This window comes from Ptychodera flava, chromosome 13, assembly GCF_041260155.1.
Source record: "Ptychodera flava strain L36383 chromosome 13, AS_Pfla_20210202, whole genome shotgun sequence".
NCBI lineage: Eukaryota > Metazoa > Hemichordata > Enteropneusta > Ptychoderidae > Ptychodera > Ptychodera flava.
Genome location: NC_091940.1, coordinates 26,002,412 through 26,074,500, shown reverse-complemented (window position 1 = coordinate 26,074,500; position 72,089 = coordinate 26,002,412). Strand labels below are relative to the sequence as shown.

Here is a 72,089-nt window from a genome sequence, read left to right as displayed (position 1 = left end):
CCGAATATTTCACCAAATATTTCAGATATTGAAACGTTTATTTGATGGAATACTTTAACCTTCCAGTATTTTCAATTTTGAAAGACGTATAAGTAGCATGTAATGTAGGCAGGAATTCACAATTTGCATTCTCTCTCATGATCATCATTTTGTGTGCTCTTCAGCAGGTGCAAATGACCTTTCCAGAGCTGGATTAAATCAAGGCGGTTTTGACAAAAAGTCCGCTGATGTGTTTAAAGGATCAATTTAAGAACTTGCCTTAGGAATATGACTCTACAAACTTAAGTTGCTAATAACACCTGTGAGCAAAACTGCCCAAAACATGTTTATTTTTTTCTTTGCATGCATCCCTAATAAATAAATGGCTTTATGATAATTGGGGGGGGGGGGCTTGAAAAATTCTGATCATATAAACGGGGGACTTGAAAATCTTTGAGGGTATTGAGGGGGTCTGAAAAAAATAACATTTCAATCGCAATTCCTCGAGCCCCCCCCCCCCCCCGTTATTTGTGAACTCGGCTTAACCATGCAGTTACTAGTAATCCATTTACAACATCTAATTGTCTTCCATGTCGATATGTGTTAGTCGAGTTTGTAATCATACACACGCCATGTCAACGCTAAAGAGCAAATATCAAGACGGCACCGTCCATAATAGAAATATGAATTTACTCACTTCTGTAATCAAGGCAAGAGTCGCATGTGCAGCGAGATGAAGTATTCCAATACCATCCAGCTGGGGAGCAGCATGGGTAGATATCATCCGGGTCACATTCGGCAAGATCTCCGTCGACCAGCGAAAAGTTTGGACACATCGTTTTTCTGGTGCAAAGAGGGAATGAAATTTGTACACGGATATCTGAGTAATTGCGTATGTGAACAAATTCTAACGTAATGGCCACCTAGTGGTTATATTGAATTATACCATTAAACCAAATGCAGAACTAGATTCTTTACAGATGACCGGTCGCGTACATATGGTTCCTGTCATGTGCATGGAAATGGCTTGCAGTTGCGCTCCCATAGGCTAAAAGAAAGTAGCACCTTCAATGACTTTATGACCATCATATCATGCAAGCCACAAAATTATATCAGTGTTACATGAGAATGAGTGAGACATAGCTATCTCTCTTACAAACTGTTAAATCAAGGTCACACCAGAGAAAGACTGTCTCTACATTCAACAGGCAGGTATCACAAGCTGGTAAATCAATACGCTATCTCTCTTCGACAAATGGTCACCGATGGCATCAGTGACACTGGGCCTTAGTTGGTGACCACTACCTGACTTACAGATTGATATATGACGGGTGCCACATGTGGGGTAGGATGCGCTTACTATTTTCGAAACACCTGCATCACTTTTTGGTCTTTTGGCCAGCGGTCCATATATCTTTCTTTCATAATTTTGACTTTGTTGTGTGTGCCGGTCCTTTACTGTTTGTTCTGTGCTGTTTTGTGTCTCTGTTTATAACTATTGCATTGCGAATTTGACCTGGTGTTATCGGATGATGGATGTACATGAGTGCGATTATTATACATACAAAAGACGATCACACATGCGTATATGTGGAGAGAGACAAATAGGGATGCATCATTAGCAGAGTTTGTGACCACAAGAGTTGAAACTATTGAGACGACATAAAATACATGAAACTGTTATCGTAGATGTGGAATCTAACGTTATCATTCACAGCGTAAATAAACTATACAGTCGTACTTAGACTGTATACAATAACTAGTAAAGTACATAATAGACAATTACAGGCAAAGCAAACCTGGAAAAGGCAAAAGTCAAAGAGAGTTGTAATGAATCCGAAAATGCAAAAATTAAACTGTCTTCAAAATAAAGCAATTGAGATAACGGATTGAAAAGTGCGGGTCTGCAGCAACCAATTCACATAAGCGAAACGTAACACCAATGAATATGACTCTATTTCAAGTACACGGTTGGTATGGATTATTGTGAAAGTCAGCTGAGCATGAACGATGAAATTTATCTAATTGTGTATTTGGTTTCAAAAGTTGTTCAAAATTTTACCACAGGATCAGTACTTACGGTAAAGTTGCGGTAAACATCAGAGAGGTGATAGTGTTGTTTCACAGTAGGTATCCACTGCTATTGTTTAGATATGGCAATAAAACCAGACAGCCTGTAGGATGTGATATGTTTGCATGTATGGGTGGTTTCAATCAATTTCATTGATCGTTCTCAGGTGGCTTTCACTGTAACGCACGCAGAAACGTTTCTGAAATCGAGTGATATTGTTTTGATGATCAAGTATATTAAATATTTCATCGCTTTTTTATGTTACTGAACATATATGGTAAATTGAATTTACTTTAGTGTTCTGTCTTTTACTGATCAAGTCTTCACAGACAAAAAAGGAACACAGACACAATTTCAAAAATGTCTAATTTTAGGAGAAAGCGGATCGATATGAATAGCGGATAACGATGCACACTCACTTCTATAGTCAGTGCAAGAACAGCATGTGCAGTGAGCTGCTGTTACGCCACACCATCCAGCCGGTGAACAACAGGGATAGGTACCATTTGGGTCACACTCTGCAGGACTCCCGTCGGGGAGAGGAAAGTCTGGACCACATCGTAGATCGTCCCTCCACTTTTTGGTTTCACAGTCGCTGTTGTTACCTTTGTAGGAACATAATGTAACATAAAAGTTGCAACTGTCGGTGAATAACATTCCGGAACTGGCAAACAGTACTAAATACAACCATAAATGCATAAATGCATATATTCATGTATCTTCACACGCATTTATTCTATAAATTCATTCATTTGTCCATAATATATTTTTATATATATATATATATATATATATATATATATATATATATATATATATATATATATATATATATATATATATATTAACATACACGCACGCACACACGCATTCATATGCATTTTTATCCATGAGTGTATATATATATATATATATATATATATATATATATATATATTATATATATATATATATATATATATATATATATATTATATATAAAGTACCAAAGACATGTCAGTGACAGATGCCCCTATTAGATTGGATTGTAAGCTAGTATAGATTGGTATGAAATGCATATGGTTAAATAATTTCACCAAGTTTGACAGACTTAGATATGTCATGTACTTGCTCTTGAAATGTTAAAATTCAACCAATCGGCAAGGAACTGTTCCAGACGTGTATGAGTAATGGCTCTCGATTCGAACAAATCAGAACGCCAGTAATAACCATAAATGCCCCCGTGTTCATTATAAATAGACTTACTATAATTAGCTATTTTTATTGCTTAATGCTTTTTTGACTTTTAATCTTTGTATGATCAAAATCTGCAGCATGTCATTTGATGCAGTATTTCTATAGATAGTACACTTATAAGGAAAGTTCATCAAATATGCAAATTATCAAATAATTGACATGATACTGCCAAGCATCTTTGTACATTGTTACAGCACTGTCAGCTCAGCATCTGTACACAGTTTCACCAAAGTTGATGCATTGTGACTAGACTTAGCGCAGTAATTAAGAACATTCATTAAATATGCAAATTTGCAATTAAATGGATAATCGTGCTGAATATATTTGCGTGCTATCACATCATTGTATGACCAGCATCTTTAGCAAGTTTCATCAAATTTGCTAAATACTGTGCTAAATACTGCCAATTATCTTTGCATGCTATCGCAGATCTTATATATCGACATCTTCGCCAAGTTTCATCTAATTTGAGTCAGTATTTCTTGACATATCGTCCGTATTATGAACATCATTAATGCAATAAGCAATTAATTGATACAATACTGCCATATGTCTTTTGCGCTATTGGAGCTCCATGGGACAAGTGCCTGTCCAAAGTTTCATGAATTTGGTGTAGTCGCTCATAGAGCAGAACTCATTTTTTTAAAATCACTGATTATGCGCATTAGCACTAATTATACTTTCCGCACCCAAAATGATAGATGTGTATTTAATACCATAGTGTATTATCCTGTGCCAAGTTTGAAAGGAATCAGCTCAGGCATGTCTGAGATATCTCGTGAAATAATACGGTCTCTTGTCAACTTCTAACTTTTTGGGACATAGGCAAAGACACAAGTGCAGCTTGACTGTTAATCATCTGCTATATGATTACAATTGCCCGTATATAAAGTGTACCCAACAGTATACTCGACGGTATGTGTTTTATTATGGGTATATTTAAGCAATACAGCACACCCATGGTATACTTAGAGAGTTTGACCGGTTTAACGACATATATGCACGAGCGATAGCGAGTGATATATGAAGTGGACTGGTCAAAATCTCGTGGTATACCGTCGCTGGGTGTGATTTACTGCTATTATATCATAACAGCATATTATAATTCTGGCATGAAACGTCAAAACAGGAATTTTGCTCTTGCCGAGAGCTCGCACATTTGCCAGCCATGGTATATCGCGAATATACCACGGTTCTTTTCACGTCTCGACCAATTAGATCGCCGTATTTGCGCCACCAATATACTGGTATGATATCATGAATAATAATTGATCATCCGAACAATATCACTCGATTTCAGCGTGCGTTATAGAGGAAGCTAGCTGAGAACGAACTATGATAGTTATCAAGATATTATCACATTTGTGTCATAGTTTAGAGATTGTTCCTGAATTTGCCACCACAGCGACGATGATCAACGGACCGTCATCGCTTCTATTTACATAATGTGCCGTCCGTTGCCCATCAAGAAAAAGGAAAACAGACTGATATTTAAATTTTAGGGGGAAGGGATGGAAAATCTTAGTTTTCCAAAAGAGAATTAACATAACTTGCTTAAATGTAGTTGTTGCGGAAAATTCATTCAACGCATTGCAACTTAAATATTTAATGCGGAATCATCCAAGCTACATCTATATTATTAGGCAGTAAATGGTGAATTATGATGTACACTCACTCCTAAAATCGATGCAAGAACAGCATGTGCAGTGATCTGCTGTTGCGCCACACCATCCAGCCGGTGAACAGCAGGGATAGATACCATTCGGGTCACATTCTGCAGGACAGCCATTGGGGAGAGGAAAGCTGGGACCACATCGTAGATCGTCCCTCCATGTGTTTCTTTCACAGTCACTGTTAATACCTGTGTGGGAACATATGTGACGTAAAAGTTGTGACTGTCGGTAATTTGCATTCCGGGACTGAAAGACATTATTACATATACGTTACAGTATGATAAATACATATACAAAAATAATCCATACATCCTTTTATCCATTCATCTTTACACGCATTCATTCATGCACGCATGCACGAATCCATTGACTGATCCGTCATTTCGTCTATTCATCCATAATATGTACATATTGAAATACATATATATTTATAAATTTCATTGACAATGACATAGTTCTCGCTTGAAATTGGAAATTTGTCGGGCGAGGGGTAACTAAATTGAAGTCAACATTATGCGTATAAAAACGAAATTAGGGTACCAAAAACGTGTAGGTGGCCGGTGCTCACCTTGGGTTGTAGTTAGTAGTATGAATGGCATAGGGTTATGTCCTTTTACCAAGTTGGACAGAATCAGGTATGTCATGTACTTGCTCTTGAAATGTTAAAATTCAATTATTCTGCTAGAAACTGATCCAGACATATCTGAGTTATGGTTCTTGATATGAAAAAAAAACAGAATGTCAGATATGAACCAAAATATCCCTGTGTTTATTACGGATGAGACTTACCATAATTAGCTATTTATCAGTAATTACAAAAATTCTTTCCCTGTGTAGAAGTACAACTCTACTGAAGAAAACAACATTTGATGCAGTTTTCCTGGACATGGAACTCTAATAAGGAAATTTCGTTATATATGCAAATTATCAATCAATTGAAACGATACTACTAAACATCTTTGTATATTATTTTTGGGTCACATAGAGCTTCATAATATAGTATTTTATTTTCTACCCCTCATGTTTCCGGCTTCATCCTTCGAAGGTGAACCCAACTAATATTTTAATCTTGTGATGCCAAATTACCCAAAATTGAAAGGATCTTTGCAAAAAAGCGAGTTTGAGCAAAATACGCTGGCAAAGCACTGTCAGCTCAACATCTGTACAACGTTTCACTAAAGTTGATGCAATGTATCTGGACTCAGCACACTAATTAATAATTTTTTTTTGAATTTGCAAATTCTCACGATATAATAGTGCTGAATATCTTTGATTGTTATCATAACATTGTCAGATCAATATCTGGGCAAAGTTTCATCAAATTTGCTGCAGTATTTGTAGACATATCACCCTTTTTATGAAAATATATCAATTTGCAAATTTGCAATCAATTGACATGATACTGCGTATATGTTTACTCGCTTTTACAGCTCTGATACCGGTATATCATCGTTAGCAAGTTTCATCTTATCAAGTCTGTATTTCTTGACATATCATCCGAATTATGAATATTCATTAAATATGCAAATTAGCAATTGATTGGTACAATACTGACTTTTTGTGCTATTAGAGCTCCACGTGACAATAACTGCACAAAGTTTCATGAACGTTAACGTAGTCTCACTAAAAACAATTTTTTTAAATCACTAATTATGCACATTGGTACTAATCATGCAAGCCACAGCCTAAACGATAGATATGACTGTGTATGCCGTGGAGCATTATCCTTGTACCAAGTTTGAATGGAACTTGCTTTGGCATGCATGAGATATCTGCATGGACAGAAGGACGGACGCATGGATGCAAGGACGAACAGATCGCAAGCCCAACACAGTTGTTACAAAGGATTATTTCTCATCAAAGATAATTTAGCAAGTCCCCTCGTACTATATATTTTCAAAAAGCAGAGAATCTAAATACTAGTCCAGTAGCAATAGTTCACTCGAAGGATAAAGGCGGATTACATTTATATAGAAAACATCAATTTTGGTATAAATGATGAAAACTGATTTAAATTCATAATTTAAAATAATTTTCTGAAATGTAATATTTCACTTGAAACAAGAGTATATCAGGAAAAAAATGATTACGTTATTTTGTATTATCTATTCTTATTTTAAATGGCAGGGGTTTAGCGACTGACACTCACACCGAGTAATTAAAGTCATAATAGGCAAAATTAAAATGCTTCTTATCCAAAATATAATAATTTTAATATTTTAAATAACATAATGGGAAATCAGAAAATTTGACCCGGCCAGAGTGGAGTTAAATTCTTTGAAAATCTTGAAATCAGGAGAAAAGAGAAGCCAGGAAATCGAGTGATTTGCATAAATTTCGCATAAGTTTACACATCTTTCTCGCCTAATTTATTACTGTTTGACAAGCTTAAAGGTGAACCCAACCAATATTTTATCTCGTGTTGCCAAAGTACTTAAAATTGAAAGGATCTTTGCAAAAAACGAGGTTAAGCAAAATACGTTGCATCACGAGCACCTCCACCTTAAGTCCCCCCTCCGACTTCATCTAATAAATGCCGGAATGTGAGGACGTCGTCGCCAGCTTGATAGCGAGATCATACGGTACCATTCAGTGCAAGGGGTAGTACGACATCCTCGCCACGCGCGGGCAGCTTGAGAGCCTTTCACCCCTTGCACTGAATGGTATGATCTCAATCAAGCTGTAGACGTACTTCAGGTACTTCTTGTCGATAATCCTGCGTCTTCCGGGTTCCAAAACCGCAAGGGAAAACATCATGTGAACACCAAATCAATGCTATTTTTGGTTAGTCAGGCATGATATAAGTTGAACCTATGGGCTATGTGTTAAAATGGGCGAAATGTAGCCTTCTTTTTCCTCGGGCGGTCCTCGGGCAGTTCTCGGACAGGTACGGGCAGTCACAGGCAATAATTAATAGGACCCGTTGAAAATGCACTATATACGCAGTGCTACAAGTAATATTAGATATATAAGTAATATTAGATATATTTCGTTATCCTTTACAGCATAAATATATGTTATCTTACCTTAGCATTAACCAAACTCAGTAATATCATTTGAAAATGCCGTTTACCTTATGTTTGACTTTGCGTCATGTAGAAAAATACTCTTTATTTACTTGCACATACCACACACACAAATAAGGTTAAAGTTACATTACTTGCCTTGTCCGTAAACCTTTAACTCGCAAAGGTAAATTGCACGAGGTGATGAATTCTCCTTCATCAGCGTTATATATCTGCCTATTTGAGCACCAGCATTGCATTCCAAAGTTAACTCTCTCTCGGGTTGAAAGGCGTCATCCTGTATTCTAACACACACTTCACCATTACTGTTCAGCTCATTACTAACAGTGATAACCGTTTCTTGGTACCCACCTTAAAAAATACATATACACTAAGATTAATTTCTACAAAAGTGAAGATATTTTCTTCGCTTCTTCACATCGTGTTTGTGAATTAAAGTATTTATCAGCTGACAAAGTTATTTAGTACATTCTTATATACGTAATGAAGTTGTAAAACTGACAAATTTGTTGCCATGTGTTACAGTGTTCGTGCTGTGTATTTGAGTGGTTATTGTGCTCTTATTACAGAATACTTACAGCCACCCTTCGATAAAGTCTGTGTACAATCATGCGGGAAAACTAGTTTACTCCTTTTACAAGATGGTCTCGTCCCAAATCAATCTGAAATGAAGGTCGATTCACAGCTTGACCTGAATCTGCACATGTGTTTGGTATGCCATCGACGAGATAGGGTAGGGTGTGCAGTGTGTCTTGTTCTAGCCCTATCCCAGTGACTGGTTTATTCAATGCCACATTTGTTTGATCTGAAATAGTAGAATTTTGATACGTTTTAGACATATGTAGGTGAGATCGTGTGAACCGGTATCGATGGTGGGTTGACAAAGCTAACGACGAACAAAACAACGCAGAGGTATAGAAACACATTAAATGCACCTTGAATGGTAAGACTGCCCCCAGAAGTGATAAAATAAGGAATATTAGATAAACCTATCTTAGGCATCAACCAAACGTATTGATATGATCACTTGAAAATGCTATGGGATTCGTAACCTGATAAGTTTTTTGATATATCAAGAGATAGGAATCCCAGCAAGTGTTCTTGTCCATGAAATTGTGTCGTTGAGACTTCATGACTGATATGCATTGATATCATGGCATTGCAGTTTTTGTAATAGACATGTATGTACCCTCCCAGTATTGAGATTGTAAACTATTTTGATGACCTAAATTAAAACGTGTTAAAAAATTGCATACAGTAATGTTATTTCAACATGTAAATTTGAAACAATAACGACAACGTTAAAGTTGAATTGACTTTCCGTAGTTCTGCGACGTATTAAACGTATGCATTGAGTGTGTGTTGGTTGTATGTCAGTGTGTTTATACGTGTAACTGCCCATTATCAAACTTTTGCTGTGCTGAATTGTCACTATGAAAATACACTATAATAGCAAGGGTTATTGAACCAACTTTGATATTGCGGCTATGTAAACTCGGACTTCTTTGCGGTGTATGTAGGTACCTTAGGTTAAGAGCTTGCGTCCGAGAGAAACGTTACTCTGTATTTGCTAGTTGTACAACAAAACACAATGAAAGTTATGTCTTACTAACCTTGTCGGTAAACCTTTAACTCGCAAAGGTAAATTGAACGAGGTGATGAAGTCTCCTTTAGTAGCGTTACATATCTGCCTATTACGGCGCCAGCATTACACTCAAAAGTTAACTCTCCCTTTGGTTGAAAGACGTCATCCTGTATTCTAACACATACTTCATCATTACTATTCTGCTCGTCACTAACACAGATAACCGTTTCATTATATCCACCTTTAAAGAAAATAATATACACTTCGATCAATTTGTACAAAAGTGTAGTGTTTTGTTTTTTGGTTTCCTTTATTCACATCTTATTCGTACACTAAAAAAATTATCAACTAAGTTAATATTTATAAATTATTTGCTTTCTGAAATGCTGAGTGGGGTTTGTAGACCTTACAAATTTGATGCAGTGCGCGATAATGTTTGTGCTGTCTATTTCAGTGGTTATTGTGCTGTATTTGCAGAATACTTACAACCAACCTCCGATACAGTCTGTGTACAATCATTTGGGAAAACTAGTTTTATTCCTTTCACCAGATGATCTCGTCCCAAATCAATCTGAAATGAAGGTCGGGTCACCTTTGAACCGGAATCTGCGCATGTGTTTGGCATCCCGTCGACAAGGTAGGGTAGGGTGTGTAGTGTACCTTGTTCTAGCCCTATCCCAGTGACTGATTTATCCAATGCGATATTCTGTCGGCCTGAAATTGTAGCATGATGACAATGTTTAGACATATGTAGGTCAGCTCTTGTGAAACAGTACGGAGGGCGGGTTGACCAAGCTAATGAAGAACAAATCATTGGTAACCAGGAACTTCCCCTGTAAAAGCCGGATTATCGTATATATATGCAAATTTAAAAAGCAACGCTACTGATCGGACGTGCCATGTTAGGTACCAGAATCCCATAGTTTTGCCATGTTGCAGGCGTTCATTGTCATTGAATCTTGCATATGATATCTGTGAATACGTAGCGACTAAACTTGTGTCGAAAATAAACTGAATAATTGTTCTGTCTTTTGTCGGAAAACGCATATGTTTCAAAATGAGTTCCCTGTACAACCATTTGACCTCTCTTTGTATATGTCCCGAAAGTGTCCATCATGATTATTCAAATTTATCACAATGTCAAAGTGATGCTATGAGAATTCAAAACCTCCCGCCCAGTGTATGCAAATGGCTGCGTCGTCAGTAATCCCCCTATTGTGCGCCCAAGGTCCTGTAACTTCCCCTTAAAGGTATAGAAAGCGACATGAACATGCAGCCTGGAATGACAAGGCTGGCCCAAAAGTGATAAGATTCTTATTAGTTTCTTAACCAAAACAAATAAGCAATTATAGTAGATACATTCCTTAATACTATAAAGCACAAATATATCTTAGACATCAACCAAACTTAGTAATATCACTTAAAATTGTACGTAATTCGGAGCCTAACAAGGTATTGGGAAATCCAGAGATCGGCATACCTAATACGTTTTCTTGGCCATGATATTGCATAAAATAAATTGTGTTTGAGCTTAGCATAGTAAATTTGAAATAAATACTACATGTGAGGGTTAAATTCTTAATTGTCACTAGTTTGGTGATGTATTAACCGTTTTCGTTGAGTTTGTTTAGGTTGTGTGTTAGTGTGCCCTTAATTGAACTTTCGATGTGCGGAATGATCACTGTGAAAATTGCACTTTATTAGAGGGGCCATGAAAATTTCAGAGTGGCCTCCAACTCTTCACTCAATGCAAATCATACCAATAAATCACTCAGAACAAGACAGAAGACAAACCTTTCATTAACCAGTGTTCTGAAGCGATCCAAAGAAACAGATGTGTTTCAATGAGTGCTGATTATTTACTGTTTTTGCCTATGACATGACATGCTTGGCTTTTCCCCCTCGATCGATACAGTCATCAATTCTAGGTATTGGGAAAGTGTCTGTCTTTGTCTTTGTCGGTACACATATGATAGCTTCCATCAGGTTTTGGCACAGGTATGTATGGTGAATTCCAGATATTATCATATACCTATGCCCTCATTCTGTCTGTACTGAGTTCAGTGACATGATTTATCATGTTGATTTGCATGTCAATAAAGTGATACGCCTTGTTGATTTGCATATGAAAGGAATGATCAGCGCGTCTTTCTTTCATTCAATTGAATATTTGCATATGAAAAAGTGATACGACCTGTTGATTTACATAACAAAGCCTGATACGGCCTGTTGATTTGCATACCGGACTACTTACATGATGGCGCCCTAATCAAAACAAACCATGGTGCCCGTCTATGATTTTGACTTTGACTACGATTATCATGTCCGATCTCCAAAAGTGGCAGGGTTTTGAAGCATAGGGAAATGCGGGGTAACTAAATAAAACACATGTGTCGATATCGGATTAACCTGCTAGTAGTGCTACCAATTTGAACAAATTAAAGAGCAGAGCATCACGCCGTACGGGCACTGACAGATCGATGACAGACCAGCTGTTCCGTCCGTGCATAAGGACAGACGCGCAGACGACAAGCAAAAGTGCTATCGGACATGTCGGAGGGCCGGCAAATTCAAAAGTACAACTTTCAAAAATATCATGTATTCATGGTAAATGCGTTCTGGAAAATAATACCAAACACAACACTTGCATGTACCGTACCGATTCAGTAGATATCCTACGTGTTTGATGACAGGTTCAAGCATTTCTCTGTTCAACCGTAAAATAATTGTCAATGAGCCAGCTGATAGATTACGTCAGACGCTAGTATATCAATCCGCCGTAGAAAGATGACGCAAACAAATGTAGTCCATCAAGTAAAACCACAGTGAAACGTATCATATTTTAATATACGAGATTTATTCATTCAATAACGTGGGCATAGGTATATGATAAAGAGGTTATCCCTCGATATCACCTCTTGGTAGGGTCGTATTGCTGCTCGTGCGGTTGTGGGCCGCATCACACTCGTCTTCGACTCGTGTGATGCGGCCCACAACCGCACTCGCAGCAATACGACCCCACCAAGAGATGATATCGAGAGATAACCTCATATTATTACATATTTACCACAGATTACCAATCTGTTGACAGCGAAATAAAGTTGGTATTTTCACAGACAGAGATAATATAGTCCCTGTATATTTTTTGCATTTTCTAAAAATTGTGACACTTTTCTAAGTATTTTAGCTTTTGATTGCGCTAATTATCACTGCTTTTAAATATTTTACTAATTGCTTGCTTTCAGCAAAGTATTTCACGTGTTTTATCATCTTCATAGCATTTCGAAAACAGGTCACGTGCCATTAAATAATGTTTACATAGAAAACCATGGCTAAGAAATTATTTCCACGCTAAATTATGCAAATTAGTTATTATCCCGTACTACTTTCTATTGGTAAATATTGTTGCCGGCTCCTGAACAACAATAAATACTTAAGCGGATTGTATATCTGTGGAAGAAAATAATTATTACGATTGGCAGAACTGTTTTATATTTATTTTCAACATTTGGAATCAGAATTTTATTATCGAGGTGAAACTACTATCTCGGCACGGACGGAACAAAATCCTGTGACTAAAATGGAAGCGGTGTACCGGCGAAGGTACACCCAAGCTTAAGCCGTTGACATAGCAAGATGCGGTCTCGACCGAAGACGTCAAAGCTGTCGTCAGGTTGCAAAAAATAAACGGAAAAACCGTTATGGAAACGCGTCCCGAAGTTGCTGTTTTCAACGACCCGCGACTGGCTTCGGTCAATAACAATGGAAACTTGTACCAGTCGAGCTTGACCCACGACCGTGACGTAAATCTTGCCAGTTTACGTCAGCCGCAGAAACAGCGACGAAGAGTGTGAGCTAGATTCGAGATCAATATCCAGTTACCATAAATCACTCGCCTACGAAGATCAACAACGGCATATGAATAATATTGAGTTGGGTTGATGACAAATTCAACCCGTGACCTCGGTCCGTGATAGAGGGACCGTGATAGAGAGACCGTGCCGTCACCGAGCACCCGGGCCGAGCACATCGACAAGCGATACATACCCGTGTCGGCCACGGCAAAGACAAATGTGATAGATCGGCTCCTGTGACAACGCGGCAATCAGTACTTCGCAGTCCTTGCAATGGTGTAGCCAGCAAGTTCAAAACTAGTTACCCGTGCTATTCTCAAATCACCGGAGGAGTCTTCAACTTTACATTCAATGTCGCGGCCTCAGAAAACAACTCTCAACAGCGTCTTTCTTCGCCAGATGTCCGTATACCACCGTGCATTTCACGTACGAAACCGTAGATCTGACAGCCGTACTCGGACTCCGATTAGTCTAATTTCGCGAACAATTTGGAAGTTTCAGTCATTCTAATTTGTATTACAATTGATCTTGTTACTCTAAATACCAATTTTGTTCACATGTATTTAAAATATTTAAGATTTCTGTCCTGAAACGTCTCTGTTTGTGTCTGTTTTTGTTGTCTCAGTCGAGATGGAAATACTGTGATATAGTGAACTCGGTACACTGCATCAAATATTTGCATATGAATGGTAGAAAGTTTTCCCTAGCCAATCAGTGAGCTCACAGAAGTGAGTGACTTACAGATTGATATATGGCGGGTGCCACATGTGGGGCAGAATGCGCTTACTATTTTCGAAACACCTGACATCACTTCTTGGTCTTTTGGCCAGAGGTCCATATATCTTTCTTTCATGAATTTGACTTTGTTTGTACCGTCTATTTACTGTCTGTTTTGTGCTGTTTTGTGTCTATGTTTACAACTATTGTCTTACAAATTTTGACCTAGTGTTATTGGATTATGGATTGGTATGATTGCGATTATTTCACAGCTGATGAAAAGTTCATTGACAGCATATAAATGCCCACTATAAAGAATCAATTTGAAATCAGGCCGTGTCGTGATTAGCTGTTTTTTTCGACGGCAATCGACAAAATTGGGAAACATATGTAATAATAACAGACCCCCATGGCCTTGGAGGGCACTCTGTGAAGTTCCAAAGGTATTTCCCGAGGGATACGGTGTATTCTGCCTATACTTTTCCTCGCTTCACTAGGAAAAGTACTGGCGGCAGAATACACCGTATCCCTCGGGAAATACCTTCGGAACTTCACAGAGTGCCCTCCAAGGCCATGGGGTTCTGTCATACTATTACATGGTTGCATAAAGTCATTGTTCAGCAGTTATTTGACTTCTTCTTGGTGATATTTTGCTTTCGTTGGATTCAGTCTGTACGGATATTGTTTCACGAGCATCAACATCATGATAATTGATTTTTGTCTTCGTTGGAACATCTCAAAACAAGTGTTCCTATTTGTGGATCAGTTCTTTAACCTGTTGTTGTTATTGTTGTTGTTGTTATTGTTGTTATTGTTGTTGTTGTTGTTGTTGTTGTTGTTGTTGTTAAAGCTGGAGATGTGCCAACTTAGATCCAAGATTTTAAAGGATCTCTGAATTTTGAAGTTTGTTAAGCTTTAAATTTAGAGTATTTTCACTTGAGTCACTGTCACTATTACTACCTTCATAATGGTTTGAACTGACTGCACTGACAGTTTGTGTTACTGTGGCATTATTCATATCATAATATGACTTAAGCATATTAATGTAGTATAACTGTTTTTGTTTTGTTTTTTTGCCTGTCAGGATTAATTAAGATGTCGTTAAAATCGCTTAATTTCCTATTAATTTGATAAGTTCCAAAGTAACGGGCATGATGTGGTCTGCCAGGAACCGGAAGAAGGACATGAAATTGTGACCAGGTTCGAACGTCCGTTTAGAGGGCTTCTTATCGTATCTAACCACAGGGCGTCGATCTCCGATGATGATGATGATGATGATGATTCAATATTTAAAAAACGAAGAAAAATAAAAATATATTTGGACTCAGTAAATTTGTTGTTGTTGTTTGTTGTTGTATTGTTGTTCTTGTTGATAGTATTTGCAGAAAAGAACAAAGTATGCGCTGCAAAATTCAATATAGCCTAATTAGACACATGCGCTACAAATTCAATACAGCGTAACTATACACATGCGCTGCGAAATTCAATACAGCCTAACTATACACAAGCGATATCTCTTCATTTTCACACACTCTTTTGCCATCGCCAAAAATGCACCTAGCAAGCATCGAAAGTGGTAAAATTCGACGTCGGGTCAAAGCATATTAGTCCTTCTCAATCATACTCAAACATTTTTACCTCTTATCAATGAAAAGTCGACAAAGCAGCAGGTTTTTCAGCGCATCTTGTCGTCTCTTACATTCCAGATTAAAAAGGCTCTGCGTTAGATTAAGTCACATGGGCGCATTTCAAATTGAACAAATAGTAGAGCCTGGGCCCAGCGTGAAAAACCAGAAGTAACGTAAGTTTCTCAAGTCTTTGGAAAGAACTTTCTCTCGCTTTGGGTGAACTGGAATTGTTAAACTCACCAGAATTTCGTATTCAGACGCACGCAGACAGTGACACCCATAGCGAGAGAAAGTTCTTTCCAAAGATGTGAGAAACTTACGTTACTTCCGGGTTTTCACGCTTTGCCCATTCGTTCAGTACACGCTCTGCATTTGGTCCGATTTGAAATGCGCCAAAATGACTTAATCTAACCACAGACAAATAGAAAGACAGACTAGCAACGCGGCATGCCTTTTGTTCCATGGCCGTCTCGGTAGACTATGGCCTTTTATATTAAAATGAGCTTCACAGGTGTTAGATGTTTTGGAGACTTTGTTCGTGGTTAATAATTGCAAGAGATTATGCGAAAAGTACGACGAGATGGCATCGTGCTGCCAGTCGCGTAGCAACCATACTTACTTTGTGAGCTCTCAGGGCAGAAACACTGCTTCACGCAAATCAAAACATAACACGCCAGCAGTTTCATAAACACGTCCTTCCATTCCTTCATCATCATCATCATCATCATCATCGTCTTCGGAGATCGAGGCTCCTATGATCTAACTTTCATAGACTGCTGAGATGACTCAAGATTTTCTCTGGCTAGCTCACATGCCTTTGAAAGTCTAGTACGAAATTCTGATACATATTGCAAAAGATTTCGACAATCATCATCGTCTGATAGGAATCTTTCTTTAAAGAGCTTAAATGAGCCACGAACTGTATGTCCAAAACAAGCTCAAATGGGCTAAAACCAAGAGACTCTTGAATTGACTCTCTAACAGTTAGTTAGAAGAAAATGAATCCTTCATCCCACTGCTTCTATCTCAAAAAGTAAGTCCTGATCTTATTTTTCAAAGTTTGATGAAATCTTTCAAGGGCACCCTGGCTTTCTGGGTGATTGGTGGAGGGCCTATACTGTTTAATGCCTATCTGATCCATGACTTGTTGAAAAATTTCAAGACATAAAGTTGTAACCTTGATCGGAGTGGACAGATTTAGGAAGGCCAAATAAAGTGAAAAACTTGACTGAAGCTCTCACTATAGATTTTTGCCTTTACGTTTCCCTGTGGTATGGCTTCTGGGGACCGAGTAGATGTACACATTATTGTCAACATGAACTCATTTCCTGATCTAATTTTGGATAGGCCCATACAGTCTAAAAGCATCCTAATAAATGGTTCTTGAAATGCAGGAATTGGCCGTAAAGGGGACTTTTGAATTGTCTGATTTGGTTTTCCTACCATTTGACATGCGTGACAAGTTTTACAGAAATGTGCTACATCCTTCCCGAGATTAAACCAATAAAAATTACTGTGAATTTCATGATAGGCATTCCCGATCCCTAAATGGGAACTCCATGAGCCCATGAGTAAGGCACAATATTTCAGCACGATAGGACTTAGGAACAACTATTTGATGTTTTATTGCCCAATCGTCATCAAGCAAGAGGTCTTGAGGTCTCCATTTATGCATGAGAACACCAGACTTTGTATAATTACAAACAGGACTGTCTGAAGTTTCAACTTCATCAAAAACCCTGTCAAACTAACATAAATTATCTGGGTCCTTGCATTGTTCTTAAATAAGATGTGATCTAGACAATGTCTGAGCTAGGTTTGGTCAGCAGACCTCTACTGGAGGTTTCAAATCAACTAAGGATAATGGAATGATCCGTATCAAACACCTGACTGTGAAAGGTGGCATTATTGTAAACATCTATGACATCGTTTTTGAGAATATTTTGATTCTCAGAAGTTGTCTTTGGCTTGGCGCAAGTAACGGCACATGCAGGATACAATCAAGAATTTCCTGTCCAATCACGATCGGCTCTGGATCTTGATTTGAACTAGGTTTATCGGTCACAAGTGGATTTGTAATGGTCCTGTCCCAGGTAAGGTCGTTTCAAAGAAGAAAGTGAATCCGTTCAAAAGGCAAAAAGGTCTAATACCTAAAGTCACAGGTCAAGAACCACAGTCCGAAGACAAATAGACATTATGGAGAAGAATGGGAATGTACTCACTACTATCTACCCCCTTAATAAGAACTTTAGAACCTGAAAATATAAATAACTTCTCAGAAAACGACAGGGTATCTACCAACAAAAGAGACTGGGAAGCCCCGGTACCTCTTCAAAATTTTACGGGGATAGTGGAAGGCAAATCAATAGAAAGTGATTCTTGAACACTCTGACCTTCTTTCCAATTTGAGAAAATCTAACATTCAATGGCCATCTTTCTTATTCTAATGACAAGGCGGAGTACCAACTTGCTTGCCAGAAAGAGATTTAGTCTTGGGATCTGAGGATGTAGGATTGTTACTTAAACTCGACTGTTATCATTTGGTTAGCTGCTCTGTTTTGAGAAATTCTTTAATGGAAAGGAAGAGTTAAATTTTCCTGCACTTTTTCGGTATGAAAAGGACTGGGATGGTTTGCTGACAGATGACGTTTTAGGGGTCAATGATCAATAATCGGCTAAATGTGCAGCAGCCTCTAATGTATCTGCCTTTTGTTCATTGGTAAATGTATTGTTGTCACATAGAATGCATCTTTTCAATTCCTCAATTAAAATGAGCTGCCGTAACTTTCCATGATCTTCACACAGTTTCTCAGAAGAACACCGACGGCCAAACAAATGCTCTTTTGTTCGAGCAAATTGAACATAAGTTTTATCTTTCACATTCTCACAGTCACTAAATTTCTGACGAATAGCTTCTTGAATCAACTCATAGCCCTTGATGATTAATTCTTTCACAGAATCATAATTTGAAGCTTGTTCAATGTTCAATCGAATGTAAATTTCTCTGACTTTACCAAACAAAGCAATCTGCAAAAGTATAGACAAGAGTTTCTTTGGCCATTCTAGACTCTGTGAAATTTTCTCAAAACTAAGGAAATATTTGTCAACATCCTTTGCTTGAAAGAGTGGGACTAATCTGAAGTGTTTAGTGATGTCAAATTTGTCTGAAGAGGAACTTTATTCAAGGATTTTCAAACTTTAAATGCTTTAATTCTATCTGTAGTCGTTTCTCTTCTAATCATACTTTGTCTTGTCGTTCCCTTTCTTTTTCTTCTCTCTCTTTCTCTGTCTTTCTTCCATTTCTAATTCTTTTTCTCTTTGTTTAACTTCCATTTGTAATTTTCCTTCTTTATCTTTCTTCCATTTGTAATCTTTCCTTTTCCAATGCCAGTTTCTTAAGTTCCAAATTTGCCTGCATTTCTAATTATAATTTTTTAGTTATTAGACAGATTCAGGTACATAATATTTCAAGGCGGATTCCTTAAATTTGTTCAAACTAATAAATGTTTTACAATATTATATTAAATTTCCTTCTTGCGCAGAGATCTTTTTGCTTCTACTTTGAGAAACTTTGCCAAGGTAATTAGGTAGCCTTTTCTCAGAGAATCAAATGTCTCCTGATAAGGCTCATCCATAATTACCTCTGGTTCGAATTCTTCCATTATGAAAAATCGCTGAGTTCACAAAGCACCGAGGCAATGAATCTACAGTTATTTGTTTAAGGCTGGCAAAATGTTTTCAAACCACACGAAATTGTTAAAATCTCCCCGACGAGCCCCCAGTTTCTGTTACAACAGAAAAAAGGCGGTAAAGTCAGCGATTTGCTGAAACGCAAGTTAAGGCACTATCTTAAAGGGACGGCAAAAAAATTATAAATTACAGTCTCCAGCAAGTTGAGTGTACACAGACACTGATGAGTGAGGAAGTCCTTCCAGCTTGATGTTGGTCCATCCGGGCAGAGTTTACAGAGCGAAATTCTCAGCTAGGAGATCTTTCAGTAAAACCCAAATAGTCTAGAAGTAAACACTGACTTGATCCCAAATAGTGTAACTAAAAATCTGTAACGTCCCGTATTTATACTAAAAAGACGCTCCAGAGAACACAGGAACAATCTAGAATTTCTATTGACATTCTATTGGTACGCTATTGTATGATATGCTCCTGTTGTGTGTCTGTGGAGCACATAAATACATCCATACATATATCATATGTACATGCATTCATACATCCATCTCGTAATCTTTATATATATCCACATATACATACATATTATAAACATAATATATTATATATATTTTATATATATATATATGCGTGATAAGCTTTATATATTATAAATTTATAAAGTATTATATACATTATATAAGAGTTATAAATAATAACACAAATAATTTCAAGTGCAAAGTAATAATATCTGTTACTTAAGTTTTATGCACCCTGCAGCCTTCAGACAGACAGTCAGAACTAAAATATCCTTGAAACCCACACCCCCATTTATATGGCAAGGACATACCATTATATTACTTGTAGGTGGTGTTAAATTTGATAGAAGATATTAATAAGGTTTAGAGTTTGCATGCCAGAGAGAAATTATTCTGCATTTACTAGCACATATATCACAATCACAAAGAAAGTTATATCTTACTTGCCTTGTCCGTAAACCTTTAACTCGCAAAGGTAAATTGCGCGAGATGATAGAATCTCCTTTGTCAGCGTTACATATCTGCCTATTACAGCGCCGGCTTTGCACTCCAAAGTTAACTCTCCCTTTGGTTCGAAGACGTTATCCTTTATTATAACACATACTTCACCAATACTATTCTGCTCAACACTAACGCTGATAACCGTGTCATGATATCCACCTTTGAAGAAAATAAATAATTTACGCACTTCGATCAATTTGTACAAAATTTTTTGTCTTTGCTTCATTTATTCACATCGTATTTGTCTATTAAAATGACATTTATCAGCTGATAAAGTTATTTACATCGTGATATGCGGAATGAAGTTTGTAAAACTTACCAACTTGTTACAATTCGTGATAATGTCAATTTCAGGTATTATTTTGGCGTTCTTACGGAATACTTACAACCAGCCTCCGATACAGTCTGTGAACAATCATTGGGAAAACCCAGTTTTACTCCTTGTACAAGATGATCATGCCCCAAATCTATCTGGAATGAAGGTCGAGTCATTCCTGGACCTGAATCTGCACATGTGTTTGGTATGCCGTCGACGAGATAGGGTAGGGTGTGTAGTGTACCTTGTTCTAGCAGTACCCCAGTGACTGGTTTATTCAATGCGACATTCTTTCGGCCTGAAAATCGAGAATGTTGACAATGTTTAGACAAATGTAGTTGAGATCGTGTAAACTAGTGCTGAGGATGGGGTGACCAAGCTAATGAAGAACAAATTATCGTTAAGGTACAGAAAGACATGAACATGCAGCCTAGAATGACAAGGCTGGCCCGAAAAGTAATAAAATTCAATATTGTGAGTCAAAACCAATAGGGAAAATAAGATACACTCCTTAATACCATAGTATAAATAAATCTTAGTCATCAACAAAAGTTAGTAATATTACTTCAGAATGCTACGTGATACGCCACCTAATGTAGTTATTGGTAAATCCAAAGATCGGAATCCCAACACGTTTTCCTGTCCACGAAATTGCATAAAATAAATGCTATTTAAACAAGTAAATTAAACAAATACTGCAGCGTGAAGCTTGGATTCGTACTTGTTTTCGCGACGTATTAATCGTATTTCGTTGAGATTGTGTAGGTTGTGTGTCAGTGTGTGTGTCAGCGTGACTGCCCTCCATTGAACTTTCGTTGTGCGGAATTAACACGGAGAAATTTGCACTTTACACGGCATGTTTTCAACTTGACTATATTAGGAGGGCTTATTGAGCCTGAGGCTTATTGAGATGGCCACGTATAGTCGGGCTGCTTTGGTCGCTAAATTCTTTGCGATGTAACTAGGTGTACCTAAGGTATACAGTTTGCATCCGAGAGAAAAACGCACAAACATACTGTTACAGTGGTCATTCATCTTTGACGTCAAGTTTCCTGTTATCGCGTAATACCTGCACTGGTTATCTTTCGCCTAGAGACAATGAGTCAGGAAATCATAAACATAACAACAAAATGACAAAGATATTGACATAGCAGTGCTTGAGGGTCTGATCACGCAGGATGTCCCTATACACAGTGGATGACATGATGAGTTTATATTTTACTTGCATGTAAATAACCACTGCGTGTAAATAACCACTGTATCCACTGTATATAGAAGGGGGGAAGAAAGGACATTACGTGGCAATGTGTAACATTCATGTTGAAGAAGTAAACGGTGTTATCATTGAAGACTTTGAGCCACTTCTCTCTTTCTGTATCCCGACGTACCCCGAAAGAATACGGAGAGCAGTGATATTACTATAAAAACACAGAAAGTTATATCTTACTCGCCTTGTCCGTATACCTCTAATTCACAAAGGTATATTGCACGAGTTGGAAAAGCGTCATCCTCTTTTATCAACGTTATATATCTGCCTATAAGAGCGCCGGCTTCACAATCCAAAGGTAATTCTCCTTTTGATTGAAAGACGTCATTCTGTATTCTAACACATACTTCACCTTTGCTATTCTGCTCACCACTAATCCTTATGACTGTGTTACGATATACACCTTTAAAGAAAATACATTACAAAAGCGACATGTGATATTTTTTGGGGGGAGGGTTAGTTGTGTTTCTTTGCACCATATTTCTGTATAAATATGACATTTGTCAAAGTTGTCAAAGCTGGCAAAGCTGGTAAAGCGATTTACATATGATATGCTGGTAAAGTTAACTTTCAAATTAGTTTCAATACGTGATAACGTTTGTGCTGTCTATTTCAGTAGCTATTGTGGTGTTCTTACAGAATACTTACAACCCGTCTTCGATAGAGTCTGTGTACAATCATTCGGGAAAACTAGTTTCACTCCTTGTACTAGATGATCTCCTCCCAAATCAATCTGAAATGCAGGTCGAGTCACCATGGGCTGAATCTGCACATGTGTTTGGTATGCCGTCGACGAGATAGGGTAGGGTGTGTAGTGTGCCTTGTTGTAGCCTTATTCCAGTGACTGGTTTACCCACTGCGACATTCTTTCTGCCTGACATTGTGGCATGTTGATGTTTAGATACAGGAAGTTATTTGAACTTGTACGCCTCCTGTTTTTTGTTGGTTTGTTTTTAGGGAGTGGGGGAGTTTGATCATTTAATCTAACAACAAACGCAATCCTTCAAAAGTATACATCATAGAAACGTGTGAAGATGTGCCATAGAATGACAAAACAGATGTACGGTTATTGAGCAAACTTCAATGAAGATGGCCATTTAGTCAAGTTGCTTTGATCGTTGAAGATCAGCCCTTGCGTAACACGACCAGTGCAAGAAAGCGATAGAACACCTGATTTCTGTACACAAGAAATTAGTAGTAGTGTACGCATACTTCAATGGACTATGTAGAGAACATGTCTGCATATTCTGCATTCAAGCAAAACTTAGCAATATCACTTTAACCTGCTTGGTGATTCACTACCTAACGAGTAATTGGTATATCCTGACTACTAATTTTATCAGGATTCCCACCATATTTACTTGTTCATGTAATGGCATTAAGTAAATGATATTTGGAAACATAAATATGAACGTAAATACCATGTCGTAAAAGTTGAATTTGTACAAATGCATCATTGAGTGGGGTATTTCGAATTATACCTTAATGTTGAATTATATAACTCAATTACGTGATTTTACTTATATTGATCGAATACTTTGTTTTTTTATTTGTCGTGTATTTAATTCATTCGATATGACTTTATCCAGAAAAAAGAAAAAAATATTATGAATAGTGCCCTACTTGCATTCTGTCGTATCACGACGTCCAGAAGAGCCAAAACAGCTCATTGCAACTACAGCTACTTTAAATAGTAGAAGAACTTAAAAAGTAAATAAATAATCATGAGCATGCACCCAAACTTCTTATACAAAATCAGTACATCTACCTTGAGGTGCAAAAACAACTGCTGGCTGTAGAGAGAAACCTGACACATTTTAGACAACTTTAGAAATACTGACCATGTGATTCGCACGTACCAACTGCAACAACCAGCATAAATAGCACAAACTTCATTCTTCTTGTTCTTTTCCTGGTGTAGCGATTAACAGAAACATTTGAAAAAATTACAAAACCGAATACAAAATGTCAAAAAAAAATTCTATAAGCAAGCAAAAGAACGGAACAGTATGCCTTCTTAGAAACCTAACTTGATTAAGGAGGCAGGCAGAAACAAAGAACAAGCCCGAATGCACACACACGAAACAAGACAAAGTCAGAGTAAAGGTTGAGCAAGTATAATATTTGAATGGTATGAGTTTTGATTCTATCATTTGTATTTGCGCTAAGCTTGTAGGTAGGTGACTTAAACATATAACAGAATTTCTTTGGACAAATATTTATTTTCGCATATTTATGATAGAACTTTGACGTCATTTAGAATCGTACATATATTGCCATATGCATGGAGCTTTGGCAAATCCATAAAATACTGGCTTCATGCAATAAAAAAAGAAACACTGAATCCAATAATAACAATAAATGATCGCTAATTATATAGATGGATCAAATTGAACTGTAACATCTGATCAGTGACAAGCCAGGTTATTATTGAGGGGACAAGGCATTTGATTTGTTGTAATGTCCGAAGTTTGATGAAGCGTTTAGGGCAACGACAAAGTCGTTTAGAAAATCAACGAAAAAGGTCTTTCGCTATTACCATTGACTCGAAGGAAATCGTGGACACTCACATTTGAGAGATCTGACCTCGTTTTCGACTGTCACCGTGCATTTTGTATATAACTCAACATGAAATCGACCCATATAAAATCTACGAATAAGCTGAGAAATTATGATAACTGTATATCTGTTAAAAAGTGTCAGTAGTGAAATAATTTGTGATATACAGACTGATACAACGCAGCAAGTATTTTAGTAATTCATTACACAACTGTCTACCTATGAGCTAAAACACAAATTTTCGTTCGAACAATGATCTTGGGCAGCTTCATAAATGCAATAAATTGAAATACCCAGCGCGATAAATATACTTCGACGTCTTATGGTAGAATAATAGTGTAGGCAATGAGAAGGTGCACAGAGGCTTGCAAAAGAACAGAGAGAATTATAGGTGCGTTTGACTCATGCAAATGACAATAGACAATGGAATACCGACTTGCTCTGTTAATGATTTTTTTTTCCCCTCTCACTTCTAAAATGAAAGCGAATTTCGAGAAATTGGTTAAATTAAGATGGCTAATGTATTTGCAACTCTTCAAGAGGACATTTTAAAGTATAACGAAAATAATTTTTATCGTAGTTACAGTATTATTTCCCTGTTTTGTAATTTTACAAAGGAAACATTACTTAAGACTGACAATAAACAGCTTTTGTAACTTGGCGTAAATGCAACTGCTTTAAGATATTTGATGGAAGAAGTCATAAGTCCAGTGCCGCATTTAGAGCAGGAAGGCCTGACAAGTATACCTAAGACAAAGAATCCCTGTAGTTCCTGAGGTACATTGAAGTCGGATAAAGGTCACCAAAAGGTCATAAAAGCAGTTTGAAAAAATTGGTTCGATGCACAAAATAATCGACCAGAAGAGAAACCCCGTAGTCCCTGAAGTTTCTGAGCTACAATGAACTGGGTAAATTTGTGTCCAACAGAAGCAGATTGTTCTGTCCCTATAGTTTATCAAATGCCATCTGAAAAGTTTGTGAAATTTAAAGGTCCCTTACCTAACAATGAATGAACAAAATTCTTTCTCATATAGTCGCTGAAATATGTCAAACAGGTGAAAGGTCAGCCAAGTTCATCTGGAAAGTTCTTGACTTGATGGTCCTGTTCACACAAAATATTCGAAGGGAACGAAACCTATAGCCCCTATATTTGCTGAGAAATGTTTAAGAAGGTCAAGGGTATTTAAGGTCATTCAAAAATTATAAAAAGTTAGTTGTCAAAAACCGATGTTGAAAAATAATAAACAAAACCCGTAGCCCCTATAGTTTCCAAGAAACGTTTAAGGAATTTAAAAGTCATACAAGATCGCCAAAATAATATCCAAAAATGATGGTCCTTTAAGAAAGAAGGCTGAAACCTGCAGCCCTTGTAAGTTGCTGAGAAACTCAGATACGCAAAAGTGGGCCAAACGTCACACTGAGTCATCCCAAAAATTGCCAAAAGGATTTTCGTCCCTTAATTACATATGATCAAAAAGACAAAACATGCCGCCCCTGCAGGGATTTATTTAAAATAGGTATAAGGTCATCCAAAATGTTTAGAAAACTTGATCGTTTCATTCTTGTCGATATTCAAAATGAACCTAACCTGGTCCCTATGGTTTCCGCTACATTTAAGTAATTCAAATCATTTAAGGTCATCCAAAGAGTTTTGAAAATTTGGTGATCATATACTCACTAATATTCAAAAGGAACAAAGCCTGCATGCAGGCTCTAGTGTTTCTGAGATATTTTAAGTAGGTCACAGATCTAAGGTCATTCATATCTTTGGAAAACTTGATTGTCCCATATGCATCGATATTCAAAAACAACAAAGTTGTGGCCCCGATAGTTGCTGAGATACTTTAAGTTAGCTCAAGATCATCCAAGGTCATCACAATCTTAAGAAAACACGATTGTCCAATATCAATCAATATTCAAAAGGGATAAATCCTCTTTTCTCGATAGTTGGTGAGATACGTTAAAGTAGGCCGAAGGACACTTAAGGCCATCCAAAAAGTTAGAAAATTTAATTGTCCCATATTCATCGATGTTCGAAAGGAACAAAACCTGTAGCCCCTATAGTTGCTGAGACACAGTGAAGTACGTCAAAGGTTGTTCAAGGTCATCCAAAATTTGTCAAAAACGTTGGTCCCATAATGACTCGTAAATCTGTAACCCCTGTAATTCCTGAGATACATTGATTTTGCATAATTAATTATAAACGGAAAATCTAAAATTAATCACTTGAAAGAAAATCTCCTCAAAGAACAATGTCGATAACCTTAAAACTTTGCATTTTACATTTCGGCAATGTTGCCAAAAAGTGTATAAACTATATCTGCATCGGTTAAGTTTCATGCAAATCAGGGAAAATAAAAAAAAATCGATCTAAGATGACAGCTGGGTCACGTGACTTGAATGGTCAGGTGCACTGGTACTTGAAAGACCAAGTAAGCAATATAACTGTGAAAGAAGTACATTGAGTCGTTTTTGAATTCTACCCTGGCAATAAGGTTAAGAATAGCAGAAGAAGATTGAATTCCTGTGAAAACAATTAGGGCTTAAACCCCGTAGGGCTTGGGTCCCTAAAACTCAAGGGTCATGATGCAAAATTAGGTAATAGAGAAACAACTATCTAACATTATGATTCAAAGTGGCCGCCATCCCTATATTAACTCTATGCCATATGGAAATAAAATAAAAATTTCAAAAATGTAAGACGGTAAATTCTTTTCTTACTCCAAGATACTTAAACTAAGCCCCCTCAAGTGGTAGATCAGAAAAGAATCGTAAAAATTGAGTCTGAATACATGTCCCTGAAGTGCATTCTACCTTAAAAAGACCAATGGGGTCTGCGACACCATTTTATCTATGCTTTACTTTGGGGGTCTGGGATTTGAACATCAGTAAAACTGTGTAAGTCTAGGATGTCTTGAAGATTCTACACAAAGTTTATATGCGTCTCATTTGTTTTTCAGTGAAATAAACTGCATCAATTAGGCTATTGCCGTGCTATGAAATTGTCCTCCGGTAGACTCTCAAAAATATATACACAGATTTCGTCTTTACATCAAAAAACGCTAATCGCAATATAGTAGTATAATTACAGGCCTTCAAACTGCCTTTTTACAACTGTTTTCCGGGTTTTGTTGCATGTGTTGGCAACGTTTTCTTGGTGAAATTCGGACAGCGTATTGAAATACCCAATACCCAGCTTGTCGACATTGACAGTGTACCTGTGTCCTGCATTGTTAGTGTTGCTAATCAAATTGAGGTTCACATCCGAATTCACTTTTCAACCACAACAATACACGTGACTCATTAACACGGTGGATTGACAAATGGAATATTGGGTATTTAACACGCTATGACAAGTAGACCAACAACTGTGGTTTATACATGGAACAAAATGCCTAAAAGAGTGTCAAAATTTAGAGCTACATTACAAGTACCTTTTACAAGAAGAACAAAATATTGAAATATCAAAAGTCTAAAATTTCCTAAAGCAACTGCGTGCAGCAGGTTGGGGATCATCTAATTTCCATTATCTTCTAAGGTGTCTAAAATTTTTTTTGAGTGGGTAATTGGTTACATTATTTTGACTGAGGTGTAAGAAGAATTTTTATACTCCCTTAATGGTGTACTGTGATCCAGGGTCACTAAAAATCATCTTTGATCAAACAGTATGATATCTTACAAATCTGTATACGCTGGCCTCATGCATTTCACAAGAGTGGTGAGATGCATGTGAGACGCAGCAATAAAGAGACGAATTAAAGTCATCTCTGATAAACGACATAGACTAAATTGCATAAATGTGTTTTTTTCTATATTACAACGGGCATTTATAATGCTTTGCTAAAACTAAGCCCATCTGACATCGAAAGGTCACCACTCAAAAAAGCAAAATTTCAAAGTTCGCACTTCTCTATAAAGTGCTCCCTATTTCTATTGCGTCACTCCCGTACACGCACGAGCGATTATCCTTCCGTGGGGTTCGGTCGTCCCCTTTGTGAGTTACCGTAACTACCGGCAGGATTTCAGTTTGTGTAGCACCGATACCAAGAAAATGATTGTATGGGTAGTACGTTGCTTCTGATCACTAAAGGCCTGTCAGTCTAGTAACGTATTTGGTTTTTCCTGATAAAATATTTTGCAGTCGTCGATTCATAGGTGCTTGATATCCATTATTTCACTTACAGGTATCCTTCATAATATTCTTCCTTGCCATCATAGGTGAATTAGTATAATTAACCATCATTCCGGTCGAAAATTTTGCTGTCAGGCTGATTATGCTGCTCTGTGTACGTATGCGTGAATTAGCCGCAGTCTTTTGGAATTGTATTAATTAGCAAACTTCTTGCTGGACAGGGAGACATGTTATATTCCAGTATTCTGGACTGAAAGTCAACACCTGAGAAGTTCCCGTAACCGCTGTACATTCACCTTCTAAGTCTCATATCCATGAATAACAAAGCTGCAAAATTATTCCGTGCTTACCTGTTTCACCAGGATAGCCAGTGTTGATTTCCAGTGACAACAATCGGTGACTTCACTAACGATAAATGTTACACGAATTTCTAAAGCATTCAGACTTGTGAAATTTAAAATGGTGCGTTTATGATTGTACTTGATATTTTTGCTATTTATTCCTCCGAAGAGCTGGCTTTGCAAACGATTGGCAGTCAATAGCGCGTGTAATTAATCCGATGATAGATTGGTAACAAATGAGAAACTATGTTTGTACGACAGCATACAACACCGACATTATCTTAGCTGATGTGTTTACGGAGGTGCGTCGTGTTTTCACTCTTGCGCGATAAAGGTCATAATGAATGATTGTTTTAAAAACATGTAAGTTTTAACATCGAAAAATAAAGATATCAATTACCAGCGAGATATGTAATGTCAAATTATATGTTTGTCTTCTTGCCCAAATGTATTAACAAGATTGTTATCAATGAGTCATCCATTCAATTGAAGTATATTAACTACTGAAATTTACAACGCCATCGATCCATAGACACAAGAAGAAAATAGAAGACAGACATCATTTTATTTTGTTGATGTTACATTTTTAATCAATCTTTTTGTTTACAATTTCAACTCCTTGTTAATCCACATGAGCTAGTATCGCAAAATGAAGCTATCTCCTGATTGATTTCTGAAAAATATCCAGTTGGATTCAAATATAATCGGGCTAATGTAAGCATGTTGACGATGCCCAGCACTGAATACATTTTGATGTCTGTAGATGATTTCTACTGTATACATGAAAGTGAGGAAAGCTGGTGTATATAGGTAGTTGGACAATCCCATCTTATAATCAAATACCGACGCTTATTTCCCTATTAATGTCACCAATGGAGTGCACAAAACCCATTTCCTTTTAAAAGTATCGTCTTCAGAAGCCAGCTATAATATGGGTTTGACCCCATTGGTTGACCCGACGAGCGCGCGTACGCGTTCGTTTGATCGGAGCTGACACTAGATTACAGGACCGTGGTCCTGTAAAAGATAGGTACATTTTCACTACTGAGTGAGATTTTCATAACGTTGATCATTAGATTGCTCGGGCCGACTCAGTCATAGTTCTTTCTGTATCGCTGGGTAAACTTCCGTATAAGCTATCGCAACTTTTTTATGAAGTTCTTCGCGTTTTGTGATGATAAATACCAGGCCTGTTACAGAATCTGCGCACACTCCTTTCTGATACGCCAGTAATGCCAGGATTTTTGTTTGTAATAAAATTTTGATATCACAATCGGTGCGTATAAACTTAATATGTAATCTGACACACGGTTTTTCATCTCCATGGTGACCAGCTAACACTGCCTTTATTCGATTTCGCATTAATTAGGGAGTGGCTGCTTTCAGCCAATCAGAATATAGAATGATTGGCAGGCTGTATCAAGCTGCTAAAATAGCAGATAAATGACAAAGTTACACCCACTTTGACACTCTGCTTTAAATGGGGTCAAACTCATATGGTATAATCAATTACAAGTTGACCTTATTGCATAAGAGATAAAGGATAAATATAAGGGATAAATGCAGTGTTCACGATGGTATAGTTACTCCACGAATTATCAACCACAAATTCAAATGTTACATCACCCTGACACGATTGGTCGCGCCGAAACAACAACTTGACTAATTCAATTTAAAGCTCGATGCAGTTGTGTTAAAACCTACAAAAAGCGGAATATCTTGCATCTCCCTTCTGTTTTATTCCAGTTAAACGATTGAGGGCTTGTGCATTATTACGATTGACATTGTCGAAATTACAAATAGAAAATGTCAAAACAGGTGTAATAGAATACGGTATGTCAAGTATCACAGCATCAGAAGGGATGGACGCGATTGTCATGAATTTACGAGGCAAATCCAAGTACATTATGGAGTGCAAAATTTGCTTGAGTCCATTATGGGCAGGGAGGGGGTACATTATTGCTATTATTCTATTGTTTTGGCAATGCCAGTGAATTTGTAGACGTAGAAAACGACCGTAAAAGAATATGAAACTGAGTTTGAAGCTAGTGAACATCGCCCGGCATGATCGGCCCTGAATCTCTCTAAAGAAAATTCTTTGTTTGCCGTCCTTATATTTTTTAAAAACCTATCAGCCAGCCAGGTAAAAACAAACACAGACAAAAAAATGCAAGTGTATTAACATAAGGTCATTTTTGTTAGGTTTCTTTGAAAAATAATATGTTTATTTGTAATAGTGTTAGAGTGTGTTTGTTTTCTTAATTTTTTTATGAAACCTACCAGCACGCGGACGGCAAACAAAGAATTTTATTTAAAGCGCCCTATATACATTTGCACACACTCCACACTGCGTTGTAAACGCTTGTTGCGGATCCGTAGCCCTGCCACTCCCGCAGCAATGTACACGTACGTCTAAACGCACAAAATGAGATGTACATTCATGGTTGGATTCTGAAATAAAAACGATATATTGAGTCTGTGTAATCTTCAATTGGTTATGCGATCTAGCAATCTGCTAGTTGCACTGAAATTACACGGATCACAACCTCATATTTGATGTATTTCGGCACATGGTGTTCTGACACCATGTCTAAGACAATTTATTCAAAAATTGTAACTTTCTAAGAGGACCTACGATAACATAGTGTCAAGACATCATGTCGGTTATGCTAGAATGCGTGCGCACATGATGGATAATGTTATTGAAGCAAAGTAACGAGAAATTTACACGTTCAGAAACCTGAACATGTTGAGAATTCTACATTTAAAATAAGTCACCGTCACGTCGAATAGCGATCACTTCGGGCACATTGTACAAACTGGTGACTAATTCAGAAAACTTCAAATTAGAAGTTTCATTGGTAACTAATGAAGGTACAGGTACAGACAACGAAATGATACGATAAGCGTCATTCGGTGAATGAATCTTGGACACTAACATCTCAATAAGGTCGCTCCTGACATAAAAGAAACTGTGCCTGGTCGCCTATGGTAATTGCTGTGACGGATATTAGATATTTGAAAAGCAGGGCACGAATCTTGAATATATTTGTTAATTTATTCAATGCCGATCGGATTTCATCGGCCGCGATTAAATCGCTTCGGTAGCAAAAATCGTAAACTGAACAACCGATACCTGGCCTATTTACACAACGTGTCTTAATTTTCTGATCGTTCTTGAATAACAACATCAAAAAGATATTTTTGGAAATAGTTTCTGTGAAGAAGTCCCACAACTAGTACTGTAGTGGAGAGTATGCGATTTTCATATAGCAAGACGTCAATCGAGTATCGGCCGTGTAATTCAAGTGTTGGTACTGCACACATGATTACCAATTTAATGTGAATTGTTTGTCACAGAATATCTCAAAACTTTGTCAGAAGTGACACAAGAGCAAATGTAAGATCAATACATTTTGAAGCTATGAAATTTTGACAAATAGCTACCTTATGTAAGACTCAGAGTAAACGAAACACCAATTCTATGAACAAAAAGTATTCTTTGCAGAATTTGACCCTTAATAAAGATTTCAGATCCCTTCAGTGTCTATCAATTTTTATCACACTGGCTCTTAATGCTACCGAACCGAACACTTAATATATTCGTTTTAAAATTTCGGTAATATTTGCTTGAGAGAGAGCACTAAAACAAGTAAACTCTCGGAATGTACATTAGATTCCCCATATCCAGAATAAGTACTTAACTATTCCAACTGAAAGTTGTACAGTTACCTAGCAAAAGCAAACTAGTAGAGAAACTGGAGTAGCCCTAGGCTTCTGCATACGTGCACTCCTCTGATACCGCATGTGGTTCAGATTTACTAGTAATAGTAAAGTTTTGTTCTGTCCATACACCGTAACATCATGATCTACTTCATCTACAGATGTATGCGCTAGCACTGGACATGTCAAAATATTTGCTTACAGTCGAAGAAAATCTTGCGTCCTAGCAAGACTTGAATTCTAGAAAACGCCACCTAAACAAGACACTGGGACGGACAACTCGAAATTAGCGGAAATCGGTTACCTGTATTATTCAGTTTGATTTGAGTGGCGACGCAAGAAAAGTGCGCCCCCAATGTTGTGTAGAGTTACTGACGTAAATGACGTATGAATAAATATGGCTGACTTGCCTCCTTGTCTGTCTGTGGTACTGTGTAAACTTGCGGTGTCTGAGTTACTTCAATAAAACGTGAAGCTTTTGCAATATGGCAAAACACTTTATATAAAATACAGATTGATAACTAATGGCAACACTCTCCTTTCTCGGAAATGAACAAGCTGATATTAATACATGAATCAACTCGAATACAATAATTTGCTTCATCAAGCGGTGGGAAGTACTTATGTAAAAAGTATGGTTAAAATCCGAAACACTTGCACCTAATTTTTTCAATTGGTAGCAGTTTTTCCAGTAACAAACATACAGTATCCAACTTTTGCATTTGTGTTGCATTTGGTTTTGCTTCTATAGATATGTAAGAGTTCTACGACTATTGGACGAATAAAATATCATTCTGTGTAAATTTTGCAGCACTTCAATTCTTGTGATTAGTAACGAACAGCAGTGATCTTGGTACCAGCAGAAGTCCGCTTTGTTGTGTCTCCTCCTTGGAAGAGACAGGTGAGCTTTACTTTAAAGTCGAGACTGCCACGCCAACAAACCTGCGACCAAAACCATCACTATTGACGCCACTTGGGTTGACGAGGTTGAAGCGCCTAGTATCTCTGTGGAAGTTTGAAAAACACAACAAAACATTAAAGTTCCAGGTATCGCTCATATCATAGGATAATAGTAGAACAGTTTTTTCCCCTCATTCATGTAGATAAAAGAGGAAAATTATACCTTTCGTATTCTTTAAAATGATGACCGTCTTAGTCTGGTACTTTGTCACCTTGTATCGTTCACTGCTTCACGAAGAACAACAAACAATACTGTTTGCATTATACTGTTAAGGTAGGACGCGCCTCGGGGACAGATATTCGGACTCAAATTTATACAATTCTATTCTTGTCTACTTGGGGGGTCATTTTCAAGCCTTTGGAGAAAGAAAAAGTTTCACCACCTTAGTTTTTCGAAAATTTACAATTTACTTTCCCCCCATAGAGCTAACACAGGGATGGTGGCCATTTTAAATAGCAAAATGTTGGGTTTCGCTAGTACCGAACTTCACACGGCGGTCCTAGATTTTTATGGTTGAGTTGGTAATAGAATGGTTGAAATTTTCATAAGAAAATTTTGAGTTAAAGTTTTAGTCTTTCATTTTAGAGGCGCATATATACCTTAAAGCTCCAATCTATTTGACCTTTGACGTACCCGTATTTTCCAGTATATTTGTTGTGTTCGTGAAAAAGAGTTTTTGCTCAACTAAAAAAAATACGCTGCAGTAATGAGTAACGTTTGATTTGTTAGTATGGCCTGTATGTGAAATGTAATAACATTACAAATTGATATTTTTGCATAGCTAATACTTTCTACTTTATAGAACCCAAGAAAATCCTGGGAACGGTTACAGCTAGCAAAAGTGTCCTTAGGCCAAAACAATAGTTTTGTTTGCAGTCATCGCACGCATGTGAAAACATGCGCGTCATGACTTTTTTTGAAGTTTTGAAAAAGAAAAACCATGAAAATAATTAAATAAAAAAAGCCCGAAAATGGAACCAGCAGAAACATAACATTTATATGTGAATCCATGTCATGGATCAGTTGATATGTTCAGTAAATGTTCTGAAATGTTCCTCAGGTTTGTTTCTTTCAGTGGCAGCCATTTTACCTTATGGCAGCCATCTTTAAATTCCCCCTAAAATTTAAGGGGTTTGGCCATTTTTTTCTCATGACCGCGTCATTTTTTAATCCATCCAAGGACGAGAAACACTTTATTTTTATTTTTTTATTTCTTTAAATTTATCTTTTTTCCTTATTTGTCGGTGAGTTAGAAGTAAAGTTTAAAAAAAAACTTGCCACAGTATTTTCCGCTGTACATGTGGTTACACTCGCACGTACACGTCGCCGCATTAAGGTAACCGCCGTTTTTGCACTCCATACCGTCGCAACACTGTTCTTGTTTTGAGTAATCTTCTAGGGATTCTGTGAGAGGAACGGAGGTTTTGAGGTGAAGACAGAGGAATTTTCATCGGCATGCAACTTTGCAACCAAAACATCTAGTAACGGTATCATGTCACTAGTGATTAATCTATCAACAGTTATTATTGACCCTCTAAACTTATTGTAAGGAATACTAACTCAACTCATCGCCGTTTAAGCCGTAGACCTGTCTTAATTTAGCACTGATATGGAAAAAAAGATACTTTAGTGAGAATTTTAAGACAATTAATAGTCTTTATTGATAACTTTAAGAATGATGTGTTTAAACGCTCGAAGATAGTTCAAAACCGATCAACTCCATATTCTATTCCGAATAATGCCGCCGAAATGAGATATTACACTTGTTAAGTACGTCTAACATTCAGCTCTTTAGACTTTATAGCCAGAATTTTAATGACAACAATTACTGACTTTTAATGTTTGCTCCCCTTATGAAAACATGAATAGCAAACTCAACAAGTATGAACTCAGATAAAGCTTACCGCACTTGTCGCACATTTTAGGACACTTCTTGAGAACGAATGGGTGGTCACCGTCACACCAATTACGGTACCAGCCATTGTGGCAACGTTTATGCGTGTTGTCACACTTATCTGAAGGAGATAAATGATGCATGTAAAGACGCCGTGAAAGTCATCATGACAGTGATAAGGGGTCGTCCAACCTGCGACAGCGCGACTTTGTTGTCAAACATTTAACTCCTCCCAGAAATTGGCCATAAAAATGTCAAGCAAATGTGAAGCAAATTTAGCATATTGATGCATGTTCATAGTTCACAAGTTTTGCAGATTCCAAATCACTGAAAGACCTTTGCCAAACAAACTTTTGTTGCGTCCATTCGACGACATGAAGCTCCTTCCGCCGCGGTCACCAGTTTAAGTACAGCCGCAATTTTAAAATCATGGATATGCACAAGGGATGTCGGGATATGTGTTGTGCATAGCAACAGACCGGTTATATGGGTCGCATACGCAAAGCCGCAGACGGAACAAACCCCTTCCTTTAACAATAAATCTTTTCTAAGTCAACAAAAGCGCTTTGCGCTCTTCTTCTGAATAAAGTATGACTGAATCTTGAAATATATATTATAACGGGGATTAATTTTTAAAAAAGTAACTAAAAGGGACAATCATTGGCACTGTAGGCCTCCTTACCAGAGCAATATGGACCCGCCCATCCAGTTTCGCATGTGCAAGTGCAGTTATTTTTGTGTCTTATTCCACAGTGTTCGCACTTCATGAAGCAGTCTATGATAAGAAGAAAAATGCAAAACCTTGTGTTAATCACGTGGTACACGTAAATTTTCATTTACAAGTGAATCGCAAAGTCATACGAAGAGCGAGAGAAGGCGCAACTCAAATAAAAACAACAACTTAAAGAGAAATAGTCGTCGGAACTGCGCCTGTGCGAGTTTCTTGTTTACAAACATTGTATGTCGTGCACTATATCTTAATTCATCTCATCATCATAGCTGCAACATTTAAATTATACGATGTGGATCATGACAGACATGTTTTAACTTTCATCAATCATTATCAGATTTTGGATACAGTGTTTACATTGGTCGTATACGACCTTTGAGTTCCGACGACTGAATCCCTTTAAACCGTGGTAATTAGACTTTCATAGCAAGTATCTCAAACATATAATATCACCTCAGTAAATATTACATATTAGCTCATATTTCAAACCTTGCCATCAAAATGAGTCCTGACGAACTCGATTTCTGTTTCGTACAATAATGGAGTCTGTGATTCCATGTACCGTGGATGATGAAGCACATTGGCTATCGGAAACACACGCACTTACCACAGTCACGTCCAGGAAGATCTTTGCAGTCAGGCACTAAGAGAGAGAGAGAGAGAGAGAGAGAGAGAGAGAGAGAGAGAGAGAGAGAGAGAGAGAGAGAGAGAGAGAGAGATTACTCAATTGTATCGTACAGTACTACATCTTGTCTTGTTTTCTGTAATATTTTTGATTTGCAAATACGTCAGAGTGGTATAAATTTAAATTTGTGGCGAATAATGTACTTTGCATGCTTTTCAAAGGTCGAGCTGAACAAACGTGTTGTAAACGACACTGCCTGTCCCATTAAGCTCTGCCGGGGTCTGCAACAATTCTGTACTCCTAGCCTACTTTACCGATGATGCTTGGTGATGGTGGTGTCACTCGGTCCGAAAGACGAGTTGAATAGTTGATCACCATGGGTACATGACATTTAATAACACACTTCGCCTTGCAAACACACAAAGACGACTAGGAAAAGTTAAGCCTCTGATTTGGGAATTAGCGATAATATAATAACTTACTGCAGAGTCCTTCATAGCACCAACTAGGCACGGGACATTCTGAACATTCGACGCCAACTTTGTACGGTTGTTGTCCTTTATAATTGCCGCTGCAAAGATGGAGAGTTGACAAACGGCATGATTACCTTAACTTAAGCAAGCAGCAATGGCTTGTAAAATCAGGGACCGTGGTAAAATGCATCAGCTGTGTACATACAGGTTTCAACTTAGAAAAAGCATCGAAAGTTCTACTTCGTCAAACATAACGTCAACGTCTAGAAAGACCCTGGAAAGATCGATCAATCAGTTTCGATTTTGCAAGTCATAAAATATTTGAAATGTGCAATACATTCACAAAACACAAGATTACAACCGATATCGCACACTGAAAGATCCGTCGCTCGAGGGCGCTCTCTACGCTCCCTCGAGAGACGGTCTAACTCATATCGATATTGCACACTAAAAGAAATTGACACATACGGAGGTCCGTAGTTGCATACTATTAGAGTCCATCCTTCGTCTTCACAGTCGTGGAAACCGCAACCGACGTGTTTCGTTCGAAACCATACTTCCTAAAGAGAAATCAAAGAAGAATTGCCCACTGTTTGTATATTAACATCGGAACACGGTCCCTTTGTGGAGGGACCGTGATCGACATGTGCGACGCGACAGCAAGTAAACGGATAATTCATAACTATAGTTCCAGTATATGCAAATTAATGCCAAGTTCATACTATCATTCATTTTTGTTTTTATAGTTTTCGTTGGGACGCTTGTTCCCCTTTTGCAGAAGTATCAAACGCGATAAAAGTCACATATCGTTTGGGACATTCAGTGCAGTCACATGGTTTGTTGTTACCACAGACAAACATAGACTGTCTATATCTGTCTGTGTTGTTACACAGACAAGGTTGTCTGCGGTTGTGATGATTGGTAGACTTGGTTCAAGTCGGTGAATTTTAAACAAATAAAATCCTTTATAATAGTTTCTCTTGTGTCTCTCCTATTTCGTACAAACCTATCCGGAATTTGGCAGCTCACGCCAGGTTTTCCCAGCGATTGAATATCGCCACGTTTGAGTCTGCGCAGTAGTGAGTTAGTTTCTGCCGGATTGTGATTCCGGGTGAAACTCCGCTGTATAGCGTTCACTCAACTCATCGCGTTCACCCTACTCATCGCGTCCACTCACGCGTTTCACATAAAGGCAGAATACAAATCATTGAGTTCACTCCAATCAAACATTCACAAATCACAGACTTGAACCAAGTCTAGATGATTGGTTGCGCTGCTGTCTTGCTTCGGTCGATCAAGAAATCTGGCAGCATATGAATAATTAGGACAAGTTATCGATAATCTAGATTCGGTTCAAGTTGGTGATTTTGTGATATAAAGTCATTACAGGAAGTTATTACACATGTGGTGTTATATTTTTGACGGCCGCAGTATGCGTGATATGTGATCGTATGCTGTCTTCACAGACTTGTGTGAAAGCGTGGCATTCGCGCACAGGTAAGTTTTAGCTGGAATAGCTGGCTTAATATTGTCGTGAGTGAATCCCGAGGAAACTCTACTTCATCGCATTTGCACAAAAAAGGGTTTATTCACAGATTTGTATTACAATACGGCGCCAATAGTTTGACTTATAATTTAACATGAACGAACTTTCTATGATGTTCCAATGAAGTTTTAGTGTCTTCACGATCGCACTCCCTCTATTCGTTTCCTACTGCCCTGATACCGCTCATCTGATTTGTAGATCGATCAAATCAACGTGACGATGAGAGCGAAATCCCCTCCAAAAAATATCAGGATAAATCGTACGTTGATTCACTGTCGAGTAGAAGGTTTATAATGACACTTCCTGATCATCTACTGCATTTTAATGGTTGTTACTGCCAAAGAGGACACGCTGTTTCGTGAAAATATGACAGGCTTCTCCTAGGTTAGCGTTTAACAAATCAGACTGGAAACGAAAGAGTCTCTCTCTCTCTCTCTCTCTCTCTCTCTCTCTCTCTCTCTCTCTCTCTCTCTCTCTCTTGCATATTTTCGAACATAGAGCTCTTATGGTGATGCATGGTCACGTAAATTTTTCATTTATGTGTTTGTTTCTGTCACTGATTTGCAACAGTACTCTGACATTTCAATATACCGAAAAGGCACGATTTCTTGGCAATTAGAACGAGCGACTGTGAGCTTGAGCCTTGTCCCTCCACAGAGAGGAGCATCATGGGCTTCCTGTACAATGCAAGTACTGATATGCAAGTGCCAACCCTTTGATATCGCTTCCCATATTTCTATAATAGTACAGACTATAGTGTAGACACGGCTGACTCACACGATAGGACTAAACCCCTAAATACCCATAAATATTCGCAAAGTTCTCTCAGCATCAATGATAAGTCGTCGGGCTTCGTTGTACATATAAGAGATATCTGTGACTTATCACTCAGTAAGAGAGAACATTAGATATTATAGTGCAAAGAAGAATGCGGTGATAGAGGTATAGAGAGTCCTACCTGTATGTAGTGACCGCACTGCTTGCCTTCGGTGCAGTCATGACGTTCGAAGTCGTAAAACCTATATTCATTATACCAGGAGTTGACGGCATTTACAACCCTGCACAACAAGATAATGTAAAGACAATGATGGCTATTGTTATGCAAAACAGATGAAACTGTCTTGCAGAAGATCATCATTTCTTGAGTGTCAATTGACTCTGAAAAACACGATCGCAACTATTCTTAGATCTTGCAAGACGTAAAGTCTAGTAAATATTACAGCTTATGGAAAAACGGTTTCAACAACCAATATGACGTCATGATTTTCGTATCGATGTAAAATACTAGTACTCAGCAAAAGAAGGAAACACTAATGCTAAAGCAAAGACTTCGTTTTCTCCGACGCGTGCAGTTACCCATAATTCAAATCGTGTTTGAACACATTTATGGAATTATGACGAAATGAAACAAGCTGCAACTGATCAAATTATTACAATAAATCTTGCAGTGGATGTCAGTAATAGTTGATCTGCAAATTTTACAGAGTCGAGTAGATTACCCCATTTTAAGGCTTTACTCAGGAAGTTTCATTTTGCCTTAATATGCCAAGCGTCAGAGATGTGTACGCCATCCGCTGTTGTTTGTTTTCATTTGCCTATTTCTTCCGGTAACTTATGTTTGCAGTTTTAATTCTTTAATTTGTTGTGTTTGGTATATACATTCGCTATTTTTGTATCTTTTAAACTTATATATTATTATTATTTTTTTAATTTCTATATTCTTACTTGTCCTTTCTGGAAATAAGTCTTCATTACTATGGGAGCTATCCAGTATCAATATGAATGAATGAATGAATGAATGAATGAATGAATGAATGAATGAATGAATGAATGAATGGAGTGAGTGAGTGAGTGATTTGATGGACGAATGGATGAATGAATGAGTGAGTTATTGTTGTTGTTGTTGTTGTGTTTCTTTATTCCTCCTCAAAACATGAGAAGAGTTACATCAACACATTAAATTACAGAGGTAGTAAGGGAAAAAGTTACTCAAAAAAACCCACTAAATTATATAAGTAAGCTTCTGACAGAAAGCAATACACGGTACTAAGTTCAGTTCTCAAGGCATATCTGCAAAAAGTCCAGCACAATTTCTTGAAGAGTTGCTTGTTCACCAACTCCTGGTAGTTAATCATGTAAATACTATCTCCTAAAATATTACCAATGAAGTCGATGTCATTTAAGTTGCAAAGTGTTGCAGAAACAGTAATGTTCATTTTATCGAAAAGACAGTTCCAAAAAGAGTCTCTTGCTATTGTTGTATGACAACAGGAAGTTAAAAAATGAGTCAAAACATCATCAACTGTATTTTGACACTTAAAACAGACTTCATTCTAAGAAAGGTGAGAAGTTTCATAATACTGTAAACAATTTCACGGCGCTCAGGAAAATTGCGTTAATATGTGCACAAGTGAAATAGAGCCAACTTTGTGTGCAATCGAGAGTAGACCCGCATATCATCTCTACTTTCCAATCTTTGTCTCCAGCAATTATTTTCATTCTCATGGATGGCATCATTCACAATTGTTTTCCAATTAGTTTTTGCGGGAAATAGCCAGTAGCGCAAAATTCATCAAGAAAGCATGTCAGATCGTATTTTAAAATGATCTTAACAGTGTCAGCAATAAATCGTAAAGATTTCTCTGTAGAAGACAGTTTGAATTCAAAAAGTCGATGGAAAAAAATAAGTTTTTCTTGTTGAAAAAATATAACAGTTGCAAAGATTTCCTAAAACAAACAATGAGTTATGTTACGATTGTAATTTATAAAGTAAAAGTATTACAGGGATATGTACAATTTTGTTGAACTCATAACGAACGTTCACTGGGATAAACAATTGCACACGGTACAACGTGGAGGGTCTTTTCTTTTGTTTACTGGAGTATTATTACTGGTAGTTCTTTTATTACCTCAAGTATCATTGCCAATGTGTTAATTAACGAACAATGCCACTACCGGTGAGATGAATACGAACAAAAGATGTTTACTGACATTGACATTGATACTGGTACTCGAATGGACAATTAGGCTGAAACAATGAAGTATGACACCGATATGGCTACATCGCGGTGGTCATCATTTAATTGACTTCGGCATGAAACAATGGCTCATACATACATAATCAAATTCTGGCTCCACAAGTCTTGATCATGGAACGGTAATAACTATTATTTTTAGAAGTCGGCATTTGTCAAAGGAACATTATAAATATTAAAAAGCGTTAGTTGGGATGCCAACTCAGCAGAATAATTCTGAATATTTTAGAAACTTCCTTCCAATCAAGTACTTGGATTTTTATCTTTTACCCAATCAAGTGTCTTTAATACTTTTTAGCCAATGTACAGTTACTTCCTGTAATGTATTTTACATGTTCAGGTTACGCCCTGAAAAATTGTCTATTTAATGAGAAGTTTTGGGAAGTAAGAGCATGACTTTCTGGTCGGTCAAGCTGACAGCGTTTGCAATAAACATCGTCCACTTCAACTTACGACGTCTCTGTGTAGTAGCATCTTGTGTTACCTCTCAGCGAGTTAATTTCCCAGCTGAAGTTACCAACCGTTAAAATAGCCGGCAACAGTTACAGTGAGTGAGTGAGTGAGTTGTTGTTGTTGTTCCTTTATTCCTCCTCAAAACATGAGAAGAGTTACATCAACACATTAAATTACAGAGGTAGTAAGGGGAAAAAGTTACTCAAAAAACACTAAATTATTCAAGTAAGCTTCTGACAGAAAGCAATACACGGTACTAAGTTCAGTTCTCAAGGCACATTTGCACAAAGTCCAGCACAAAGTCAATTTCTTGGAGAGTTGCTTGTTCACCGGACTCCTGGTAGTCGATCATGTAAATACTATCGCCTAAAATATGTCCATGATGTCAAGGTCATTTAAGTTGAAAAGTGCTGCAGAAACAGTAATGCTCACTTTGTCGAAAAGACAGTTCCAAAAGAGTCTCTTGCTATTGTTGTATGACAACAGGAGGTTAACAAATGAATCAAAACATCATCAACTGTATTTTGACACTTAAAACAGACTTCATTTCTAGGAAAAGTCCGAAGTTTCATAATACTAGTACTGTAAACAACTTCACGACGTTCAGGAAAATTGCGTAAATATGTGTGTACAATCGAGAGTAAACCAGCATATCATCTCTACTTTCCAACCTTTGTCTCCAGGAATTATTTTCATTCTCATGGATGGCATCATTCACAATTGTTTTCCAAATAGGTTTTGGCGGGAAATAGCCAGTAGCGCAAAATTCATCAAGAAAGCATGTCAGATCGTATTTTAAAATGATCTTAACAGTGTCAGCAATAAATCGTAAAGATTTCTCTGTAGAAGACAGTGTTAATTCAAAAAGACGATGTAAAAAAATACATTTTCTTGTTGAAAAAATATTACAGTTGCAATGATTTCCAAAAATAACAGTTTACGTTTGTCAATATAGGCTTCAATTGAAATAAAGACCTAAAGCACTTAAAGTGAAGTCAGTGGCAGTTCTGATGGGGAAACCCTGTATGATTTTAGCAGTATCACGCTGACTTTTCTCAAGCATGACTAGCTCATTTTTTGTCAGAGACCAAAGCTCAAATCCATGAAAAGCAGCTGGAAGGCACACACGTTTCCAGACTTCACAGCTAAGAATTAGTGTGACGCGACCAAGGAAATGCTCTATGGGATGACCGGGAATAGGCCAAGATCTCTTGCGTGGATCGTTCCGGATCACTGTTGTTACTACCAAGAGTATAATCAATATTTTGGTCAAGAGCACCAGCCTGAGGGCATGTGTTGTTAACTTTATTACACCGAAAATTTGAAATCATCACAAAATCCAGTATTTGTACTATGCGTATGTGCGCTACCAATGGCGTTCGGACGGCTTGCCGGCAAGAGGGCAATAGCAATTCAAACCACGTTATATCACACTTTTTTGGAATGTCACGTTGCGGAGTTTCATCCAATCACGAGATCAGTTCTGTAGTTGAGGTGTAATAATATATTATAGCTTTGTCAATACCAGTGAATTTTGTGACCTCATACCCTCAGATACTTACAGATAATGTATCCAATTATCCATCATTGCTACCAAAGATGTTTTCTACATCTTCAAAGTCAGTGACATCTCAAAAACTATAAAATAATAGCATTAATATATCCCCTTCCTCCCACAATGGACTCATCAAGCAAACTTTGCACTCCATAATGTACTCCGCTCCGCCTCGTTGTGCAAATTTTGCTTTCGTCCATTATAGGCTGGGAGGGGTTACATTATTGCTTAAATAGACATCCGCTATATTGTTTTAAAAAAATTAATAAATGACAATACAAACCATCCATTCACATTTAGCTTATCTTTTCAATGATTTGCCACAAAGTGGTCACTGTAAAGAAAAATTCTGTAAGTTTACGTTGCAGCAGGAAGGACAGTTCAAAACTGGTGTCACACTTTTATTCAAAACAGCTCTGAAATGTAATATATGCGTAATAAATTCTATAGGAGTGGGCATGCCGTCGCAATGAACGGAATGTAAAGTGCTGTGTCTATTATGGGTTACCATTTGTGATAAGTCTTAAGCAATGTAGAAACTAATGTCGGCTCCCCGCCCGCACCATGAGTTGTAATGGATACCGCTTATGGTCACATTCATGATGGAAAATATGTTGGCCCAATGTGCTCTACCCTTACCTTATCCTAGACAACCTTGGATCCTTAGGGCTACTGTTTTACACAAGTTTGGACGAACAAATTGTCGGCTACACGTCGGCTACCCTCCGATACCTTGTGTCCTATAGGCTACCGATTCTATCTTCTCAAAACGATCTTTTATATTAGTGGAAGTAATGTTTGAAACTTGTCCGCTACCCGTCCGCTACCCTCCGCTACCTGGTGTTCTATGCGCTACCGATTTTGAGCACATTCTGGATGGGAAAAATGTCCGCTACCCTCCGCTACCTTGTGTTCTATGGGCTACCGATTTTGAGCATATTCTGGACGGGAAAAAATGTCCGCTACCCTCCGCTACCTTGTCTCCTATGGGCTACCGATTTTGACTCCTCCAAACAATCTTTTTGTGAAAATAATGTCTAAAACTTGTCGGCTACCCGTCCGCTACCCTCCGCTACCGATTTTGAGCATATTCTGGATAAGAAAAATGTCCGCTACCCTCCGCTACCTTGTGTTCTATGCGCTACCGATTTTGAGCATATTCTGGATGGGAAAAAATGTCCGCTACCCTCCGCTACCTTGTCTCCTATGGGCTACCGATTTTGACTCCTCCAAACAATCTTTTAGTGAAAATAAAGTCTAAAACTTGTCCGCTACCTGTCGCTACCCTCCGTTACCTGGTGTTCTATGGGCTACCAATTTTGAGCACATTCTGGGTGGAAAAAAATGTCCGCTACCTCATAGTGCTCAAAAAATTTGACGTCAAAATGTAATTACATTCTTTTAAAAATTTTGGGCAAAGTTGCGGTCGTTTATGAAAAATTCAAAAAAATGATTATAGATTTCAGACTTGTACTAATTTGAAATTTCCGGTGGTAGGTACTCATTTATAAAAAGTTCCGGCTTTTCATGATGCCAAGTGTAAGATTGAGAAAAAAGTCCGGCTTTTCTATTACATAATACAATCGTTAAACTTGTACCAGCGTACTAATACATCATTAAGGCTAGAAATCTATTATTCCAAGATTATTTGGTTTTCGCTACCCCGATACCGATCGATACGTAGCGGAGACCTCGGCGAAAAAAAGATTGTGCCCTGAATCCTGCATTGTATAGACGCACACCTTGGAAAATAGGGTATTTGTGTGAAACATACATTCCCAAGGCAATTTGACATTCTTGGCCATAGAACATGGTTCGCATAATCCTCCAGACTTTTAAGTTAAGGCCACCAGAATACAATTTATGAAAAAGTCTGTTCCACCATACTGAATCGAATGCTTTATGAACATATAAACTACACAGAAAAATTTTGCTGCGTCTTTCTACATGGTAGTAAATTGTTTCCAGTATGCAAAAATCTGTCGTGATATTACTTTGACCCGGTTGATATCCGGCTTGTAAGAATGCGGAATTTGTTTTTCTGCAAGCCAGCAATAAATCGTAAAGATTTCTCTGTAGAAGACAGTTTGAATTCAAAAAGTCAATGTAAAAAATACATTTTCTTGTTGAAAAAATATTACACTTGCAAAGATTTCCTAAAAAAACAATGAGTTACAGTGAGTGAGTGAGTGAGTGAGTGAGTGAGTGAGTGAGTGAGTGAGTGAGTGAGTGAGTGAGTGAGTTACAGTGAGTGAGTGAGTGAGTGAGTGAGTGAGTGAGTTACAGTGAGTGAGTGAGTGAGTGAGTGAGTGAGTGAGTGAGGTTACAGTGAGTGAGTGAGTGAGTGAGGTGAGTGAGTGAGTGAGTTACAGTGAGTGAGTGAGTGAGTGAGTGAGTGAGTGAGTGAGTGAGTGAGTGAGTTACAGTGAGTAAGTGAGTGAGTGAGTGAGTGAGTGAGTTACAGTGAGTGAGTGAGTGAGTGAGTGAGTGAGTGAGTGAGTGAGTGAGTTACAGTGAGTGAGTGAGTGAGTGAGTGAGTGAGTGAGTGAGTGAGTGAGTGAGTGAGTGAGTGAGTGAGTGATTTAATGGATGAATGGATGGATGAATGAATGAATGAGTGAGTGAGTGATTTAATGGATGAATGGATGGATGAATGAATGAATGAGTGAGTGAGTGAGTGAGTGAGTGAGTGATTTAATGGTTGAATGGATGGATGAATGAATGAATGAATGAGTGAGTGAGTGATTTAATGAATGAATGGATGGATGAATGAATGAATGAGTGAGTGAGTGATTTAATGGTTGAATGGATGGATGAATGAATGAATGAATGAGTGAGTGAGTGATTTAATGGATGAATGGATGGATGAATGAATGAATGAATGAGTGAGTGAGTGAAGGAATCAATAAAGTTATGTTGACAAATCTTGACTGTGACCTCGAAGATGAACCTGAAGCAGTGAATGTACCGGCATTACTGAAACATTCTTGAGCAATATCAGTCCTCACCTGCCGTGTTTGCCTGTCCACATGTTTTGTCCAATGCGACCGTATTCTTCCAAATCATGGTCTGGTTGCCCGTGATCAAAAACGCAGTTTTCTGCCCACGTTTGGGCCATGTGTGCCAATTCGTCATGCCAGAACTGAAACAAAGCACAGGGTAACTGGAAGTGTGAATGCTGACAGTTATTAAAGTTTTGTGGATATCGTCAAGTAACAAACTCTCTGCATTAACGAACTTTTGTAAACGACCTTGTTAATTTTCCTTAAACTTTGTTCGAAATTCCGTTTGTTGCTTAAAAGTGGCTAAAGATATTTTTCGTACGTCTCTATAAGCATTGCTGAATGAAATCACGTACACGTTATAGGTCTCACAGTTTGTATGTTTATCAATGATATACAATACAATACAATACAATACAATACAATACAATACAATACAATACAATACAATACAATACAATACAATACAATACAATACAATACAATACTTATGCAATACAATGCGATACGATACGATACGATACGATACGATACGATACTATGAGGTTATCCCTCGATATCACCTCTTGGTGGGTCCGTATGCTGACGAGTGCGGTTGTGGGCCCACACCCACGAGTCGATACGAGGGATAAAACCTCTTTATCATATACCTATGCCCACGTTATTGAATGAATAAATCTCGTATATTAAAATATGATACGTTTCACTGTGGTTTTTCTTGATGGACTACATTTGTTTGCGTCATCTTGCTACGGCGGATTGATATACTAGCGTCTGACGTAATCTATCAGCTGGCTTATTGACAATTACTATTTACGGTTGAGCAGAGAAATGCTTGAACTCTGTCATCAAACATGTAGGATATCTACCGAATCCGTACGGTACATGCAAGTGTTGTGTTTGGTATTATTTTCCAGAACGCATTTACCATGAATACATGATATTTTTGAAAGTTGTGCTTTTGAATTTGCCGGTCCTCCGACATGTCCGATAGCACTTTTGCTTGTCGTCTGCGCGTCTGTGCTTATGCACGGACGGAACAGCTGGTCTGTCATCGATCTGTCAGTGCCCGTACGGTGTGATGCTCTGCTCTTTAATTTGTTCAAATTGGTAGCACTACTAGCAGGTTAATCCGATATCGACACATGTGTTTTATTTAGTAACCCGGCATTTCCCTATGCTTCAAAACCCTGCCACTTTTGGAGATCGGACATGATATCGTAGTCAAAGTCAAAATCATAGACGGGCACCATGGTTTGTTTTGATTAGGGCGCCACCATGTAAGTAGTCCGGTATGCAAATCAACAGGCCGTATCAGGCTTTGTTATGTAAATCAACAGTCGTATCACTTTTTCATATGCAAATATTCAATTGAATGAAAGAAAGACGCGCTGATCATTCCCTTCATATGCAAATCAACAAGGCGTATCACTTTATTGACATACAAATCAACATGATAAATCATGTCACTGAACTCAGTACAGACACAATACAGGGCATAGGTATATGATACAATACCATACAATACAATACAATACAATACAATACAATACAATACAATACAATACAATACAATACAATACAATACAATACAATACAATACAATACAATACAATACATACAATACAATACGATAGCTCTTTATTATTCCAAAAATGTCGGCAATGCTTTGTAAGATAGCGGTCAGGTTAAAAAGTTACAAAATATATTTACATAAAAACAAAAAAGGCAGCGAAAACTATATTTCTCTTCTAAGAGTATCAATAGAAACATCACATACATAAAAACTGGAATTTCGACAAGTTATAAAGAAAGATTTTAAGAGAAAAGGGGGCTGAATACCCGAAAAGTACTATCACTTTAAAAAACACTAATAAAACCAGTAGTCGATACAACACATTACAAACAAAGATGACTAGTCGTTTCTCTTTTGGAATTGCAGTGGGAATGAACGAATGTTTTGATCTGTTTGTTCTAGTTCTTGGGACCCTATAACGCCGACGAGATGGTAAAATATTAATTCCTGGTAAAGTGGGGGTGATGATTTCTGACTACAGAATAGACTTTGTTTAAAACTTGTTTTTGTACAATGTAATGAGACTTGTTTACTGCGCTCCGATAATTTTACTACAGATGTTTACTATTCTATTAAGTTTGTTCTTGCACTGTTCAGTAAGGTTTCCAAATAGGCAAATAAGAGAAAAACTTAAGACACTTTCAATACATGATCTGTAAAACATTTCTACATCTTTCTGTCAACTTTTAAAAAATTAAACTTCCTCAAGAAGAACAAGCGCTGTTGACATTTACTTAAACGCAACTTATTGTCCAACATAGAACCCAGTTATTTGTATTTCTCAACAATTTCCACTTCTTGACCGTTTCCAATTGTTACATCAAGTTGTGGTGCATCTCTCCTAAAATCTATACACATATCCTTGGTCTTATCAATGTTAAGTTGGAGAAAAGAACTTCTACACCACTTCACAAAATCATCAGTATACAGAATATACAGGAAGTGGTGACAGTACACAACCTTGGGTGAGCCAGTAAATGACATACATACATTAGAAGAAGTGCCAATAACTCAAAAAAATCGAAAACCAAACCAACAACCTTGGAATGAATGTTAAAATGAAATAATAATTTACCAGTTAAGATATGCGGTTGAATAGTATTGAATGCGGATGAAAAATCAACAAATAGAACCTGGGCATGTGTTTTGCTACCTTCAATTTGTTTATAAATTAAGTTAACCATTTGAGTGCCAAAGTCAACTTTTGCTGTCTTTATAGAACATAACATAGCCTGCAACTTTCTTCAGATCTAGAAAAATTTTTTTCAGATTTTTCCCAAAATTTTGGTCAAATTGTAGCCATTGAAATGATATGTCCATTTGGTCTAAATTATCAAAACATTACGGAAAAATTCATAAATATTGGTAAAATGTTACATTGAAATTTTGGAGGGAAAAATTACAGCACTCAAAAGGTTAAGGAGGGCCAGAGTGGCATCCTCCACTCCATACCTGCTCTGTAAGCAAACTGCAAAGGATCTAACATATTCTGGGTTTTGTCTATAATATAACTCTTGATGATTTTTTCAAAAGATTCCATACGAGTGATATAAAGATGATGTCCGATTGGTACTTTTCGCCATATTTCACATATTTTTATAGTGTTGTTTAATAAATTTTTTTTATATCGATCATGCGTGTTGCCAATAAACCTGTGACGAAAAGTGGTAATATGGATGTGTGTCCTCATCCCCTCCCTCCCAATGTTGATAAGATCGATGTTGGGTAAACATACTTTTGAAAAACGAAATTCTTATTTTACAGAAAGTCGTTTAAATATTCGTAAAAATAAAAACAGCATTTGTTCTTGTGAAACGACACTTTTCATGGGCCTCACTATACTGGCTGACGTATTCACAGTACCAAACTTTGTCAGAATTCGTCCTACAGCACACAGTACAATAAATTACCCACAATGCTGTTTGATTTGTACCAACGACATTAGTTTTCTTATAACTTTTTCAGTTGTGCATAAAAGCAATAATGTGAAGTCTCACGATAATTGATTAATTATATTTATTAAAAGTACGTTGAAATATCGTAGTATAAATTTCAAAGAAACCGTCAATTAACCATAAAAGTCACATTCTGCAGGTACTACAAATGTCAGAGTTTTGGGAAGCAAGTTATGACCAACTGAAGGGGTCATTCTCTGAAAAAAGTTAGCATGTAAATTTCTTTCGTCTTTTCTATTTGGAAAAAATCAATATCCTTTTGTTTCATAAAACAGGTGCAACTAGTCTCCCTACTTTCCATCACTTTATTCTGTATGGCTGAGGACACAATCAGTGGAAAATTTACAAAAAATGCTATCTCCTCTCTCAATCAAGCACAATTTTCTTAATCCTTTAAAATAGGAATTCAGACGAAAGGTGTCCTTAAAAGTACGTTTTCAGAATTTTTACAACTAGTCCAGGAATTTGTCTACACATGGGAGACATGGTAGACTTCACAGGGGAATCTACGTTGGTACAAATCATGATGCATTATGGGAAATCTCTAGTACTGTGCAGCAGCAGCCAGACCTGAGCAGCAGCAGTGCATCGCACAACCACGACAGGCCCAGGCCTGCGACAGGCCGGTACTGTATTCATCCAACTTGGGTGAGCACGAAGTACTTGACATGCACCGGTGCGGTAGAGTTTCGGATGGCAGCTATGACGCCGATCTCTGTTTTGCTCGCTGACATTTTGACGTTTTTGATTATGCCTAAATACAGTTTTCCCCTGCACGAATATCACAACAAAAGTAATATCCGAAAGTGCACAAGCACTGCGAAACACATAATTGCAGAACGCCTGGCTGGTAATTTAACCATTACAAGTACTAAAGGTTTGTGACGATGCACCCCACAAAGCATCTGTGGTTTATTGTAAATTGGTCAGCAGTACCGTATTGTAGTACCATGTGATCGGAATGTCCCGTGTGCAGCAATGGAGCCACAATGAATCTTGTAATGGGGTTATTTTCCTTTTCCAATACTGTTGTTATTTGCTGATAATATCATGATAAACACTAACTGTTTCTTGTTATTTTTGCGTTTCAATCATATTACTGTCATTGAAAATACATGTGATTATAGCATCACCATTAATAGGCTTCACTTTGGCTCTGCGGTACCAAACGAATTCAAACGTCTCAGACCAATGTGTTTCTTTATATGTATTTGCAACAACAAGTATAACGACATCAAATAAGTTCTCCCGTTTTCCAAACTTATTGGCAGATGACAAAGTGTCCATGAACAACAACCAGATTTCTAAGTTCCCTGTGACAATTCCTTACAGTTACTGTATACTGATCACTCCCAGCACTAGATCTAGACGTTTTCATAGCCCCTTGCTGGCTGCGAAGCGTAGCCGTGTAAGGGGTCGTTGGGGACATTTTAAGGACAACTTTGCAGTAAAAGAGTCTGTCCAAGTGCATGTTACTCATCCGGCGCTCGGATGCGAATGCGTTCCCGTCGTCTGCTTGAATCAGAATATGGACGCAGAATAGACCTCTTGTGACAAAGTAATTATCTTCGTTATCATAATCTATGCGGTCCGTGTTTATGAGCGCTCCAGTACGATGACACGACCACGGAGACATGCGATGTGCAGTCGAGATCAGCGGAGTCATTACAGAACAGCGCGTCGAGGTCATGACCGGTAAGGCCATTGTTTTTGAGCGAAAGGTCAACTTCCATGAAAAACACCACATTCTGAGAAGCTTTGACTGTCACTGACTATCCGTAAAGTGAGCAAATCTTCAAAGTTGACCGGGAAGCGAAGTATTTCGTATTGAAGCCGAGGGAATAGTCATATCTTTCTACAGTATTCTGCGGAGCGCTCTTTGCGTCTCAGAATTCTAACACAACTCAATACCCTCCATGAGACCATTACATTGGCAAAGTGAAAAACCCAGGCCTAGTCGGGCCTAGTCGGGCCTAGCCGGGCCCTCTCGGTTGGCGATCTAAAATTTAGCGCGAATTCAACATGTTGGAAATTCCGCAGAGACTGAGTTTCACAAAGCTACATTGTGCCTCAGCTGGCCCTGTCGCAAGCATTTTGCGTACCCTCGATTGATGATTACTTTTTTGCCACCGAACACAGAATATAGTTTGTTCAGGTTAGATTTTGCTTTTTGCTATTGTTTGTCTTATTGAAATTCGTGCGGCGAAATAGCCACTTGTAATTTGCATCGATCGCAGCCTGTCACGCCTCTGCGAGCGCGGGGTTGATTACCATAAAAACCCTATCAATTCGACCAGAAAAAAATAGTTACGATTTGAAATCGTCGAATATGACATCGTGTGCCGGCCCTTGAAATATATTGCAACTCCGTGACAGGCAGATTAGATTATCTAAGAGCGTTTAGTGCATTAAAATTTTGTAAAAATGATAAAATTGACATCACCGATCATAAGAAACGTGGTGTTGCCTCTTGTAATTTGCATCGATCGCAGCCTGTCACGCCTCTGCGAGCGCGGGGTTGCTTACCGTAAAAACCCTATCAATTCGACCAGAAAAAAATAATTACGATTTGAAATCGTTGAATATGACATCGTGTGCCGGCCCTTGAAATATATTGCAACTCCGTGACAGGCAGATTAGATAATCTAAGAGCGTTTAATGCATTAAATTTTGTAAAAATAATAAAAATTGACATCACCGATCATAAGAAACATGGTGTTGCAGATAATACTTTTTAAGAGAAGACCATGATGACCATTTTCTGTAAGTATGGTCTGACTCAGCAAAGTCGGGGAAACCAACATCTGAAGATTTACCTGAACCAGCACTTTTGGATTAGTTCTACTCTTATTATAATTTCTGGAAAGTAGATGTACATTTTTGATGTCTGTGTTGCGTCTATATTGAAGTCATATCCGAAAGACTATAATCAATTCGCGACAGCGCAAACCAACCCTCTCTCTCTCTCTCTCTCTCTCTCTCTCTCTCTCTCTCCTCTCTCTCTCTCCTCTCTCTCTCTCTCTCTCTCTCTCTCTCTCTCTCTCCTGGCATTTCGATGTTTTATTTTGTCGACTTTAAATATCAGTTTGAAGTTTCAGGTCACTGCTCAATGCTAGAGTTGATGTCAATTTTCCGTATCGGGCATGGTCTCTGTCGTCACTCTAATCGTTATTTTTTTCCTGTTATATTCAATATCAGACTCAAAACACAACATGAACAACGCTGATAATGTATTACATCTTTCGTATCGAAAACCGGTAAAGTTCGCAACTGGTGATGTCTGTGACACTTTTGCTTCCAAATAGACATATTGAAATGCATAGGAACTTCGTGGTATGGCACTTATATGAATTTTACTGTGGAGAAAGTCCATGACTTTTAAACTGGCCGTAAAACCAACAATAAACATGGCGGAGCAATGATACCGACTTCAGAGACTTTGCAAATTTTTTCATTGCGAGCGCTGGTGAGACTGAGTCGTCGATTTTTTTTCCGCTAGCTATTTGGCTTTGAATTTTCAATTGCTCTCATGTGATAATTACAGCTACATGTAAAATTGAGAAAGGCTTTCTCTGTAAATCAATGAATTGAATATGAAAAAATCGGACATCTGAACCTCAACACGCAGTTTGAAATTGCTCTCCGAATCAGGACAGGGACATCGGTGAGGCCGGATTTCACGTAGTAGCTATGGAAACCGATGGTTCATTCATTGTAAGAAAGCATGCGATGTACTGCTCCTGCTCGAGCTCCCTTGGCCCGTGGACTTTCGCCGTCTCGCCTCTACACCGTCTATTACCTAACCATGCCAACAAACGATCACGTAATAGTGTTCAGTCTTCAAATTTGGATATATTAATCTACCACTCATCACCGTCGAACACATCAAAAACAATGGTCGCGGACACGGATTCAAGGACGTTCACACAAGAAGACACTATCAGATAGTGGCACGCAGAATTGTTTTTACTAGTTTTGAGAACTTCTAAAATAACTTGTAATCTGTATACCTTCGCACATCGAACCGATATTGTATGCCTATCACCGTTGAAGTTTATGTCTTTCATTGTAGAGTTGTTTTTATCCAAAACACATTTCCAGAAGAGTCCCACAGAGCAGTCAAATGAAAGGATAATTGCTTCAAACGAATGAAATTGCACAACGAAAGAATGAAAATCAACAGCACATCGTGGACGTGTTTTAAAACAATAGCGCTCGGGAATGGGACTATTCTATTCTAGTGACGGGGACGGAAAGCACAGAACTATAAAGCTACTGAAAAACGTTCTGTTTTTCTCGCGATTTTAGCAACTGTAACAACCCTTTATTCTTAAAGTTACTTACCTTTCCATGATAGAATTAAACTAGGTTTAGGGGCTTATGTATAGGATAAAGCCCGAGTACGAGGGCTCTTCTGGTATATAAAGTCCAACCCAACGATAAAATGTCGAGGCCGCAGGCCGAGACACTTTATCGTAGGGTTTGACTTTATATACCAGAAGAGCCCGAGTACGAGGGTTTTATGCGACTTAAAAACTATCGCCCCTAACTGATATATCTTCGTTTTCAATGTGTTTACGTCAACCGTCCCCTTTGTCAATGTAACATGTTTAGGATATGAATTAAAACTTTTATTTGTGAAATAGCCTTCCAATGTAATGGAACATCCTATAAATGCCCTAGGGCACATTAGTTTATGTTTGTACCACCGCAGATTTTGTGTTGCAGCTGGTTTCCGCTGTGTTACCAAATTTGAATATTAAAACGTACCAGATGTCTACAGAATATGACATGTTCACTTTTGATTGGACAGTACTTTACTACGGCGCTGTCATTCGTTTCTGGAATTTGGTGACCAAGGCTTTACGAGTAGATAAAACACCCTTAATTGAGCACTCTGATTGGTCAATCAACAGTAGATAGTTTTTAAGCACACAGTGTACACAGATGCACAGCATTGTTTTTAAAAGTCCTCTGCTGGGACGAGCAGGGGTTTACACTCTAACGCATACAGTAACAATGGTCACAGCCATAGGTTTAAGGACATTCACGGGGAGACACGATGACAAAGACAGTCGCAAAATTGCTTAGACTAGTTTTTAAGAACATACAATATCTGGTCATCTGTGTACCGCTGTGTATCGAAACGACAAGTTTAGCCTATAGCTTTGAAATTTTATGGAGAGACATCACGACTGAGATCGACAGTAGCGGCACAACAAACTATTCCGAATTGTGCGTCCGTGTTTAATGTAAACATCTCTGTAGGTGATTCCGGCTTCTATATCAATCCAAAGTCCGACATTGACAAAATTGACATAAAAATATGATGTCCGAAAAGCTTTGTTTTATTCAACTAACTGATTCATCTCCTTTGAAATCCCCTAAGCTACATGTAAACAGTCCGGAAAGACTGTGACATCTATGTCTCCAGGGCCCCCACGCAAATATGGCCATGCTCAAATATTTCTTCACCATTTCGCAAAACATCTTGTCAACTGGACGTATACGTCACGTCTTTGTACGTTGGACAAAACTAATGGCAGTAAAGGTCAGAATATAACATTGTTCAAAGTAAGATTGAATATGTAAGAGGAAAATGCTTTCATCGATTGACAAAAATGAGAAGGAACGAGTCAGTAAATATCGAACTATAAAGGGGAGAACGAGACTTCCACGATTTAACAACTGGGAACAGTATTTCGATCGACAGACTTACACAACCAGAGAGAGAGCATTTTATCCAGCTTCAAAAATAAGTCACCGCCTTTCCTTTAATAACACCCCATTTGCGTTTCCATCTACTCTGTCCGCAATTGGTATGATTGGCCTCCGGGTTTCGCCTGCCGCACTGACTGATACATGGTTATTTCTTCAGCTATTTTTTTCATTGTTTCGCATACGATACATCATCTCTTTTCGTGCACAAGGCAAGTTAACGTTTAGGAGGAACCAGTCACAGGAGGTAGGATATTATATACCGTAGGTGAAATTATAATGGAATATTGAAGATGAAAAGACTTATCGGTCGACAAAAAAATGCCATAAACCGAGAATCAAGATTGTCTATGATTTATTAATGGGAACAAAAATATTCGATTGATTCATTAACACAACTAGAAAGAGCATTTTCTTCAGCTTGAAAAAATAAGCCGTCGTCTTTACTTGACACTGTCCCCATTTGCGTTTGAAAATATTAGTCTGTTCCCAGTCGGTGAGAACGCACGGGGCGGCGTCGACCGTACTTGCCGACATGTAACATACCGATTTTTCTTCAGCAATTTTTTTAGCGTTTCGCAAACTTGTCCTTTTAGTGCACGGGCACATCTGTCTACGCGCTTTAGAACAAGCAACATGTGGTTTAGAATGTAATATCTGTCAAATTAGGAAGGAATATTGATTCACGCACAGAAAGAGTCTATATTCGTAATGCTGTTTACTTTGTTTTCGATGTCTTGAAATGTCGTTCATTCACCAACTGAAGGAATTTTTTTGAAACCTATGTCATTCAGTTGAATTAATAGAAATTGAGAAAGTCACAGTTGTCGTCGGATAGGGGCAAAATAAAATTATGTTTTGAGAAAAAAATTGGGTGTCGTACAAGGGTGGTCAAATTGATACGGTTTTTAGGTAATGCTCTTCCGGGTACAAGCAGACTTCGCATCGCGACGATTCACGTGTGCTCGACATGCTCTATGTCCCGGGACCGTTTTCTCGAACGTACGTAGCGTGGAGCCGTTCTCACTTGTTACCTCTTCATATCGTGTTTTTTGTGCCGAACATGGAAGTATTTACGCATACAAACTGGTTTTCTGTCAAATAAAAAAGATATTTCTGAGAATTAACCGCACGTGTTGGGGTTAATGTATTTCTCTGCCATTCTCCGCCCATTTTTAGACAGTACAACTGTAAACTCAGACATGCCTAAAAGCATATGGGATACGTTCAGATAGGCGTATTGATATCTTTACGTGTGTAACCGTGTAGCCGGGCGATCTACTAGCGAGGGAGCACGAGCACACATGAATTCAATCAATCAATCAATCTTTTATTACTCAACACACACTGACAGAGAGTGTGGTATGGTACATTTCAGATGAAAGAATTCGCTTTAAATTTTAGATCGCCAACCTAGAGGGCCCGACTAGGCCAGGCGAGGCCCGACTAGGCCTGGGTTTTTCACTTTACCCCATTACATGTATTTACACACGACCTAAATCACAGTACCGCTACACGACGGATGGCCTTCGAGGCCACCGGATTTTCTCTCGGCTGTGTCATTTTATAGCTTGAACCGATGATTCAAGTTTTTATAGTCTCATGATTTAAGAGATCAAGCAATTGTGATATCCTTATCAGAAAGCGAAAGATGTAAAAATTCACGAAACTCTTTTACAACCATTTTCAGTATTAGATAGCGAAGCTGCCGCAGTGAACTGCAATAAAACTGCTTACATTAATTAGTTTCAGCTGCAGCCGTGGCCACTTTGGTGTTGAACAAGGCTACTTGATACAGACAAAACGTCTTCTTGTACAAAGGCAAAATTGACTCTGTCTGAGGCTCGGGTTGCAAATGAGAGTTTACGATTGGCACCCTGTGTTCATGATTAAGATATAATGTACATTACCATGCACTGGTCCATGTACAATTTTTTTTTTATTCAACTTCCCCAGACAAACTGTCTACATGGGACATACAATGTTGTCGACTTTGCCAGCTGGCTACAGCTGAAAATATTTAGCGTAAGCAGTTTTATTGCAGTTCACTGCAGTGGCTTCGCTATCTATTACTGTAAATGGTAGTATTAGGTGCACGACACGGTGGTTTTCCTTCCTTATCTGAAGTATGCTGTTGTTGTGAAAGTTTGTACTATTTTACAGTCGAAGATAGCCTTCGTGCTTCATAATTATTGTAAGGTTAGCATCTATGGAAAGGCTTCCCCCTACAGGTCTCCTTGCTGCTGTGTCGTAGCCCCGCAACTCCCCTTGAAGATTCTTGTGTTGGGGAGGACCTCCTCCACACAAAAAATATTCAAGGGGAGTTGCATTTGCGGGGCTACGACACTGCAGCCACATGGCTCCGTGAGAGGGCAGATTATGCACGGCCAAAGTGACAGTTAATCAGTCAACACCATCGTCTTCTTTACGATGTGAGTCAGTTACCCACATGTCGTATATACTCTTTAAGCGAATGTAAGGGAACCAAAATAACTTCTAAACCATCCAAGCGGCCAAACATACTGCTGCTTGACAGGGTGGGAAACAAAGTTATTTCTGTCAGCTTTAATGGAGAAGCTCGGTGATGTCAGGAGGTGACGAATAGCAAAAGGTCGTGGTTATCCAAACAGTCAACATTTGGTCCATGTCAAACACAAACGAGAGTTCACTTTCTTTTCAGCAAACAGACATACTATCCATGCGCTTTTGGTTGTCAATGAAGATACTGCCAATCTTCACTGACGTCCATTCTAATAATAAGTGCATGAAAGGTACACGATTCAAAAACAACGATATTTTGAACAGTATATCTCAATAAGACTTACCATGTGCTGCATATTCGAAGCCGGTGGTTCGACTTGTCTGCGTAGCTCATTGTTCTCCCAACGATTTCGTCCTGTTCCTCTTTGGTGAATGGGTGTTCCTTCAAGGCGTCTCGCTGCTGACGGCCGGGCTTTCTGATCGTCGTGACCGCGAAGGATTTCTGCTCTCCGATGAAATCCGAAGCCATGCCGGCGACGGAAAACAGGAATATAACCAGTACAGACTGCAGAATGCAGGAGGACGCTTCCATGATTTATGGCCGGTGTTTAAGATCGGGGACTTGGTGAGCTTTAAGGCAAATAGCGTGACTGTTGATCTTGACACTGGTTGAATCGGAGAAAGGTTAGTTGCTTGGAACTACTCGGATCACAGTAACGTAGAGTTCAACGGAGACGGAACAACAAGACCAGTTAAAGAGTCTTTTAAATACGATGGAAGGCAGACACGAACGATTAGGTGTCTCCGAAGATGTGTTCTGGGTGCCGACAGCAGACACGTGTTTTGTGTACTCACCACGCCCCCCTCCGAGGACGCGTGACGTCACGCAACCACAAAACCGCCTGGCCATTCACGACCGAAGTTTTGTGATATTCAAATGTTTTGAGTCATCAATAACACAGAGAAACATGGACAGAGTCGCAACGGGTATTGTTTAAGGCGTGAAGCGGTTACGTAACCCATCCATGTTCGCCTCGCCTCACGTTGCTCTCGCCTCCCTTTTCCGAAGAGTGCCGTGTTCCGAAGAGTGTTTTTGGATTTTCGCCGACTGTTAAGCGAAAGTATGTTCGGCAAAGTTTGTGTTGTTGTTGTCGTGTGGTGCTGAGCGGAATTGACGTGCTGGCGAAAACGGGAGTGTTTTGAGCTTCAGGAAAGTGAGGTTCACCGTTTTAAAAACTCCTCTCATATTTTTATGAATATATAATGAGTGTGTTTGAACCGAATTTGAAAGTCTTTTACCGATACAGTCTGGTTTTACTCAATGGTTTACAGTCAGTCATACGTCTTTTACACGTGCGTCAAGGAAAGACATCTTTATGAAACTGCTGGCGTGTTATGTTTTGATTGGCGTGAAGCAGTGTTTCTGGCCTGAGAGCTCACAAAGTAACTATGGTTGCTACGCGACTGGAAGTACGATGCCATCTCGTCGTATTTTTCGCATAATCTCGTGCAATTATCAACCACAAACAAAACCTCCAAAAAGTTTAACACCTTTGAAGCTCATTTTAATATGAAAAGCCAATAGTCTACCGAGACGACCATGGAACAAAAGGCATGCCGCGTTTCCAGTCTGTCTATACTATTTGTCTGTGTCAATAAGCAAACATGCTAAGTGTTTTGGAACACATCTGGACATGAGTCGGTGAATATGTCATTTGAACCGGCCCCATACGCATAAATGTGCGTTAAAGTCAAAAATTGAAGAAGCTGCCTTCAGCAGGAGCAGACGGGGAAGTGAAAATCAACCCTGCGCATCAAATTACGACATTGTATATTCTGGTCTCGAGAGGTCATCGTATTTTATGTGATGTAAATAAATCGAGCTCTTATTTACGGTGTCGAAGACAAATAACAGTATATTTGAACTTTGTATAGTAATGATCATGCGGATCCTGGATGCGATACATTCAGCAATCAGACACTTTCATTACTTTCTACCAATCACAGTGGACTAATCTCCCGCCAAAATGTTTCACGTTTAGTTTGCTACATTTCTAGTCCTGTTCAGTTCTTTCCCTCCCACCATCTGTGCAGCAATAAACCTAGCAAGTTCATTGCAAATACACGATTGTTGTTGCTTCTTTACGAGGTCAGACTTAGCAACCTTGATCATAAAACCCCATCCCCACATACAGAGTAAAATAAGTGAATAAGAGAAATGGGCTAATACGGTCTTCTCGTAATATTTACAGATATTCCTTTTGTGTCCGAGCTCTCATCGTTTTCAGGGATAATTTCGCTGACTCGCTAATGAAGTTGCATTCACTCTTCCGGAAAATATTTTTATGCAATCATGGTAATGACTCCTTTGAATAGACTTTCACAGTTTTGTTTTGTTTTAGTGTTGAATGGAAGTGGGTACAGGTAGGCCCTACAACGCAAGTTCACCCTGCTAAACTACAGTCAAACTCGCCGAACTCACAATACTTGTTGAAAATAATAAAAATATCGTTCCCTTTCGGTAGGTACTCAATTTGCAAACGACTGGCGTGTTTGAGCATAAACCATAATTGGTTTCACCAACATGTGAATTTAATAGTTCGAGTGGAATAAATTGTTTATTTCCAAAGAATTTCCGTCGGTTCGACTCTGATACAGTAAAGACAGTCAGATGAAAATTTTGGAAGTGATTACTACGACCATGGGAGATATTCGAATGGTAAACTTTTGGAAAAAATAAAGAAAATAAATACGTGTTTTTCTAAATCTGTCCATAACGATTATATTGAAACATACTAATTTAGAAGTACCTCCGAAGCTTCACTATGAAAATGTGAACATGAGTTCAAAATTGTTAGAGACCAAAGTGCTGGTTCAATATTATTATTGGTTTGTTGCGGTGTTGAAAACTACTGGTGGGTGTTTTGCTTTTTAGGACGAATGAATGTAGTTATTTTAAGCTGGTACGACCGATTAAACATATCAAATGTTAAAGGTGCCATAAGTTCTTTCCTTGTGGCTTTATAACGAATTATTGTGCAGACTGTTCAATTTACATTTGACAACTTTCAGCCTAAAGGGTGGACTCCTAATACTTCGTATTATAAAAAGGAAACTCAGTGGAACTCATATCCTATTACCCATTAGGGCGAAACAATCCGTACAGCCAGTCAACTCGCCCGCTGGGAATGATTTTTCACATTCAGCGATTCCACAATCGCAGCAACTGATGCCGGGAACAATATATTTGCACGCGGTGCTCCTTCTTAAAGGTTAAGGGGGGTCAGGCGTTTGTTTATTGCACAGGTTAGTTTCCGGGTTGCTGTTTACGCCACTTCACTGTAAACAGGTACACAAGATTGAAAACCTGTTGAAATATAACTAGTACGTAAGAGGGATTTGTCAGACCCTTTTTAAGTCCTCTCGATTGCTCGGCTATTTAAGACTTTAAAAGCATGCAAATTGTATAAACATAAAATTAATGGAGCTATTAACACGAGCTGAAAGTGAATGACTATCAAATTTTGTAACGTCTATGTAAAAGCGCGGGGCGGCGGGGATGTATCATTTACACAATACATCACGTGGACACGAGCGATTACGTCATTATTTCTTTCCCTTTGTTCGGAATGCTCGCATTATCGCGTTCAACGACTATACTGCATTGTGTAATCAGTTTGTGCTAATAAATGTTGTATTTGCGTGAGCTATAAGTAGAAAAAACACATACAAAAGCTTCAACAATTTGCCAATAGGTGCGAGAAGTCATAGTATATGCTGCGGCAAGATAAGATTTTAAATCGGTAGTTTTGTTTTTGTTTTTGCTGAGAGTTTAAACAGTGGATCAGTAATATTGTTAAATTCATACGATATCACTCGACTGTTATCACTTTCCGTTAAACGACAAGAATAGTGACTAGGGAGAGGTAGCTCTACGGTAATCCTGATTGGTTGAAAGTTTGCTCGGATAATTTGCATAATCATAAACCCCCGTCCCAAGTAAATTTTACGTCTGCTCAAATTATCAAGTATTTGAAATCCACAGCATTTGCGCAAAGAACATTACCAAGCTGTACAGTTACAAAGTATTCATTGACAGAAACAAGCCGGTGTAAGAGTAGTAAAACTTCTGTTATTCATAGAGCGCCGGAATGAGCGAGACCAGTGGTCCGGGTTACCCTACCAGACCATCGATCTGACAGACCGGTGAATATTTACGAATTTGTGTGGTTAAGAATGTATGATAGTATATTAGGAAAGAAATCTTTTCAGGTTCAGTTAAATTCATTCGAGCACAGATCTGAGGGATTTTGCATGTCGACATCACAAAAACCGAAAGAAGGAATAAGAAAAACCAGCTCGAAGTCACACCCACAGTCTCGTCTGGTGTTATTATCATTGCAGTGTCATCACCAATTCAAGTTCAATGTTTCACGTTATGGTGGCCCATGCTACACAAAAGGAAAATCGAACGGTAAGCTTATAGATGCAGTCTTTTGTCAAAATAATTTAATAATGATTGAATAAAACGAGTACCAGATGGACTATTCGTGCACTGAGAACTAACCGTTTCTGTCTGGCACGGTGCAAAATGGACCGGTCCAAAATAACGCAGACACACCTTTGTAAAGAGATACCAATCGCGTGTTGGTTTCCCCACACCGTAGGTTGCCATCCATTAACCCGGTACTTCGATACACGGGCGTAGAGCAGTGTACGGCATTGTGTTACGAGTCGTGTAGCCGGATCTAACATGTATAACAGGTTACCGCACCCGGACCCAGACACACGCTGGATCTAACATGTATAACAGTTACCGCACCCGGACCCAGACACACGCTAATATCCCCAGGGCCTTTCAGCAAAAGCAGACACTCACGGCATGTTGATCTCCTCTTCTGTTATTACAAAATACAGCCAGCTGTGCTCGCCGAAACGAAATCTACCTCAATTCCGTGAAAAGGTGTAGCATGAACACCACGTATTCATCGTGTGCGTCTAATAATGGACGCACGGAGGTGTCAAATTTTAACATCCGCCGTTTCGGAGAAAAACTGACCAACAGCTCAATCATTCAAAAAGAATTTTCCTGCCCTATAGGTGTGCATACGCTTCTGCCGAAGTGCGGGTAAACAGTGTGCGTATTGCCTGCTACTTTACACGCTGTGATCAGACTGGTAAAAGTAATTCTAAACCTAACATCGTCAGGGCGAGGTCAGAAGTGCGAGTATAAAGTAAACCATTCCTGCCCATGTATGGAGTGTTAGGTTACAAACTACGTCAAAAACCGAATGTGACAACATAAAGACGGAAAAAATACAGTAAATACAGTAAACTTTGTCAAACGCTCTGGTTATGCTGAATGTGGTGACTTATTCGCTTTCTTGCGATGATAAACATAATTTGTAAGATCAGACATGTGCAGCAAACAATCTTCATGAATCCCTTCCTAAATTTGTTGCTCCTTCCACACTTTATCATCTAAAATGAGATACAATTAAAGCTCAGTTTCTTCTGCTTCTCTCCCAACGTATGACGAAATACAAACTTCCAACCTAGCCAACACTAAACACCGCATGCATAATGTGTAACGTTTTGTTGAATAATGAACTATATTTAGTCCGAACTGAAACTTTGCGGCACGACTTTCGGAGAAGGACGCCGATAAATTTATTTATCAGACAGAACTAATAAGTAGGTAGTGCGCCTCGAAAGTGAAGGATTTAAACTTTTGCTCTCACTTTGAAATTCCTGAATAAAACTTTCAACCATTCTCTTACCAAATCAACAATAAAAATCAGGGAGTCATCGTGCAAAGTTTGGAACTAGAGATGAAACAAATTACCAAATATTTTGCGACATTTGAAATTCAAAATGGCCGCCATCCCTGTATTTATTCTACAGGAACAATGACATTTTGGATTTTCGAAAAACTAAGATGGTGAAATTTTTTCTGTATCCAAGAGCTTTAAAATGAGCCCCCCCCCCTTTCAGGTTGGGGGATCAGAAACGAATTGTAGAAATTTGAGAGTCCGAATATCTGTCCCCGAGGCGCGTTCTACCTTTAAAAGAATGGAAAATGCATCACACATGAAGCTTTAAAATCCATCATCTGAACAGAAAAAGGTACTTGTGGATAATTTTGCATAAATCTAATAAATACCACTTTCTGTTGCCCTAATTTTTTCGGGGTTTCCGAGTGAAAACGTGTTGCCGTTCCGTTGGAACTGGTTGAACTTAACGTTAAACTGTGCATTACTGTTATCTGGTCATGGAATCCTAAAAGATGAACACTCAGTGGTTTGTGTAATGCCAACCGTCGTAGAAAACCTCACTGTCACTCGACACTGTTATAAAGAGCGTCCGCCTATAGTCCTTAATAACATATCTGGCAGCTTTCCTTATGCGTGAGGTATAAATATCGTTTTTCTCGTACTACCTTTTTGTTTGTTTATTTATTTATTTATTTATTTATTCATCCAAGATAAACACAAAAAATATGTCTACAATGGATAGGGTGACTGAAACAGGTGCAAATCACCTATACAAAGCCAGTCCCCCAAATGGAATGAAATATTAACAAGAGGAAGAAAAATGTACACAAGAGGATCAAAAGGTAGTCAGTAAAAGAAATAAAAAACAAAATTCAAAAAGTAAAAAGGTGTACTGCGGTCTACAATTACTGCACAAACATCTAGAAATCCACGAACAAGTGTTGTCTGGATCAAAACAGTTTAAAAATTTATCCCAATACCATGTCTTTACTGCCTGGCAAAATGCAGAAAGTGAAGTTTCACGGTAGCTGTTCTAATTGTGACCGGTAAAATGTTCCAGAGAGTGACAATTCTATTGAAGAGGAGATATTGGAAAGTAACAGTTTTGCAATGGTTGATATAAAGTGCATTTGGATCAGCACTAGAACGTGTGTTGATGTTAGATGAACGAGTTTTGACTTACTTATGAACATTAATGGAGTGCAACCAAGTAGTGCATTTATAAAAAAAGATGAGGTCAAGAACTTCCCTTCGTAATGACAGGGGTAAAAGGTTTACAGCAACTAGTCTCTGTTTATAATTGACATTGGTGGGATAATGGAGAATGTATCTTGTTGCAGCTCTTTGGATTTTTTCAATTTTAACTAAGTTACGCTTAGACTGGGCTGCCCAAACAACACTGCCATATTCCAAATGGCTACGCATTAGTGAACAGTAAAGAGTTTTAAGTGTTTTGGAGTCACATCTGTAGCCACATGTGCGCTTTATCATGCCGAGCAATCTATTAGATTTCATACAGATACGGTCTATAAGAGTATTCTAATTCAAGTCGAAAGTGAGATCAACACCCAAGTCACAATATTTTTTAACTGATACTATACTATTGCTATTCATGATATAATCGAAGTTCAAAGAATTTTTACAACGTGTAAAATGTAGGACACTGCACTTTCCTGTATTAAATGTCATACCCCATTTGACACTCCAATTATAAAGAGCATGAATATCGCTCTGCAAAGCGTCAAGGCCACCACTTTGGAGTCGTCAGCAAAGAGAGCTAAGGTAGTTTCAGGAGATACACAGACTGGCATATCATTGACATATAATAAAAATAAAAAGGACCCAAAATAGATCCCTGGGGAACTCCTGAAGGAACAGGCAACCAGTCTGAGCATTCACCTTCAACTACCGCTCTCTGTCTTCGATGTGACAAATAATTAGAGAACCAATTATGTAACATACCATTAAAACCAAAGGAATACAACTTTTGCAATAATTTGTCATGAGGAACTTTATCAAATGCCTTGGAGAAGTGCAGGTAAAGCATATCAACATGTCCTCCTTTACCTAAAACTTCTCCGATTCTTGAACAATTTGTACAAGTTGGGTACTACATGACTTCCCCTTGCAGAAACCATGTTGCAAACTATATATCTGATCAGACAAAATCGGATAAACTCTGTTCAATAAACACCTTTCTATTACTTTACTGGCAGAGCTGAGCAAAGACACTGGTTTGTAATTACAAACTTCTTCCTTCACACCCTTCTTATACACAGGAATAACATTAGCATGTTTCCACTGTGAGGGTAACTTTCCCAGTCTGATTTAACGACATGTTAAAAAGGTCACAAAGAGAAGGGGATAACTCCCTGCACATTCCCGAAGGAGACGAGGAGATAAGTTATCATTGCCTAACGCCTTGTTAGGGTCTAAATTTTAAGAACATAGTAAACTTCATCAACAGTAAAACCAACATCACCCAGGGCGGGATTTGAGTGGGCATCACCATTAAAATTGGATTCACTATCAGTAATATCATGATTAAAAGTCGAGTAAAAGAAATCATTAAAAAGTTGAGCTTTGTCGAAAGCTGCTGTCGCATCTTTACCATTGCCTTTTAAAATACTTGGCAAACCATGTGATTTAGTCTTGGCACCATAAAAGCCCCAAAAACGTTTAGGATTTTTTGCATATCACTTGCTAAATTGGCAAGAAAACTATCATATTTTAGTGAAATAAGATTTTTTAACTTGTTTCTTAGCTTACGATATTTTGCCCAGTGAACGTCTTTATTAGATAAGATGGCTTTTCTCCGGGTACGCTCTTTAGATCTAGATAAGTATATTACCTCTCCATCAATCCAGGGGGAGTGGCAGTTTTACGGATTTTCACTTTAGGTATATACTCATCGACAGTTATAAAAAACAAATCCAGCCACCGATGGCATGAGGCATCAATATCATCGTCTAAAAGTGCTGCCTTCAGGGGCACATGAGACAAGTGCTGTCTGAGGCCCTAAAAGTCGGCTTTCTTATAATTATACACTTCTCTTGGTACTTGCGGTTTTCTGTTAGGATTACAGTTAATATGGAAATCAACAATACAGTGATCAGAGTCAAAAATATCATTATATGTATGAATGTCACTAAAATCTTCAGGAAAATTAGTTAAAACAAGATCAGGTATATTACCACTTGAAAGGTAGACTTGTGACAATGCCTGAGCCTACAGTCGAAGCGACGGATGACCAGTCTAGCTTGGGTACATTAAAATCACCTATAGACTTTTTCAAAGCTGTTTGAAAGGATAGACTCAAGAGTAAATCTTAAATTTTTCATGAAATCAGTGTCCCCCCAGGGGATCTATAACACAGTACAAGTGCTATCTTTGCTGAACATGGTAGACGCAACTCGCACACAACAATTTCAATCCCAGATATCAGTTCTTTGTGACCGAGAGATAATATGTCGTCACGAACGGCGAGTAAGACTCAACCACCTCTCCTATTGGGCCTGTCTCTTCTATAAATCAAATATCCAGTAGGTAGGATTTCACTGTCCGTTATATCTCCAGTAAGCCAGGTTTCAGTCACACCAATCACAGCTGGTTTTTGTGAAAAGACAAGTGACTGAAACTGAATTAACTTGGAACCAGCTCTGCTAACACGTTTGAGTGAATGGACATTTAATAGCATAACGTGTGAACCACTTCTGTTTGCCGGGCCATCTAGATGTCCATTTACCGATTCTTCAGAAGTAATGTCCACATTTGAAGTAAATGCACTAGAGGATGGCCTGAAGCTTGATTTTTTTTATATTATTGCTGTTTGCTGTCAAGAATAATGTAAGCCTACAGGTAGATACCAAGCGTCTGACAACAACACATTCAGACTGACAGACTTGTCAGGCCACAGGTCGATTAGGCATTATGTTTGTGATGATTTTTCCTATTATTATCATAACAAATGATTATGAATATTAATAAATTATTAATATGAATGTTATAGAATATAAAACACAGTGTATTACACAGTGTATTATATAATACACTGTGTAGTAACTCTCGCCGTAGACTGAACCTGGCCAATGGTAACTCTCGCCGTAGCCTGAACCTGGCCAATGGTAACTCTCGCCGTAGACTGAATCTGGGCAATGGTGTCACTTGTATATTTTGGCATAGATTGTGAAACTATATAAGGGTTTCCAGATGGTTGTTCACATAAGCAGATTACAATGTGTAAAATATGATTTTATTAATCATAATCGTAATTTATTATTAATCATAATTATCACAACAATTGAGTTTCCAGACGACATTTACACAAAGCAGACGACATTGTTTTTAAAAAGGATTTATTATTATGTTACATTCATATTAATAATTTATTAATATTCATAATCATTTGTTATGATAATAATAGGAAAATCATCACAAATATAATGCCTTATCGACCTGTGGTCAGGCGAGGAAAGATTAACGACCAATTGAGCACTCTTTCCTGTCACGAAGGTAGAATACGCCTCGGGGACAGATATCCGGACTCTCAAAATTTCTTTTCTGATCTACAACTTGTGCGAGTTCATTTTAAAGCTCTTGGCGTAAGAAAACTTTTCACAATCTTAGATTTTCGAAAATAGAATTTTTATTTTTCTTCATAGAGTTTAGCACAGGGATGGCGGCCATTTAGAATTTCAAATATCGGTATATCTTGGTTAATTTTTTTCTCTGGTCCCATAATTTGTACATTGACCCCTGATTTTTATTCTTGATTTTGAAAGAGAATGGTTCAAATATTCCTTGGAGAAAATTTGAGCAAAAGTTTTAAGCCTTTCACTTTCGAGGCGCATGTTAAACCTTTTTAAAAGTTATTAAACACTAGTTAGTTTCAAAGGAAAAGTTGCCAGTGAAATTGTTCGTAAGCTCTTCTGCTTTGCAGCTAATGAGGCCCGAATTTCATCTACCTCATTATCGGTCAGCATAACTCGTTTATGCAGTCACAGTAAAACCTTTGTGTAATATATACACCCAAATCCGGTAATGCGCCAGTGATCACAAACAAAAGCATCCTGTGGTGAGTAATGTTGTACCATAGAAAATTTCTACTTCTGTATTCATGAGGATTGGATCCTTCTGAGGTTAAATCATGGTCCGTTTCCAAATTGAGGATCCAGGATGATATACATTGTTCACTTAACCCCTGTGCAATAAGCTTTGTAGGAAACTGTATGCATAGAGCTTTGAAAGAAAAGCTTGTCATTCTCAAGACTTAGGGACCATTTCAGATTGTCGCTAAGTTCAAAAAGCTAAATTCATTCGTTTATGGGGAGGGAGTTGACCTCTATTCAATTATTGAACTTTTGCACTTTTATTTTGTAATCACAAGTTCTCTTTACATTGTGTGTAAAAATGAACAAAAACTGCACACTCACCTAACAAATTCATTCGTGTCATGTTACACATATGGTTAGTACTCAAACTTGATCAATTATTTGATGATAGAATGTGGTCAGGAGAAACATATTCTTCAGTGGCTATAGCAAAATGCTACATTGTACTCTCAGCCAGACATCAACATTTCGCACTTTTGAACTTTCATTTTAGGGGAGGGGAAGGGGCTTTTGATGTAAACAATGGAATTCTGTTTCCTAAAATTATGCGATAATCTGAGACGGTCCCTTACGAGACCAATCTGTATAGTTGTAACTCTCATTCTACTTACCATTACTTACCATTCTGCTTACATTTTCGGCATGTAAAATTGCGTCAACTTTCTACCGATATCAAGCAATAAAAATTAAATTACAAGACACCTTTTTGGCATAGGGATAGTAGACTTATAGTACAATGCACCTCAGGGGTGGGGAGGCAGATGAGATATTCAGTCTCAAAATTTTACAATTCTTTGCTGGTATCCTGCCTTTGTAGCTTGTTTTCAAGTTGGGGAATAAAAAAGGTTTAAACCCACCTGTTGTTGAGAAATTTGAAAAGTCAGATATATTGGGCTAGCACACTATTGGAAGTTAAAAGTGTCAGTGGTTTTATGGCAATTTGTTTCTCAAACCAGGCGAACTCTGAATTTTTTGTCTTTGATTTTGAAAGAAAATGGTTATTCTCTGTGAGCAAAAGTTTGTCTTTTAGTTTTTTGAACGCATACTACATAATTGTAGCCGGGGCATACTGACAAAATCAAGTTTTGAGGTAAAATTCTTTGTCATTGTTCTGAAATTCTCAGTTTTTGAGAACCCAGTGAAAGTCAAGAAAGAAAGATACATCAATTTGTCTCTATTTGTGCATTACTTTAATACAGAGATGTAAAGCTTTATTTGACCGTAATGTTGCATGTTATGTCACATGTAACATAACACACAGAAACTATATAAGGGTTTCCAGAGGGTTGTTCACATAAGCAGATTACAATGTGTAAAATATGATTTTATTAATCATAATCGTAATTTATTATTAATCATAATTATCACAACAACTGAGTTTCCAGACGACATTTACACAAAGCAGACGACATTGTTTGTAAAAAAGTTTTAATATTCTGTACATTCATATTAATTATTTATTAATATTCATAATCATTTGTTATGATAATAATAGGAAAATCATCACAAATATAATGCCTTATCGACCTGTGGTCAGGCGAGGAAAGATTAACGACCAATTGAGCACTCTTTCCTGTCACGAAGGTAGAATACGCCTCGGGACAGATATCGGACTCTAAATATTTTACAATTCTTTTCTGATCTACAACTTGTGCGGGTTCATTTTAAAGCTCTTGGCGTAAGGAAACTTTTCACAATCTTAGATTTTCGAAAATCGAAATTTTTATTTTTCTTCATAGAGTTTAACACAAGGATGGCGGCCATGTAGAATTTCAAATATCGGTATATCTTGGTTAATTTTTTTTCTCTAGTCCCATAATTTGCACATTGACCCCTGACTTTTATTCTTGATTTTGAAAGAGAATGGTTGAAATATTCCTTGGAGAAAATTTGAGCAAAGGTTTAAGCCTTTCACTTTTGAGGCGCATGTTACCTTAAAAACCTTTTCTCGAAGTTTTTAAACACTAGTTAGTTTCAAAGGAAATGTTGCCACTGAAACTGTTCATAAGCTCTTCTGCTTTGCAGCTAATGAGGCCTGGATTTCATCTACCTCTTATCGGTCAGCATAACTTGTTTATGCAGTCACAGTAAAACCTTTGTGTAATATATACACCCCAATCCGGTGATGCGCCAGTGATCACAAACAAAAGCATCCTGTGGTGAGTAATGTTGTACCATAGAAAATTTCTACTTCTGTATTCATATGAGGATTGGATCCTTCCGAGGATAAATCATGGGTCCAGTTCCAAATTGAGGATCCGGGATGATATACATTGTTCACTTATCCCCTGTGCAATAAGCTTTGTAGGAAATTGTATGCATAGAATTTTGAAAGTTGTAGATCAGAAAAGAATTGTAAAATTTTGAGAGTCCGAATATATCTGTCCCCG

At 38.0% G+C, this 72,089-nt stretch overlaps 1 protein-coding gene across 1 annotated transcript; it reads right to left on the bottom strand.

The window, feature by feature from the left end:
- Nucleotides 1-32,385: 32,385 nt before the first annotated feature.
- Nucleotides 32,386-59,420, bottom strand: LOC139147981 (GLIPR1-like protein 1). The gene is made up of 10 exons (XM_070719238.1): nucleotides 59,159-59,420; nucleotides 47,091-47,224; nucleotides 39,998-40,097; nucleotides 37,962-38,053; nucleotides 37,503-37,591; nucleotides 37,003-37,038; nucleotides 36,348-36,440; nucleotides 35,676-35,786; nucleotides 35,050-35,175; nucleotides 32,386-33,815 (listed from the first exon to the last, which is right to left on the bottom strand). Exons 1-10 carry the CDS (start codon nucleotides 59,168-59,170, stop codon nucleotides 33,724-33,726), a joined length of 885 nt encoding a protein of 294 aa, XP_070575339.1. The 5' UTR covers nucleotides 59,171-59,420; the 3' UTR covers nucleotides 32,386-33,723.
- Nucleotides 59,421-72,089: the final 12,669 nt, after the last annotated feature.

What these genes read in the sequence shown, in the direction of transcription:
- LOC139147981 (XM_070719238.1), bottom strand. An exon ending in GTATGCAACTACGGACCTCC is followed by an intron (nt 37,592 to 37,961) that starts GTATGTGTCAAT and finishes CCATCTTTGCAG; the next exon opens with CGGCAATTATAAAGGACAAC. An exon ending in GTGCTATGAAGGACTCTGCA is followed by an intron (nt 37,039 to 37,502) that starts GTAAGTTATTAT and finishes TCTCTCTCTTAG; the next exon opens with TGCCTGACTGCAAAGATCTT.